This window comes from Bidens hawaiensis, unplaced genomic scaffold, assembly GCF_021521415.1.
Source record: "Bidens hawaiensis isolate Kalapana, Puna unplaced genomic scaffold, B.hawaiensis_p1.1 tig00001299_1, whole genome shotgun sequence".
Lineage (NCBI taxonomy): Eukaryota > Viridiplantae > Streptophyta > Magnoliopsida > Asterales > Asteraceae > Bidens > Bidens hawaiensis.
Genome location: NW_027491074.1, coordinates 1,922,574 through 1,994,662, shown reverse-complemented (window position 1 = coordinate 1,994,662; position 72,089 = coordinate 1,922,574). Strand labels below are relative to the sequence as shown.

General features: G+C 30.2%; 1 long non-coding RNA gene across 2 annotated transcripts; it reads right to left on the bottom strand.

The window, feature by feature from the left end:
- Window positions 1–11,840: 11,840 nt before the first annotated feature.
- On the bottom strand, window positions 11,841–70,060 carry LOC143570793 (uncharacterized). Of its 2 annotated transcripts, XR_013141996.1 has the most exons (3): window positions 69,938–70,060; window positions 69,196–69,342; window positions 11,841–12,129 (listed from the first exon to the last, which is right to left on the bottom strand). It is a non-coding gene; the product is annotated as an uncharacterized LOC143570793 (long non-coding RNA). The 2 variants fall into 2 exon arrangements; XR_013141993.1 differs by lacking the exon at window positions 69,938–70,060 and having other exon boundaries at window positions 69,196–69,394.
- Window positions 70,061–72,089: the final 2,029 nt, after the last annotated feature.

Sequence of the window (72,089 nt, the reverse complement as noted above, 5' to 3'; positions counted from 1 at the left end):
AATTGTTTCTATCTTATTTGGATCTTTGTGAAATCCTTGTTGCTTTACAACATGACCAAGGGATTATGCCTTCTTTATTCAAAATCACATTTCGAAAACTTCGCGTATAGCTCCTCTTGCTTTAACACTTCCACAATTTTCTTAACCGTCGTTCGTGCTCTTCTTTACGTTGCAAATATATCAAAATATCATCAATGAATGCTATGACAAATTTTTCAAAATAAAGTTTATAGACTCGGTTCATGAGGTCCATGAACACTGCCGGCGCATTTGTTAGCCCGAGAGGCATAACTAAGAATTCATAATGGCCATAACGAGTCCGAAACTGTAACATCCTAAAATTTTAATTATAAACAAAGAAAGTTATGTTTAGTGATTTCACGTTGTTAATTATTTAATGTCGAGTAAGGAGGGAGTTGGGCTTAGATTGCGTAAGATGGGTTAAATGAGAATGGGCCTCGGGTCCGTGGGCTTAGAGGGATATAAATATCCCATCCCAAACCCAATCTTTCATTTCCACCTTCTTTCTTCACACACTCAAAACACACACATTCTAACCGATCAAGATTCGAAGCCGAGACCCGAGATTTTGTTGATAGATCTGAGTTGGTAAGGTAAGAACAAATCCAACAAAGCTAATATTACTGAAAATGGTTAGGATTGGATGGGTTAACCGGACCCGAAACCCAAACTGCCCAAATCGGACCCCTAAAACGTCGATTTTAGGGCGATTTGATGGTTAGGTTTTGTAGGCGCCGATCATACGATTCCGTGGGTACCAAAATCGAGTTATTTGGCTAAAAAACGAAGGAGTTATGGGCAAACAGATCTGCAGCGCGATAACTTCGCCTGCAAGATTAAGTTCGCCTGATGAACTTCGCCTTCAAGCGTAACTTCGCCTTCAAGCGTAACTTCGCCTAAGGATAACTTCGCCTACGGCCAAGTTCGCCTAAGGATAACTTCGCCTACGGCCAAGTTCGCCTAAGGATAACTTCGCCTACGGCCAAGTTCGCCTAAGGATAACTTCGCCTGAAGCCAAGTTCGCCTAAGGATAACTTCGCCTGAAGCCAAGTTCGCCTAAGGTTTAACTTCGCCTGAAGCCAAGTTCGCCTAAGGATAACTTCGCCTGAAGCCAAGTTCGCCCGAGGTTTAACTTCGCCTGAAGTGAAGTTCGTTTAGAAAATAAATTAAAAACCTAATGGAAAATGTGTTAAGGCAGTTACCGAAAATAAAATTTTTCCAAGCTGACCTGGCAGCTTAACCCCAGCCAGGGGCTCTGCCCCTTGGACCCCGCTAGGGGCTGCCGCCCCTAGAACCCCGCTGCCAGGGGCGCTGCCCCCGGACCCCCGTTCGTTGTGGGTCATATATAGATAGAAATACAAAACGAGTAGTAGTAGTTAATTGATATGTGTAAATATTATACAGTTAGCCGAGCCCAGTTAAAGAAAGGAATTACGATCAACGGCGAGCGTAACAGGATCCAGGTGAGTTTCTAGCCCCATTCCGTGTTATGTTTTCGGGGCTGTGTGCATACTTGATGTGTTGTTAATACATTTATCCTAAGTGATAAGTGTATGCCATATGTGATATATGTGATATGTATGAATGAATGCTTGATGGTACGTGAACGATCTTCGGATATTGCACGTACTGTCAGGTTGTAACGTTATAAATATGGTAAGTATGATATGTATGTTTATGTGTATGAACGTAATAAAGTTAATAAAAGAAGGAAATGACGGTTGTATGGTTGTATAGTTACGAAAAGGGTACCGAGCCCTAATAATACTCGAGGTATGATGTATGGTTGTATGGTAACGAAGAGGGAATCGAACCCTACTAATATTCGAAAACAAGGGACCAGACCCCTATAATATCTGTGATGTTAGGGACCAGACCCTTATAATATCTGTGATGTTAGGGACCAGACCCTTACAATATCTGTGAGGATAGGGACCAGACCCTCATAATATCTGTGATGTTAGGGACCAGACCCTTATAATATCTGTGATGTTAGGGACCAGACCCTTATAATATCTGTGATGTTGGGGACCAGACCCTTACAATATCTGTGAGGATAGGGACCAGACCCTCATAATATCTGTGATGTTAGGGACCAGACCCTTATAATATCTGTGATGTTAGGGACCAGACCCTTATAATATCTGTGAGGTTATAGGGCGAAAGGCTCTTTAAAACGTATGATTATGAACGTAAAGAAAGTATGTAAGTAGGAAAGAAAGTATGTAAGTAAGAATAAAGGTATGAGTACTTATGTGTGTATGAAAGAAAGTTATGAGGTTATGTACGTATGTGTGTAATAAGGTATTGTATGGTATTGTATGATTAACTAGAACTCACTCAGCGTAGCTGACTTTTAGTATGCACGCAGGTGAGTAGGATGAGACAGCTGGCTTGAGTGGAGGACACATGGCAGAAGACTAAAGCCTGGCATCTGAAGATCTGATATGTTTTATAAGTTATGTTTTGATTTTGAAAGACAGGAGGAATGTTTTAAGACATGATTATGAATTGTTATGTAATGTTTTATGAAAGTTTTATATTCCGCGTAAAGTTTTTAATTAACTATGATATTTAGAACTGTGTTTATGAGTAAATCCAACACGAAAGTAGGGTTACCGGTGACGGGGCCTTACAGAAACGCTGTTGTTGCAACGTCCTCCTCTTGGATTTTTCATTTGGTGATAACTATATCTAAGATCAATTTTCTAAAATAAATCGCCCCTTGCAGTTGGTTAAACAGATCATTTACTTCGAAGAAGAGAATACCTATTCTTGATTGTCACTTTATTCAATTCTCCATAATCAATACATATCCTAACACTTCCGTCCTTCATTTCCCAAATAACACTGGTGCACCCCATGGTGACTAACTAGGTCGTATAAAACCTTTATCCAATAATTCTTGCATTTCAGTTGGTGCAAGTCGGTAAGATGCTTTAGCAACAGGGCCAGCTTGAGGTATTAAATCGATTCTGAATTCGACCTGTCGGGTTGGCGGTAATCCAGGAAGTTCTTCTGGGAAAACTTCTGGATATTTGTGTACCACCGGGATATCTTCTATATGTTTTCTTTTAAATACTTTGGCAATCGCGTTTGTTAAATACACCACGTCTTCTTGTCGTAAATATTATAACATCTCAAGATGAGATTAGAGTGGTAACATAATACCGTACACTTTTCTCTGTATCAAATCGCTTCATCGTCCGAAGGAGATCTTCTAATCATCTTCTTTTCATATTTGATTTCAGCTTCATGTTGAGTTAGCCAATCCATGCTAACTATTACGTCAAAACTTCTTTACTTTACTGGTCGTAGGTCAATAAGGAAAGGTTAATCGTTCAGAATAATAGGAAAATTCCGAACAATTTAGTTAACCATTAGGGATTTACCGTTAGCGATTCTACAGTATAGGGTTCTATAGTTTCACTAATCGGTATCTTTCCAAAGGGTAGGAGATTAACAGGAATTAACTACTATCGATGACCGTAAAAATATCACTGGTGCCTATTGATTTGAAACTACAACATACTTAATACCACCTTTGGATCATGACGTGCTTCATTCGAATTACTCCCATAAGTACGGCTCCTTGCTTGATCAGAGGTTGATGCTTGTCATGAGGTTCGTCTTCCAACGACACCTTGGTTCAACTTGAGCAATTTCTCTTGAAACGTTCTGTACTGCCGCATTCATATCAAGTACAACTGTTTGGCATAATCTGATTTCTTTGGATGGATTGTTATTGAAGTTGTTGGGTTCGGAGTGGTTGTACAAGAATGGGTTGGGGTTGCCGGTTCACGTGGCTTCAATTGGTTCCACAATTGGGGCATTACGTCCATCTTTACCACACCTGTGGTCTACTATCACTCGACATTCTTCTTCCTGCCGATAACCATATTTTCCACATTTAGGGAAGGACCCTTTATGCGGTTCATGTTTTCACACCAGAACTAGTCTTAGTATAATTCTGGGTTGTAGGACATACCTACTTATTCAAAAGCCTATCTTGCACTATACCGTTATCATTTCTCTTCTTTAACACTCGACGTCTCACCTAACGTCCTTCCAGTCCGCTTCCCATAGAGTCAAATATATCAATGCTGGCTTGTGACACAACCCTTCCAACGGTTGTATATCTTACAGGATTGACTATACTCCTTATCGATGGAGTTAGTCCCCAATATAGTGCTCACTTCGCTTAGTTTCAGGAGTAATTAGCCATGTTACCAGACATGACAATTCCTTCAAACGGTTAGCGTGTTCTAAGTGATCAGCACACAACATTTCTATCTTTCATAGCTCAGTTTCCAATCTCTGAGTTTAATTACTCGAAATAAAGTGCTCTAGCACAAGAATTTTTAAATCCTGACCATATCATCTGAGCAATAATTTTCTAACTATAATTTTGTACCATCGTGTTCCATCACGATACAACATAATCTACCAACATATCTGTAGCATAATTCACTACACAATGTTCTATCCTCTTACCAATATCCTTAACCATTTCGATCTTTTCTATCCCCTCGCTAATCTATTCCTCTCTTTACCATCAGTAAACTATTAATAATTTCCTTAACACAACCAACAAACATATCCTTCATACCGGATCTAATTCATTACTACTACTATTCATGTTTAGTTTATAACTAATACTTGTAGTCATAATAGTATTCGGCGGGACATTATCACTCTTAGTAATACCACTAAGAATTGAAATATTCATATTCATGTGATTGCTCGATCTATAATTCTGCGATCACATTTGCATCAACACTAGCAGTGATCTGTGATACGACATTCGGTATCATCATCTGCTATCTTTGAGCAATCAACTGAATCATATCAATCTCCATCATTGGAGTTACTCTTTTATGTCATTCTGCCGTACTCATCCCGTACGCAGTAATCAATACTAATCTCACCTGTATAACTCATTACCAGTTAAATCATAACAGCAGGTACACATACACACCAACTATTATCATACATATTACACCTACCAGTATCTAGTATATATGTCCCACAAGTATAATAACATATGGACTTAACCTGACGTCGGTTAACGTTTAAATATGTTTCATAACCCTTGTCACCAACCGACATATAGATCTTTCTCAACAAAGATTAATGTTTAATATACTTGATTTCAATATCCTTCTGCATGTCAGCATAACCGATACATGCTCACCGTGAGCACCAAACGATTACGTACCACGGAGTTATAATATCCGTGTCTATTCGTATATCCGGCATACATGGTATACCACCTACGAACGAATAACCAACTATGCTATAATGATTCCAACACCTCTTTGTGTATGGGTAATCATTCTATTCGAGTATACATGGGTATAGGCATCTAACGGATGTAAGGTTAACATAGGGAGTTGCAAGGTTCAAGGTAATCGCGCAACATGGGTTGCCTTCAAATATTATTAATTACTATTATGGGAAACTCTATCACTTGCTCAGTCAATGTCCTCAGGCGTTCTAGGTTCGCTAAAATCGATAATTCTCGATCTGGAGGTGGTATGACTCATATGTTTGAGAGTGAGAAATACATATATATATTTCTATATATTATTTTATCTGCTCATTTATTCTCAAATTTATTATCATTAGTATTGTACTTTATTTTATTTTATCTTATTTATTTATTTATTTAATTATTTACCTTAATGGAATAAGAATGGGTTCAGGTACGGGTCCGTCCGTACGTGAGGGTCGACGGTTCGGGTTAACATAGGGGATTATTAGGATATACGGTACCGGTGTTGGTAAGGTAAGGGATTTATCAATTTTGGTTGGGTGTGACGGTTACTAGATATTTCTGGTTAATGTCAAACGAGAGATCTAACTTGGTACTATCATAACTATGGCCCGATAAGTCTGACTTATCATCAACCGATGCTCTAGAAATTTCAGCATCCTCGGTACTTTTTATTATTTCATTCCCCCGGTTCCTTATCCGGGTCCTATTTCTCAATACATGTACCCGCAAGATATATACATATATATATATACACATTAGCACGCATAAATAATATTATATACTTTACACATATGTTGCCATTTTTACCTATTAACGTACCCCGTGACTTCCCCTGAACTCCATCGTGCGGATAAGTCTGTTATTATGTTCCGGACCATAATAACTCACTTGTCCATCCAAGTTCATCCAGATCTCGTCACTATAAATTATTAGTTGATATTCAGATCCTATAATACTTGAGCTACTGGTTATATTTTAGGTATCTTTTAAAGACATTCTAATTCTTTATAACCAATGGCTCTGATACCAACTTCTGTAACACCCCGTAATCGCAGCGGAAACGTAAACGGGATGCAACAGACACCTCTGATATCGACCACATTGTTTATAAAGAAAACTGAATGCATTAATATACTTCAAAATTACATTATCTCGTATTTCATTACCGTCTAGGTGATACACACATCATACAATACAATACACAATTCTATTTGTTATAATGTATCCTAACATCCTGCACGCAAATCTTACACACATCAAGCACTTAGCACGTAAGCAATCACTTCATCTTAATTGTACCTGAAAAGCATGTGAGAAAACGGGTCAACTACGAATAGTTGGTGAGTTTCACAATTTGAGTAAACCTTGATAAATCAATATCAGAATATAATATTATCTGGGGACACTGTTAACCCAGTACTGTATCCATTCCGGGGGCAACGTTAACCCAGAAACACTTCTAGGGACATCTGGGGACACGGTTAACCCAGTACTGTACTCATTCCGGGGGCAAAGTTAACCAAGAAACACTGCTAGGGACATCTGGGGACACGGTTAACCCAGTACTATACTCATTCCAGGGGCAAAATTAACCCAGAAACACTGCTAGGGACATCTGGGGCCATTGTTAACCCAGTACTGTACCCATTCCATATGATTCCCGTACAATCAAATATATATAAATCCACGCAAATCCATGCGTTCAGTATGTACTTAAACATTTCAATAGTAACATGCCTCCGCCCCGGGAAAATATTTGAAAACAATTTAGAAAAAGGGGCTCGTGAAACTCACCTTAGCACATGCAAGCAGGTAACAACTATTATTATCAGTTAACACGTCCAATCTGTAATATGATCCCTACGATCGTTACTATACACTAATTATTAATATAACTTTAACTAAGTTAACCGGTACATCTGGGGACACTGTTAACCCAGCACTGTACCCGTTCTGGAGGCAAGGTTAACCCAGAAACACTTCTCCGGACTCAGATTGTGATGTCGTTTAGAGTTCAACAGTCAAATTTTCTAATAGCTTGTTTTCCCCGTTTTGCGTGCCTAGCACGGTTACCCGTTTTTATGTTTCAAAAATGAGTTTGGTCACACACGACCCGAAAATAGTCGTTGAATGATAGTTTAAGTAAAGTTCTGAAATTTGAGCTCGGTTTAGACGCCCCGATTGGCCGCGGGACCCGTTTCCGTCTTTAGCGTACCGGAAACTGTTAAATCAAACAAAAATTACTCAAATCATCCGAATTATTTTCGGATGATTTATTTTCACTTGTTTAACTCATTTATATGAAAATAGTTCATTTTTATGGTTTTTATACACCAGTCAGCTCGCTTAAGCGAACTTCACCGGTTTACGCGTTTTAACTTTAAAAGTTTGATAATTAGCACAAATAATTATCCGTTTAATCTCGGATCTTGAAATTTTTCATAAATCACTTTTTGACAGTGAGGAATTTTATAAAAATATTTCCAGAATTAATTTCTATATTTAAAATTTATTTATCTATTTTTAAACACCATTTAAATACTAAATATGTCGTAAATACCAAACGATCTTAGAAAAATCCCAAATTTTCCCTGGATGTCCCCTGCCATCCACATAGTCTCCTGTAATTTTTCCAGAACGAAAATGCCCTTTTACATGCCATTTTCACTAAAACCGAGCTAGAAAACCCTAGAACTCGTTTAACCGAAAAGCCTACTTAGACTTCTCCAACGGACCTCAAATTTTGTGTGTGACTTATACATGATATAAAAAGCTTATCTGCAATTTTCCAGAATTCTTCATGATATTTAACTATTTTTCAACATTTTTGGCCAAAACCGAGCATTAAATTCACCAAATATTCATCCTTTATCCAAAAGTTACCAACAATTCACAGAACTCTTATTTTCATGTGTTTAACAGCTCTGTAAAATTTCATGACCTAACTCCAAACGATCAACAATCTGTCCAAAAACTCCAAAACCGAACATAACCGAATATACCTTTCGTTTTACGCCACTACAAGCTACAAACTCGTCTTTCCGCCTTATCTACCACTAAACACAGAACCTACAACCAACATACCACAATACCAAGCAAGTTACACTCACGATCAAGCCTCTTACACTATAATTTCGGTTATGATTCAAAAACAAAGATTTAAACCGTAAAAATTCGTTTTTGGTCCGTTTAACTCCTTTCTTGGACCAAGATCCCTTGTATAACCCGTATACATCACTTGATCATGCAAGAATCGGTTTTCATCTTTGAAACCTCATTTTCTTGCAAATAAACTCAAAAAACGGAGATGGAAACGTGATTAACTCGATTCTTTACCTTGTTTTCTTGCTCCAAATCTCGGTTTTGGATTATATGTTAAGAGGAGATGAAGGTTTGTTTATATGTTTGTTGTAAAAAAAGAAAATGAAGTGAGTTTGTGGGGGTGGTGGTCCGATCGGCTTCTTGGAGGGGTGGGGTGGGACCCACTTCTCCATTGCTAGCCACACAATTGGATTCCCGTAATCCGGATAATGTTTTGGATAATCTGGTTCAGTTCGTTTTTCGGTTAAATGTTTAATTCAACTTAAAACGAGGCTAAAACGGTCGTTTTTCGGCTTAAAAATGAAATTTATATAAAACCGATTTAAAATCTTTAAAAACTTAAACCATGACATTTATTAACTTAAAACATCATATCATTAATTATCGCGCATCTTTTTCGGCTTGATCGATCATCTCTTGCTCGGTTTGGTATTAAAGGTTTCGTTTAATGTACCGACGTACCATTAAATCGAAATTCTTTTCCTGTGCTTTAGTTCACTTATCCCGAAGCTTTAATACTTCGTAAACATCACTAAATATCATATATCTCGTCTATAATTAAACCCTCGATTCGTTCGGGTTTCAATAACTATCGATCGATTAATCGCATATTCAATACGATGAATTATATATTCACTTACAATCAATACAGTGAACCATGTATTCTCGTATAATTACTATGGTAACTCATGTACCCGACATTAAATATGACGTAACTATTGTCTACCGGTTAGGGTATACCGGGTTTCGTCGGAATCGTTACACTTTTTAAGAGCACGCGGGCAGGGGTTGGTGTGCCATTGTTCAGTGCCGGTGGATTGTGAACATTTACAGGAAGTATGCGGTTGACACAAAAGACACACTAGGGCCAACACCTTTACCCCTAGACCTTGATTACTGCTGGAGATGGGAATAGTGGAATGGCAGAAGTAGTCTCCAACGAACCACGCATCATGAGGTTTGTAGACTGCTCAACCATTGATATGGACTCAGATAGCACATTATTGACATAAGAGTCCTTATCCCGTCCCATGTGTGCTTGCTAGCAGGATCTTTGTAGCATGATTAGGTGTGTGGTTGTATAGCTTTTTTCTAATTGTTGTGGTTGTGTTTGAACATTTTCATTTTTGTTTTCCCCGTATGGATGTTTCAGACATTTTATTATTATGTATGGTGCCTATTTACTGGGCTGTGTGAGTAAATATATACTCATGCTTATGCTTATGTCTATGTTTTTATTTTGTATGTTATGTTTGTGGTTGTGTTTTAGATTTTATGTAGGTAGAATTTATTTTAGTGCTAAAACTTCCAAACAGATTAGGAGACAACAAATGGGAAAAATTTCATCTCGGCTCATAGGGAAGTTAAATTCCTGTTTAACCTCATTTTCCATTTATTTTTAAATTTTTTCACATTGAGTACAATGTGAGATTTAAGTGTGGAGAAAGGGCTCACACTTGGCAAAACCAAGTCTAAAAAGCGAAATTTTTGAGCAAATATTTCAAAAATCTGTTTTTGTAGCAATAAAACCATTAGCGTTTTAAACATTTTTGACAAACCGGAAAACTAAGAAATAATGAGAAACATTTGAGCAAAATAAAACTACTTTAAAAGGTTATAAAACTAAAAATATGGTTTGTAATAATTCAGGCTAACTTTATGCAAAATATGATGTTTTCACCCAATCCTTCCGTTTGTGAGAATTAAGCATTCATGCAGATATTTAGAAAATACTCATATATTGGATACTTTAGAGTGAGTCGGGTACTTCTTGCATATTAAAACTTCTCTTTGAGAATTCTATTCGAGATTAGATAGAATGCTGCATAAAAGAAAGGTAATATATTTCTAACAAAAACCACAAACAACCATAGTCAAAACCATACCAAAACAAACCTTATTCCTATCACTAAAACTTACCCAAAACCTAAGAAATTACCGCTTTCGTCGATAGAATTCAGTATTGGTCTTTTACCAGCAGACCTAAAGAACTGGAATGCATTCTTTTGATTTTAATTTACTTTGTTGCCTACAATTCTTAAAACCTAGGTTGCCTCCAGAACTTAGGGAGAGAATCTTTCTCTTTAGCAATGAGGTGAGGAAAAGGTGGCGCCAAGAGTGGCGCTTGGGTTCGGAAAGTGGTGAAACGAGTTCGGGTGTAGATATAGAGGGCATACATTAACTAGGAGAGTAAAAAGATCTAACGGTACAACTAAAATTACTCTAAACTAAGCAATTTATAACAGAAAAAATGTCTAGCTCTGACAGTGGGTGTAGTGTAGTGATATGTAATGTTGGTGAACTTATTTAAAACATATAACGGATTATTGTGTGCTTATAAATAATAAAAAAGGAACCAAAAGATATTTTTATTTTTATTTTTGTAAAAGTTGCGAATAAAAGCTTTTGGAGAAACCGTGACCACATGTTTTTTTTTTAATAATTTCATCATGAAAATCTTTGTTGGGAAAGATCCAGTATATCAGGCATATGCTATATATATATATATATATATATATATATATATATATATATATATATATATATATATATATATATGGATAAAAATATGCTTAATTTCTGAAAGTGATTTGATGTATTCAAACCATCTAACCCCCTCCCCCCTTTTGAGAGTATTAAAAGTTTTATCAGATTCTCTTTAAACTCGTTGCCTCCCATTGCGAGTTTATAATTTGTGGTTAAATCCGCAGCCCCCCTTGCGAGTTATCTAGTTTTACAAAAAATAAAATAAGCCACCTACAAATACAAAGGGGTCTCTTAAACCAACTAGAATTACAAAAAAATTTTGAAACTAAATTGAAATGGTGCGACAAAATGTGAATATAGGCTGTTTCTTTTATCCTTCCACGGGTTGTATTACCCGGAATTGACCCGGAAAAAACTAAGGGGTGGGTGGCGGTTGTGTTGCCGGACCATCCAGCCTATCCGTAGGCGACTACCCAATCCCACCCCAGGCCCCAGCCGACCACCCTACGAATGCAAGGATATGCCTTCGATGCATTCAACTCATTAATTGACTAGCTAGTACTGATTATTGAAAGTAAATACATTACCAATGTGTATCTAAATAAACAATATCCAAAACGTTAAAAGAGCAAATGCACGTACTTAGGATGCTTGAGAGTCCAAAGCTGAATGAAAGTGAGAAACATCCATACGTTGCTCAGGGACAAGATAACGTAACGTGCGATAAACAAAATCACATTAACATAGGAACCATGTTACAAACACTTATCTTACAATCAGGTCAAGCCCGACTTAACAACTCACGAACCAAGCTAAAACACGCATATGATATAAATTATACACCTAAAGTGAAACACATACTAAACTCATGCAACACACGTGTACAGAATCTCTCTCGATCAGATGATGATTTTCGGTCAAATCTCACAGCTCGTAAGGAGAACGAGGGCTCCTACTTCCGATCCCACTCGCCTTCTCGAAAGCATCTGATGCTGACTTCCTGCGAAATATGAATGATTCTCCTGACTCACCATTTGTTCTTAAGTTAGTTCTAACTCTTTTAAATTGTTTCAATGTATTTCAACACAAGAATGAAACCCACCGTAAATAATGTTAATTATTTGTAAGTCAGAGATCGTGTTCATTTGTCAGACACGAAAATTTAACACTAACAATGTGTTCATTAACACGAACACAATTTTTATTTCATTTTGCTAAAATTCAAGATTGAGATGACACAAACATGAGCCATTTAACTAATTATGTATATAATATACCCAAACCCAAACCTGCCAACTTCATGTTAGTTTGTTTTGTATGTTCATTAACACAACTTCACAATGCATGCTTTTCATATACATAATTTAAACATGGATTTTTCATTATCATCTCACCAAAAACAATTTCTTTTAAATTACGAATGGCAGCAATATAACTGCTACAAGGATCGAATTGAGATTCTAAAGGAAAACAAGAAAATAATTTCTTGTGGATAACTTATATTTTATTTCAGGTATGTATCCTCGTGGAAGAGGAAATTATTTTCATTCCTCTAATAGAGGAAGAGGGAGAGCTAGTCAAAATAATAGCAGAGTAATTGCGCAAATTGGGCAACAAAGGCTAATAGCTGCTAATATCGCAAATATTGCAACCACTTCTAGTAATACTGGAAGTAATGAAAACCAGGATTCTTTATTAGAAGAATTCCTTTCATGGAAAAACTCCAGAAAAGAGGCTAATAAACCCTCATATGTGAATATTACTACAGAAGACCCAGATGATGGAGCATATAATCAGACTCCATACAAGGAGATAATATTGCTCCTAGAATTTAAAGATCTTAAATATAAAGATCAACCATGGATTTTAATCCAAAAATATATGGATACAGGATCATATCCTGCAGGATCTTATAAACCCAGATTATATTATGAGACGATTCTACGATCCACAGAATCTTGTGAGATTACACATTATAATTCGGGTAATACCCAGATTTACAATTTCAGTAAAGTAATAATTAAACAGATAATATCCGTTGAGACATGGGGAACATCTCCTCTTAAAGAAAGAGAAGTTTATCACCCTGAATCTAGGGCACCATTAAAATTTAATTATTGGGATTATATAGAGGCATTTAATAAAGCCTTTTTATATGAAAATTCAAAGAAGAAGCATTCTTGGTTCTTCAAAATATGTCCACAAGTTTATAACTTGGATATTCCAAATTGGCTTAATAAATGGTGGATGTCATATGGTCCAGCTATAAAAATTCTACCTGAACCTTACAAAGGATTTTTTCAGAAATGGTCTAAAGTTTCTCCAACTCTAATAGAAATGGAGTATAATAATATAAATATTGAAGGAATATCTTCATTGCATTATTTCACTCAGTTTGGAATCCCTTGGATCTGGAAGTGGTCTCCAGAAGTTGGTTATACCCAACAAAATATCCCATGTTTAAGAAGGACTTTTTATACAAAGTTCTGGAAGAAAATGAATAAAATGGATGATCAAGGTAATATTGAAGGCCAAGAAACGATAGACTTAATAAAGTCTACAATTGAAGAATATGAAGAACAAATACGTTTGAAACAACAGAAAGAGGCTCCTAGTCCATTCAGACAAATTGTCAAGAAGATTCAACTATCAAATGATCAATTATCAAAAGATGAAATTATTCAGAAGTACTTAGAAGAAGTCAAGAAGGACCTAATTAAAAACCTTCAACCAGAAAAAAGGTCTGATATGTCTATAACATCTTCAGAAAATAATGAAGCAGCTGAAGATGCTCAAAATGTTTATGAAGATGAAGAGCTTGATGAAGAACTTCTGGAAGCTGAATTAGCATCGTTAAAGGAATCCCTGACAACACAGAAAGACAAGAAAAAGATGGTCCAATAATACTGGATAAAGAAGAATCTACTTTAATAAAGCTGACTACTTTAATAAAGGAGAATCTGCTTTAATAAAGCAGGCTGCTTTACTCAATTATAGCAGACATAATTATGAAGACTTTTGAAAATTTTTAAAAAGCAGAATTATTGTAAATTATTGTAGTTTGTTTGTATACTGAGACTCTCATTATAAAAGGAGCTCAGATTAATTCAGGAAGGCATAACTTCCTTCTCTAGTATCTATAATATCTTGGCTATTGTAAAAATTCTCTCTATTAAATAAAAAGTCTGAAGTTTGTGAAGACAACTTAATCTGCACATAATCCCTTTAAAGGTTAGTATACTTAACTTTTCTTTATTATTATTTAGCTTAATGACAAGCTAAATCCCAAAGTGTTGAATTAACCCAGATAATATAAGTCATAAACCGTGACTCAAAAAAAAAAAAAAAAAAAAAGTCATTCATGAAAAATTTTTAGGTTGGTTCTATATTAAAACAGGCGAAATATTAATATCGTGGTCGAATTATGGTAGCCCGTTTGTTGCCGTGTTGATTAAAGGCGTTTCTAGGGCGTGGCCTGTACTGACCGCATGTAACATCCTAAAATTTTTATATTGATAAATAAAAGAAAGTTATGTTTAGTAATTTCACGTTTTAGTTATTTAATGTCGAGTAAGGAACGGGTCTTGGGCTTAGTTATTTTATGAACTCGGCCTGTCTCGACCCGTAGGAAGCTAACCCGAGCCTAACCAAACCCGTAGTATATAAACGAAAGTTCTTGACACTTCCACCATTTTCACCATCTTCCTTCACTTACACCCACCCAAACACTCTCATTTCTAGAGAGAGAAGCTAGAGAGAGAAAGTTCTCAAATCACAAATCCGAGTCCACAATCTTGTTCCTAATCGTTTTTGGTAAGTCCCTCTCGAAAATCATCCGTTTTCATAACCATTTTCGACCTCAAATCGAGCAAAAACTCCCATTTTCGTAACTTGAGTTTTCGGGTCAAAAACCGCCTTGTTTTGGTGTCAAAATGCAAGCTTTTGTGTTTAAAAGTACTAGGAATCGATAGCCCTTTCAATCCCGAGCATTTCCATGTCAAAAACTTCGATTTTGGGTCAAAAATCTGGAAAATCTGGAAAACCCGTGGGTTTCTCCGTCGCCCAGCTTGAAGGAGTCGAATCAGACTCATTCGATCGAACCAGTCGATCGAATCAGTCCATTCGATCGAATGCGTAGATCGAACAAGTCCAGTCGACCGAATAGGGAAGCAACCGAATGGTCTCCAACTCATTCGATCGAATGAGTTTTGTATTCGATCGAATGAGTGTTGTATTCGATCGAACGTGTTCCTATTCGATCGAACGTGTTCCTGTTTGATCGAACGTGTTCCTGTTTGATCGAACGTGTTCCTATTCGATCGAACGTGTTCCTATTCGATCGAACGTGTTCCTATTCGATCGAATCAAGCCAGAACCAAGCTGTTTCCAAGTTCGCCTAAGGTTTAACTTCGCCTGAAGCGAAGTTCGTCTATAAAATAAATTAAAAACCTAATGGAAAATGTGTTAAGGCAGTTATCGAAAATAAAATTTTTCCAAGCTGACCTGGCAGCTTAACCCCAGCCAGGGGCTCTGCCCCTTGGACCCCGCTAGGGGCTGCCGCCCCTAGAACCCCGCTGCCAGGGGCGCTGCCCCCGGACCCCCGTTCGTTGTGGGTCATATATAGATAGGAATACAAACGAGTAGCAGTAGTTAATTGATATGTGTAAATATTATACAGTTAGCCGAGCCCAGTTAAAGAAAGGAATTACGATCAACGGCGAGCGTAACAGGATCCAGGTGAGTTTCTAGCCCCATTTATGTGTTACGTCTTCGGGGCTGTGTGCATACTCGATATGTTTGTTAATACACTTATCCTAAGAGATAAGTGTATGCCTTATGTGAATAATGTGAAATGTATGAATGATGGCATGACGGTACGTGAACGATCTTCGGATATTGCACGTACTGTCAGGTTGTAACGCTAAGTTAAGGTAAGTATGATATGTATGCTTAGGGGTATGAACGTAAGAAAGTTAATAAAAGAAGGAAATAACGGATGTATGGTTGTATGGCAACGAAGAGGGAATCGAACCCTACTAATATTCGAAAACATGGGACCAGACCCTAATAATATCTGTGATGTTAGGGACCAGACCCTAATAATATCTGTGATGTTAGGGACCAGACCCTCATAATATCTGTGATGATAGGGACCAGACCCTTATAATATCTGTGATGTTAGGGACCAGACCCTTATAATATCTGTGAGGTTATAGGGCGAAAGGCTCTTTAAAACGTAGGATCATGAATGAAAAGAAAGTATGTAAGTAAGAAAGAAAGTATGTAAGAATGAAGGTATGAGTACTTATGTGTGAATGAAAGAAAGTTATGAGGTTAAGTACGTATGTATGTAACAAGGTATTGTATGATAGTGTATGATTAACTAGAACTCACTCAGCGTAGCTGACTTTTAGTATGCACGCAGGTGAGTAGGATGAGACAGCTGGCTTGAGTGGAGGACACATGGCAGAAGACTAAGGCCTGGCATCTGAAGATCCGATATGTTTTATAAGTTATGTTTTGATTTTGAAAGACAAGAGGAATGTTTTAAGACATGAGTATGAATTGATATGTAATGTTTTATGAAAGTTTTATATTCCGCGTAAAGTTTTTAATTAACTCTGATATTTAGAACTGTGTTTACGAGTAAATCCAACACGAAAGTAGGGTTACCGGTTACGGGGCCTTACACCGCATGTTAATACTATTAGCCAGTTGAAATATGGGTAAAGAAACCATAGTACCTAAAGTTTCATACACGATTCTTTACAAGTTACTTTTTACAAGTTAAATTTTTAATTTAAAACAAAACAAAATAATTAAATGAAAAATTTTTAGGTTGGTTCTATATTAAAACAGGCATAATATTAATATCGTGGTCGAATTATGGTAGCCCGTTTGTTGCCGTGTTGATTAAAGGCGTTTCTAGGGCGTGGCCTGTACTGACCGCATGTTAATACTATTAGCCAGTTGAAATATGAGTAAAGAAACCACAGTACCTAAAGTTTCATACACGATTCTTTACAAGTTACTTTTTACAAGTTAAATTTTTAATTTAAAACAAAACAAAATAATTAAATTTAAAACAAAACAAATAAATTTAAAAAATAATTAAATTTAAAACAAAACAAAATAATTTTGAAAATTTAAAAAATAATTAAATTTAAAACAAAACAAAATAATTTTGGAATCAGAGCCATGGTGGTTAACTGGTATCATTGGGGAAATTCAACACTTGAAAATAAATTTATGAATATCCTAAAAGATAAAGATACTGTTAAAAACAGTATTGAGGAAGAGTATGATATCCCTCATAATTTAGATTTATTAAATAAATGGACAATTCCAAAGGTTGATTATAAACTAGTTTATAAACTAGGAACATTTGAAAGAATTGGTATAAAACAGGTAGTAAAAACTACTGAAGAAACGATTTCTCTTAATAAAGAAGATATGATAATAAAACTCCTTAATAACAGAGATTTAGAAAAATATAAAAAAGATAAATATAAATTTATACATATAGGTTTGGTTCAAATTGCTTTCAAACCACTGACCCTTGAAGGGTTACCAGAAAGCTTCATTGCAGCTTTAAGGGATGGTAGAAATTTAAACTGGAAACAATCCCTAGTAGGAATAATTCAATCTAGCCTGGCACATGGTCCAGTCTATTTTAACGTATATCCTAATCTACAGTTATCACTATCTGATGTTAATATTACAGATGCTCTCACTTTAAATGTCAAAACCCATGGATATAATTATGCTCCAGGGTCAGAAGTGATGTGTATTTGCTATAGAATATATTACAAACCGTTATTTACTTTGAATCCCCATTGTAGGATGGTTGATAAACCATTAAATGAAACAATAGTTATAGAAACTAATTTTGGAAAATCTAATATTACAACCAGAAGAAAAATAAAATGGGAAGAAATAAATTTTCCAGAAAATTGGGTAATTAATAATTGTACTCCTTCACAACAGTATGTAGATAATAATCCATTAGAAATAATACAAACAAATGAAGGATCTATCCAAATACAATTTGAAAAAATAAATCCTAGAATAACTAGATCTTTGTCTTCGAAAGCTTCGTCTCAACATATATCCCATTTTGAATATACTGTTAGAAGTCCATCTAGAGCTTCTACTTCCCAAATCAGAGAAGAAATTCCTGACAGGAAAATAGAGGAATTAAGAATAAATTCTGATAATATAGTTAGAGGAATATTTAAGCCTCAAGACCCAGAATTAACTGAGTCTGAAATGAATTTCTCAATTTAATGGATTCTGGAAAGAAAATAGATTTTAGCCAAGGTTCTTTGGCAAGAAAACAAATTTGTGAAGAATTTAAATTAACCAAATGGGAATCGTTTAGAAAATGGTTCTTTAAAAATTTTGAAAGTCAAGATTTTGAAATCTTTCAAAAAGAATTTTATGATGAACGAGAAGAACAGAATAATATTATTCCGTTTGTTCCATGGTTTTTGAACAAATATACAAATAATATGATTTCAGTTATACAAAGAGAATATAATATAAATGGTCAAATCCAAAAAACAAATTTTCCTCCACAATTACCTTTTAAATTAGAAAGAGATAATGAGGTAAGATATTACCAAGCTTTTCAAAAATTACTTGAGGATGATACATTGCCCATAACAATTATGCATATTAACAATCTTTTCAGACAAAATAATTATACCAATATATGTTTGGTTGTTATAGGAGAACAATTAGGTGCTTTAAATAACACAATAAATGAACTTATAAAACATTCTTTAAATAAAGATAAAAATAAGGATGGAGAAATTATAGCTACACCATCTATTCAGCCTCCTCCAGAGGTAAAAGATTTTAAATTAAAATCTAACAAAGAGATTTCAAAATTACTTGATGATAAGTTAAAAAATCTTGGAGAAAAATTCCAATCTTTACATATTAATACATTATCAGAAGAATTTGCGGAATCTATAGATAATAATAATTATCAACAAAAGATAAATGAAGAGATTAATAAACTCCAAAAGTTTGCTGAAAAACCTACTCAAAGATTATATTATTATCCTAGACCAACTCCCCAAGACGTACTAATAGAAGAACAAGAATATGTTGTTAATAATTCCTATCATGGAAAAAATATTTACGAATGGAATATTGATGGTCATACAGAAAGACAAATTTATAATGTTGTCCATAGAATGATGATGTATAGTACAATTTGTAGAAATAATGGCAATAATGATACAAACATAGCTAGAATGATAGTAGCTGGGTTTACAGGTCAATTAAAAGGTTGGTGGGATAATTATTTATCTCAACATGATAGAGAAGTCATACTAAATGCAGTTAAGGAAGAAGATAATGTCCAAAAGCCAAATGCTGTCTACACATTAGTAATTAATATAATTGAACATTTCACAGGAAGATGGTCTGATAATTCAGAAAATATCAGAACTCTTTTACAAAACATTAGATGTAGAACTCTTACATCTTTTAGGTGGTATAAAGATACTTTTTTAAGCAGAGTTATGGAACTCCCAGAGTCCAATAGTACTCATTGGAAATCCAAATTCATAGATGGTTTGCCTCCTTTATTTGCTGAGAGAATTAGAAAGGCTCTTAGAAAAGGGGAAGTTAACATAAATTATGAAAATTATATTTATGGCAAGTTAATAGGTACTTGTATCCAGGAAGGATTATCTTTATGTAATGAAATAAAATTAAATCAACAAATTAAGAAACACTCTCTTAATGAAAAGAGACAGTTAGGACAATTTTGTTCACAATTTGGAATGGAAGAAATCCATGATCCTAAGAATAAAAAGGTTTTCAAATCACAAAGAGCTAATAAAGTTTACAAAAGAAAACAAAAGAAAGAACAAAGAAAAGAAGATAGAAAATTTAAGAGGAAAAGAGATTTTAAACCTAATAGACCTTTTATTATATGTAAAAAATGTGGTCGTCCTGTACACAACGAAAAAACTTGCTGGGTAAAAAGAAAAATTAATAATTTAACAGATGAAAAGTTGAAAGAAACTTTATCAAATATTTTGATAAATTCTGAATCTGATTCTGAATCTCAAGAATTTTCATCTATTGAAATGAATAATATTCATATTTTAGAAAATGAAAGTTTAACATCATCAGATGAGGAATGTATTCCTTGCAGAAATGGTGAACAATGTTTAAACTCTTCTGATAAAGAAGAAGAAAATCTCTATCAACTTATTGCTCAATTTCAAGATATGGAAATAAATGTTATTTCTAATAATATACTGGATCTTCTTAAAGTCATAAAAGATTCTGAAATATGAGAGAGAATAATTTCTCAAATGATAAAAGAAAATCAGGTAGAAACATCTGATGAGAAAATTTCTCAAGATTTTCAACCATATACTTTAATGGAAGTTAAGAATCAACTAAATCAAAAATATAAGGTTAATAAACCAGTTAGTATTGAAGAATTAAGAATTGAAATTGATAATTTAAAATTTGAGATAAAAAATTTAAAAAAGAATAATGAATATCTTGGAGAAAGATTAACAAGAATAGAAAAAGGAAAGTCCATTGACAATAGTATTGAAGAAGAAGAAAATTTCTTGTCTGTAATTGAAAGGATAACGTCACAAAAATGGCATATAAAAATTAAACTGTTAATAAACAATGATTTCACAAAAGATTTGATTGCTCTAGTTGATAGCGGAGCAGATTTGAATTGTATCCAAGAAGGTATTATACCAACAAAATATTTTCAGAAAACAACTCATAGACTTAGTTCAGCTAATGGTGAACCTTTACAAATTAATTATAAACTGCCTAAAGCTTATATTTGCAATAATAAGATGTGTATAGCTAATAGCTTTATTTTAGTCAAAAACCTTACTAATCAGATTATACTTGGAACACCTTTTTTAAATCAAATTCTTCCTCTACAAAGGGTGGATAAAAATTCAATTGTTGGAACATATGAGGGGAAACAGGTAATTTTTTATTTTGTTTCTGAACCAATCACAAGGTTCATAAATAATGTAAAAGAATCTTTGTTACAAGCAAAAGAGAATCAAATAAACTTTCTTAAACAAGAAGTAAATTACATTACAATAGAAGAAAAGCTAAAAAATCCTAAATTACAGGAAAAAATAAATTTAGTCCAACATCAATTCTCTTTACAAATATGTAATGACCATCCTAATGCTTTTTGGGATAGAAAGAAACATATTGTTTCTCTTCCTTATGAAGAAGACTTCAAGGAAAGCCAAATACCTACGAAAGCGAGACCATGTCAAATGAATTCTGAATATTTACAATTATGCAAAAAAGAAATAAAAACCTTAATTGAGAAAAGTCTTATTAGACCCTCTAAATCTCCTTGGTCCTGCACAGCTTTTTATGTAAATAAACATTCTGAACAGGAAAGAGGAATTCCAAGGTTAGTAATAAATTATAAACCATTGAATAAAGTTTTAAAATGGATTAGATACCCTATTCCAAATAAAAAAGATTTATTGGATAGATTACATAATGCTGTAATCTTTTCAAAATTTGATTTAAAATCAGGATACTGGCAAATCCAAATAGAAGAAAAGGACAGGTATAAAACTGCTTTCACGGTTCCAATAGGACATTATGAATGGAACGTAATGCCATTTGGATTAAAAAATGCTCCTAGTGAATTTCAAAATATTATGAATGATATATTCATTCCTTATAGTGATTTTATCATCGTATATATTGATGATATCTTAGTATTTTCAACAAATATTGAAACACATTTTAAACATTTAGAAATATTTAAGAATATAATAATCAAAAATGGTTTGGTTATAAGTAGACCCAAGATGGTTTTATTTCAAACTAATATAAGGTTTTTAGGACACAATATTGAAAAAGGAAATATAATTCCTATTAACAGAAGTATAGAATTTGCTTCAAATTTTCCAGATGAAACAATTGATAAAACCCAATTACAAAGATTTTTAGGAAGCTTGAATTATATTTCTCCTTATTATCAGGGTCTAGCAGATGATACTGCTATCTTATATGATAGATTAAAAAATGATCCTCCCCCTTGGACTAAATATCATACTAAGGCAGTCCAAAAAATTAAACATCAAGTAAAAAACCTACCATGTTCAATGTTAGCTAACCCAGAATGGGAAAAAGTTGTTGAAACAGATGCCAGTGAAATAGGTTACGGTGGCATATTAAAACAAATATCTCCAATTGATAAGAAAGAATTTCTTGTTAGATTCCATTCAGGAAAATGGAATAAAAGTCAGAAGAATTATGCTACTATTGCTAAAGAAATCTTAGCTATAGTCAAATGCGTTTTGAAATTCCAAGACGATTTATATAATCAAAAATTTATTATAAAAACTGATTGTCAAGCTGCTAAATATATGTTTAATAAAGATTTTAAACATGATGTCTCCAAACAAATGTTTGCAAGATGGCAGTCTAATTTAGCACCATTTGATTTCGACATAATATATAAAAAAGGTATTGATAATAGTTTACCTGATTATTTAACAAGAGAATATCTTAACCCTATTCTGCAGGAATAATGGTGTATAAGGGACCCCTGAGAATAATTATTTCAACAATAGATCGAAGAATCAATATTTATAATCAAATGAGCACAATGCATGCTTTTCATATCCATAATTTAAACATGGATTTTTCATTATCATCTCACCAAAAACAATTTCTTTTAAATTACGAATGGCAGCAATATAACTGCTACAAGGATCGAATTGAGATTCTAAAGGAAAACAAGAAAATAATTTCTTGTGGATAACTTATAATTTATTTCAGGTATGTATCCTCGTGGAAGAGGAAATTATTTTCATTCCTCTAATAGAGGAAGAGGGAGAGCTAGTCAAAATAATAGCAGAGTAATTGCGCAAATTGGGCAACAAAGGCTAATAGCTGCTAATATCGCAAATATTGCAACCACTTCTAGTAATACTGGAGGTAATGAAAACCAGGATTCTTTATTAGAAGAATTCCTTTCATGGAAAAACTCCAGAAAAGAGGCTAATAAACCCTCATATGTGAATATTACTACAGAAGACCCAGATGATGGAGCATATAATCAGACTCCATACAAGGAGATAATATTGCTCCTAGAATTTAAAGATCTTAAATATAAAGATCAACCATGGATTTTAATCCAAAAATATATGGATACAGGATCATATCCTGCAGGATCTTATAAACCCAGATTATATTATGAGACGATTCTACGATCCACAGAATCTTGTGAGATTACACATTATAATTCGGGTAGTACCCAGATTTACAATTTCAGCAAAGTAATAATTAAACAGATAATATCCGTTGAGACATGGGGAACATCTCCTCTTAAAGAAAGAGAAGTTTATCACCCTGAATTTAGGGCACCATTAAAATTTAATTATTGGGATTATATAGAGGCATTTAATAAAGCCTTTTTATATGAAAATTCAAAGAAGAAGCATTCTTGGTTCTTCAAAATATGTCCACAAGTTTATAACTTGGATATTCCAAATTGGCTTAATAAATGGTGGATGTCATATGGTCCAGCTATAAAAATTCTACCTGAACCTTACAAAGGATTTTTTCAGAAATGGTCTGAAGTTTCTCCAACTCTAATAGAAATGGAGTATAATAATATAAATATTGAAGGAATATCTTCATTGCATTATTTCACTCAGTTTGGAATCCCTTGGATCTGGAAGTGGTCTCCAGAAGTTGGTTATACCCAACAAAATATCCCATGTTTAAGAAGGACTTTTTATACAAAGTTCTGGAAGAAAATGAATAAAATGGATGATCAAGGTAATATTGAAGGCCAAGAAACGATAGACTTAATAAAGTCTACAATTGAAGAATATGAAGAACAAATACGTTTGAAACAACAGAAAGAGGCTCCTAGTCCATTCAGACAAATTGTCAAGAAGATTCAACTATCAAATGATCAATTATCAAAAGATGAAATTATTCAGAAGTACTTAGAAGAAGTCAAGAAGGACCTAATTAAAAACCTTCAACCAGAAAAAAGGTCTGATATGTCTATAACATCTTCAGAAAATAATGAAGCAGCTGAAGATGCTCAAAATGTTTATGAAGATGAAGAGCTTGATGAAGAACTTCTGGAAGCTGAATTAGCATCGTTAAAGGAATCCCTGACAACACAGAAAGACAAGAAAAAGATGGTCCAATAATACTGGATAAAGAAAAATCTACTTTAATAAAGCTGACTACTTTAATAAAGGAGAATCTGCTTTAATAAAGCAGGCTGCTTTACTCAATTATAGCAGACATAATTATGAAGACTTTTGAAAATTTTCAAAAAGCAGAATTATTGTAAATTATTGTAGTTTGTTTGTATACTGAGACTCTCATTATAAAAGGAGCTCAGATTAATTCAGGAAGGCATCACTTCCTTCTGATAATATAATTCCTATCATGGAAAAAATATTTACGAATGGAATATTGATGGTCATACAGAAAGACAAATTTATAATGTTGTCCATAGAATGATGATGTATAGTACAATTTGTAGAAATAATGGCAATAATGATACAAACATAGCTAGAATGATAGTAGCTGGGTTTACAGGTCAATTAAAAGGTTGGTGGGATAATTATTTATCTCAACATGATAGAGAAGTCATACTAAATGCAGTTAAGGAAGAAGATAATGTCCAAAAGCCAAATGCTGTCTACACATTAGTAATTAATATAATTGAACATTTCACAGGAAGATGGTCTGATAATTCAGAAAATATCAGAACTCTTTTACAAAACCTTAGATGTAGAACTCTTACATCTTTTAGGTGGTATAAAGATACTTTTTTAAGCAGAGTTATGGAACTCCCAGAGTCCAATAGTACTCATTGGAAATCCAAATTCATAGATGGTTTGCCTCCTTTATTTGCTGAGAGAATTAGAAAGGCTCTTAGAAAAGGGGAAGTTAACATAAATTATGAAAATTATACTTATGGCAAGTTAATAGGTACTTGTATCCAGGAAGGATTATCTTTATGTAATGAAATAAAATTAAATCAACAAATTAAGAAACACTCTCTTAATGAAAAGAGACAGTTAGGACAATTTTGTTCACAATTTGGAATGGAAGAAATCCATGATCCTAAGAATAAAAAGGTTTTCAAATCACAAAGAGCTAATAAAGTTTACAAAAGAAAACAAAAGAAAGAACAAAGAAAAGAAGATAGAAAATTTAAGAGGAAAAGAGATTTTAAACCTAATAGACCTTTTATTATATGTAAAAAATGTGGTCGTCCTAGACACAACGAAAAAACTTGCTGGGTAAAAAGAAAAATTAATAATTTAACAGATGAAAAGTTGAAAGAAACTTTATCAAATATTTTGATAAATTCTGAATCTGATTCTGAATCTCAAGAATTTTCATCTATTGAAATAAATAATATTCATATTTTAGAAAATGAAAGTTTAACATCATCAGATGAGGAATGTATTCCTTGCAGAAATGGTGAACAATGTTTAAACTCTTCTGATAAAGAAGAAGAAAATCTCTATCAACTTATTGCTCAATTTCAAGATATGGAAATAAATGTTATTTCTAATAATATACTGGATTTTCTTAAAGTCATAAAAGATTCTGAAATAAGAGAGAGAATAATTTCTCAAATGATAAAAGAAAATCAGGGAGAAACATCTGATGAGAAAATTTCTCAAGATTTTCAACCATATACTTTAATGGAAGTTAAGAATCAACTAAATCAAAAATATAAGGTTAATAAACCAGTTAGTATTGAAGAATTAAGAATTGAATTTGATAATTTAAAATTTGAGATAAAAATTTAAAAAAAGAATAATGAATATCTTGGAGAAAGATTAACAATAATAGAAAAAGGAAAGTCCATTGACAATAGTATTGAAGAAGAAGAAAATTTCTTGTCTGTAATTGAAAGGATAACGTCACAAAAATGGCATATAAAAATTAAACTGTTAATAAACAATGATTTCACAAAAGATTTGATTGCTCTAGTTGATAGCGGAGCAGATTTGAATTGTATCCAAGAAGGTATTATACCAACAAAATATTTTCAGAAAACAACTCATAGACTTAGTTCAGCTAATGGTGAACCTTTACAAATTAATTATAAACTGCCTAAAGCTTATATTTGCAATAATAAGATGTGTATAGCTAATAGCTTTATTTTAGTCAAAAACCTTACTAATCAGATTATACTTGGAACACCTTTTTTAAATCAAATTCTTCCTCTACAAAGGGTGGATAAAAATTCAATTGTTGGAACATATGAGGGGAAACAGGTAATTTTTAATTTTGTTTCTGAACCAATCACAAGGTTCATAAATAATGTAAAAGAATCTTTGTTACAAGCAAAAGAGAATCAAATAAACTTTCTTAAACAAGAAGTAAATTACATTACAATAGAAGAAAAGCTAAAAAATCCTAAATTACAGGAAAAAATAAATTTAGTCCAACATCAATTCTCTTTACAAATATGTAATGACCATCCTAATGCTTTTTGGGATAGAAAGAAACATATTGTTTCTCTTCCTTATGAAGAAGACTTCAAGGAAAGCCAAATACCTACGAAAGCGAGACCATGTCAAATGAATTCTGAATATTTACAATTATGCAAAAAAGAAATAAAAACCTTAATTGAGAAAAGTCTTATTAGACCCTCTAAATCTCCTTGGTCCTGCACAGCTTTTTATGTAAATAAACATTCTGAACAGGAAAGAGGAATTCCAAGGTTAGTAATAAATTATAAACCATTGAATAAAGTTTTAAAATGGATTAGATACCCTATTCCAAATAAAAAAGATTTATTGGATAGATTACATAATGCTGTAATCTTTTCAAAATTTGATTTAAAATCAGGATACTGGCAAATCCAAATAGAAGAAAAGGACAGGTATAAAACTGCTTTCACGGTTCCAATAGGACATTATGAATGGAACGTAATGCCATTTGGATTAAAAAATGCTCCTAGTGAATTTCAAAATATTATGAATGATATATTCATTCCTTATAGTGATTTTATCATCGTATATATTGATGATATCTTAGTATTTTCAACAAATATTGAAACACATTTTAAACATTTAGAAATATTTAAGAATATAATAATCAAAAATGGTTTGGTTATAAGTAGACCCAAGATGGTTTTATTTCAAACTAATATAAGGTTTTTAGGACACAATATTGAAAAAGGAAATATAATTCCTATTAACAGAAGTATAGAATTTGCTTCAAAATTTCCAGATGAAATAATTGATAAAACCCAATTACAAAGATTTTTAGAAAGCTTGAATTATATTTCTCCTTATTATCAGGGTCTAGCAGATGATACTGCTATCTTATATGATAGATTAAAAAATGATCCTCCTCCTTGGAATAAATATCATACTAAGGCAGTCCAAAAAATTAAACATCAAGTAAAAAACCTACCATGTTTAATGTTAGCTAACCCAGAATGGGAAAAAGTTGTTGAAACAGATGCCAGTGAAATAGGTTACGGTGGCATATTAAAACAAATATCTCCAATTGATAAGAAAGAATTTCTTGTTAGATTCCATTCAGGAAAATGGAATAAAAGTCAGAAGAATTATGCTACTATTGCTAAAGAAATCTTAGCTATAGTCAAATGCGTTTTGAAATTCCAAGACGATTTATATAATTAAAAATTTATTATAAAAACTGATTGTCAAGCTGCTAAATATATGTTTAATAAAGATTTTAAACATGATGTCTCCAAACAAATGTTTGCAAGATGGCAGTCTAATTTAGCACCATTTGATTTCGACATAATATATAAAAAAGGTATTGATAATAGTTTACCTGATTATTTAACAAGAGAATATCTTAACCCTATTCTGCAGGAATAATGGTGTATAAGGGATCCCTGAGAATAATTATTTCATCAATAGATAGAAGAATCAATTTTTATAATCAAATGAGCACAATGCATGCTTTTCATATCCATAATTTAAACATGGATTTTTCATTATCATCTCACCAAAAACAATTTCTTTTAAATTACGAATGGCAGCAATATAACTGCTACAAGGATCGAATTGAGATTCTAAAGGAAAACAAGAAAATAATTTCTTATGGATAACTTATATTTTATTTCAGGTATGTATCCTCGTGGAAGAGGAAATTATTTTCATTCCTCTAATAGAGGAAGAAGGAGAGCTAGTCAAAATAATAGCAGAGTAATTGCGCAAATTGGGCAACATAGGCTAATAGCTGCTAATATCGCAAATATTGCAACCACTTCTAGTAATACTGGAAGTAATGAAAACCAGGATTCTTTATTAGAAGAATTCCTTTCATGGAAAAACTCCAGAAAAGAGGCTAATAAGCCCTCATATGTGAATATTACTACAGAAGACCCAGATGATGGAGCATATAATCAGACTCCATACAAGGAGATAATATTGCTCCTAGAATTTAAAGATCTTAAATATAAAGATAAACCATGGATTTTAATCCAAAAATATATGGATACAGGATCATATCCTGCAGGATCTTATAAACCCAGATTATATTATGAGACGATTCTACGATCCACAGAATCTTATGAGATTACACATTATAATTCGGGTAATACCCAGATTTACAATTTCAGCAAAGTAATAATTAAACAGATAATATCCGTTGAGACATGGGGAACATCTCCTCTTAAAGAAAGAGAAGTTTATCACCCTGAATCTAGGGCACCATTAAAATTTAATTATTGGGATTATATAAAGGCATTTAATAAAGCCTTTTTATATGAAAATTCAAAGAAGAAGCATTCTTGGTTCTTCAAAATATGTCCACAAGTTTATAACTTAGATATTCCATTCGTAAATATTTTTTCCATGATAGGAATTATTAACAACATATTCTTGTTCTTCTATTAGTACGTCTTGGGGAGTTGTTCTAGGATAATAATATAATCTTTGAGTAGGTTTTTCAGCAAACTTTTGGAGTTTATTAATCTCTTCATTTATCTTTTGTTGATAATTATTATTATCTATAGATTCCGCAAATTCTTCTGATAATGTATTAATATGTAAAGATTGGAATTTTTCTCCAAGATTTTTTAACTTATCATCAAGTAATTTTGAAATCTCTTTGTTAGATTTTAATTTAAAATCTTTTATCTCTGGAGGAGGCTGAATAGATGGTGTAGCTATAATTTCTCCATCCTTATTTTTATCTTTATTTAAAGAATGTTTTATAAGTTCATTTATTGTGTTATTTAAAGCACCTAATTGTTCTCCTATAATAACCAAACATATATTGGTATAATTATTTTGTCTGAAAAGATTGTTAATATGCATAATTGTTATGGGCAATGTATCATCCTCAAGTAATTTTTGAAAAGCTTGGTAATATCTTACCTCATTATCTCTTTCTAATTTAAAAGGTAATTGTGGAGGAAAATTTGTTTTTTGGATTTGACCATTTATATTATATTCTCTTTGTATAACTAAAATCATATTATTTGTATATTTGTTCAAAAACCATGGAACAAACGGAATAATATTATTCTGTTCTTCTCGTTCATCATAAAATTCTTTTTGAAAGATTTCAAAATCTTGACTTTCAAAATTTTTAAAGAACCATTTTCTAAACGATTCCCATTTGGTTAATTTAAATTCTTCACAAATTTGTTTTCTTGCCAAAGAACCTTGGCTAAAATCTATTTTCTTTCCAGAATCCATTAAATTGAGAAATTCATTTCAGACTCAGTTAATTCTGGGTCTTGAGGCTTAAATATTCCTCTAACTATATTATCAGAATTTATTCTTAATTCCTCTATTTTCCTGTCAGGAATTTCTTCTCTGATTTGAGAAGTAGAAGCTCTAGATGGACTTCTAACAGTATATTCAAAAGGGGATATATGTTGAGACGAAGCTTTCAAAGACAAAGATCTAGTTATTCTAGGATTTATTTTTTCAAATTGTATTTGGATAGATCCTTCATTTGTTTGTATTATTTCTAATGGATTATTATCTACATACTGTTGTGAAGGAGTACAATTATTAATTACCCAATTTTCTGGAAAATTTATTTCTTCCCATTTTATTTTTCTTCTGGTTGTAATATTAGATTTTCCAAAATTAGTTTCTATAACTATTGTTTCATTTAATGGTTTATCAACCATCCTACAATGGGGATTCAAAGTAAATAACGGTTTGTAATATATTCTATAGCAAATACACATCACTTCTGACCCTGGAGCATAATTATATCCATGGGTTTTGACATTTAAAGTGAGAGCATCTGTAATATTAACATCAGATAGTGATAATTGTAGATTAGGATATACGTTAAAATAGACTGGACCATGTGCCAGGCTAGATTGAATTATTCCTACTAGGGATTGTTTCCAGTTTAAATTTCTACCATCCCTTAAAGCTGCAATGAAGCTTTCTGGTAACCCTTCAAGGGTCAGTGGTTTGAAAGCAATTTGAACCAAACCTATATGTATAAATTTATATTTATCTTTTTTATATTTTTTTAAATCTCTGTTATTAAGGAGTTTTATTATCATATCTTCTTTATTAAGAGAAATCGTTTCTTCAGTAGTTTTTACTACCTGTTTTAAACCAATTCTTTCAAATGTTCCTAGTTTATAAACTAGTTTATAATCAACCTTTGGAATTGTCCATTTATTTAATAAATCTAAATTATGAGGGATATCATACCCTTCCTCAATACTGTTTTTAACAGTATCTTTATCTTTTAGGATATTCATAAATTTATTTTCAAGTGTTGAATTTCCCCAATGATACCAGTTAACCACCATGGCTCTGATACCAAAATTATTTTTTGACTTGTAAATTTAATTATTTTTTAAATTTATTTGCTATAGTTTACCAAAATTATTTTGTTTTGTTTTAAATTTAATTATTTTTTAAATTTATTTGTTTTGTTTTAAATTTAATTATTTTGTTTTGGTTTAAATTAAAATTTTAACTTGTAAAAAGTAACTTGTAAAGAATCGTGTATGAAACTTTAGGTTTTATGGTTTCATTACCCATATTTCAACTGGCTAATAGTATTAACATGCGGTCAGTACAGGCCAGGCCCTAGAAACGCCTTTAATCAATACGGCAACAAACGGGCTACCATAATTCGACCACGATATTAATATTATGCATGTTTTAATATAGAACCAACCTAAAAATTTTTCATCAATGACTTTTTTTTTTTTTTTTTTTTTTTTTTTTGAGTCATGGTTTATGACTTATATCATCTGGGTTAATTCAACACTTTGGGATTTAGCTTGTCATTAAGCTAAATAATAATAAAGAAAAGTTAAGTATACTAACCTTTAAAGGGATTATGTGCAGATTAAGTTGTCTTCACAAACTTCAGACTTTTTATTTAATAGAGAGAATTTTTACAATAGCCAAGATATTATAGATACTAGAGAAGGAAGTGATGCCTTCCTGAATTAATCTGAGCTCCTTTTATAATGAGAGTCTCAGTATACAAACAAACTACAATAATTTACAATAATTCTGCTTTTTGAAAATTTTCAAAAGTCTTCATAATTATGTCTGCTATAATTGAGTAAAGCAGCCTGCTTTATTAAAGCAGATTCTCCTTTATTAAAGTAGTCAGCTTTATTAAAGTAGATTTTTCTTTATCCAGTATTATTGGACCATCTTTTTCTTGTCTTTCTGTGTTGTCAGGGATTCCTTTAACGATGCTAATTCAGCTTCCAGAAGTTCTTCATCAAGCTCTTCATCTTCATAAACATTTTGAGCATCTTCAGCTGCTTCATTATTTTCTGAAGATGTTATAGACATATCAGACCTTTTTTCTGGTTGAAGGTTTTTAATTAGGTCCTTCTTGACTTCTTCTAAGTACTTCTGAATAATTTCATCTTTTGATAATTGATCATTTGATAGTTGAATCTTCTTGACAATTTGTCTGAATGGACTAGGAGCCTCTTTCTGTTGTTTCAAACGTATTTGTTCTTCATATTCTTCAATTGTAGACTTTATTAAGTCTATCGTTTCTTGGCCTTCAATATTACCTTGATCATCCATTTTATTCATTTTCTTCCAGAACTTTGTATAAAAAGTCCTTCTTAAACATGGGATATTTTGTTGGGTATAACCAACTTCTGGAGACCACTTCCAGATCCAAGGGATTCCAAACTGAGTGAAATAATGCAATGAAGATATTCCTTCAATATTTATATTATTATACTCCATTTCTATTAGAGTTGGAGAAACTTCAGACCATTTCTGAAAAAATCCTTTGTAAGGTTCAGGTAGAATTTTTATAGCTGGACCATATGACATCCACCATTTATTAAACCAATTTGGAATATCCAAGTTATAAACTTGTGGACATATTTTGAAGAACCAAGAATGCTTCTTCTTTGAATTTTCATATAAAAAGGCTTTATTAAATGCCTCTATATAATCCCAATAATTAAATTTTAATGGTGCCCTAGATTCAGGGTGATAAACTTCTCTTTCTTTAAGAGGAGATGTTCCCCATGTCTCAACGGATATTACCTGTTTAATTATTACTTTGCTGAAATTGTAAATCTGGGTATTACCCGAATTATAATGTGTAATCTCACAAGATTCTGTGGATCGTAGAATCGTCTCATAATATAATCTGGGTTTATAAGATCCTGCGGGATATGATCCTGTATCCATATATTTTTGGATTAAAATCCATGGTTGATCTTTATATTTAAGATCTTTAAATTCTAGGAGCAATATTATTTCCTTGTATGGAGTCTGATTATATGCTCCATCATCTGGGTCTTCTGTAGTAATATTCACATATGAGGGTTTATTAGCCTCTTTTCTGGAGTTTTTCCATGAAAGGAATTCTTCTAATAAAGAATCCTGGTTTTCATTACTTCCAGTATTACTAGAAGTGGTTGCAATATTTGCGATATTAGCAGCTATTAGCCTTTGTTGCCCAATTTGCGCAATTACTCTGCTATTATTTTGACTAGCTCTCCCTCTTCCTCTATTAGAGGAATGAAAATAATTTCCTCTTCCACGAGGATACATACCTGAAATAAAATATAAGTTATCCACAAGAAATTATTTTCTTGTTTTCCTTTAGAATCTCAATTCGATCCTTGTAGCAGTTATATTGCTGCCATTCGTAATTTAAAAGAAATTGTTTTTGGTGAGATGATAATGAAAAATCCATGTTTAAATTATGGATATGAAAAGCATGCATTGTGCTCATTTGATTATAAAAATTGATTCTTCTATCTATTGATGAAATAATTATTCTCAGGGGTCCCTTATACACCATTATTCCTGCAGAATAGGGTTAAGATATTCTCTTGTTAAATAATCAGGTAAACTATTATCAATACCTTTTTTATATATTATGTCGAAATCAAATGGTGCTAAATTAGACTGCCATCTTGCAAACATTTGTTTGGAGACATCATGTTTAAAATCTTTATTAAACATATATTTAGCAGCTTGACAATCAGTTTTTATAATAAATTTTTGATTATATAAATCGTCTTGGAATTTCAAAACGCATTTGACTATAGCTAAGATTTCTTTAGCAATAGTAGCATAATTCTTCTGACTTTTATTCCATTTTCCTGAATGGAATCTAACAAGAAATTCTTTCTTATCAATTGGAGATATTTGTTTTAATATGCCACCGTAACCTATTTCACTGGCATCTGTTTCAACAACTTTTTCCCATTCTGGGTTAGCTAACATTGAACATGGTAGGTTTTTTACTTGATGTTTAATTTTTTGGACTGCCTTAGTATGATATTTAGTCCAAGGAGGAGGATCATTTTTTAATCTAGCTTCCTAAAAATCTTTGTAATTGGGTTTTATCAATTATTTCATCTGGAAATTTTGAAGCAAATTCTATACTTTTTTTAATAGGAATTATATTTCCTTTTTCAATATTGTGTCCTAAAAACCTTATATTAGTTTGAAATAAAACCATCTTGGGTCTACTTATAACCAAACCATTTTTGATTATTATATTCTTAAATATTTCTAAATGTTTAAAATGTGTTTCAATATTTGTTGAAAATACTAAGATATCATCAATATATACGATGATAAAATCACTATAAGGAATGAATATATCATTCATAATATTTTGAAATTCACTAGGAGCATTTTTTAATCCAAATGGCATTACGTTCCATTCATAATGTCCTATTGGAACCCTGAAAGCAGTTTTATACCTGTCCTTTTCTTCTATTTGGATTTGCTAGTATCCTGATTTTAAATCAAATTTTGAAAAGATTACAGCATTATGTAATCTATCCAATAAATCTTTTTTATTTGGAATAGGGTATCTAATCCATTTTAAAACTTTATTCAATGGTTTATAATTTATTACTAACCTTGGAATTCCTCTTTCCTGTTCAGAATGTTTATTTACATAAAAAGCTGTGCAGGACCAAGGAGATTTAGAGGGTCTAATAAGACTTTTCTCAATTAAGGTTTTTATTTCTTTTTTGCATAATTGTAAATATTCAGAATTCATTTGACATGGTCTCGCTTTCGTAGGTATTTGGCTTTCCTTGAAGTCTTCATCATAAGGAAGAGAAACAATATGTTTCTTTCTATCCCAAAAAGCATTAGGATGGTCATTACATATTTGTAAAGAGAATTGATGTTGGACTAAATTTATTTTTTCCTGTAATTTAGGATTTTTTAGCTTTTCTTCTATTGTAATGTAATTTACTTCTTGTTTAAGAAAGTTTATTTGATTCTCTTTTGCTTGTAACAAAGATTCTTTTACATTATTTATGAACCTTGTGATTGGTTCAGAAACAAAATTAAAAATTACCTGTTTCCCCTCATATGTTCCAACAATTGAATTTTTATCCACCCTTTGTAGAGGAAGAATTTGATTTAAAAAAGGTGTTCCAAGTATAATCTGATTAGTAAGGTTTTTGACTAAAATAAAGCTATTAGCTATACACATCTTATTATTGCAAATATAAGCTTTAGGCAGTTTATAATTAATTTGTAAAGGTTCACCATTAGCTGAACTAAGTCTATGAGTTGTTTTCTGAAAATATTTTGTTGGTATAATACCTTCTTGGATACAATTCAAATCTGCTCCGCTATCAACTAGAGCAATCAAATCTTTTGTGAAATCATTGTTTATTAACAGTTTAATTTTTATATGCCATTTTTGTGACGTTATCCTTTCAATTACAGACAAGAAATTTTCTTCTTCTTCAATACTATTGTCAATGGACTTTCCTTTTTCTATTCTTGTTAATCTTTCTCCAAGATATTCATTATTCTTTTTTAAATTTTTTATCTCAAATTTTAAATTATCAATTTCAATTCTTAATTCTTCAATACTAACTGGTTTATTAACCTTATATTTTTAATTTAGTTGATTCTTAACTTCCATTAAAGTATATGGTTGAAAATCTTGAGAAATTTTCTCATCAGATGTTTCTCCCTGATTTTCTTTTATCATTTGAGAAATTATTCTCTCTCTTATTTCAGAATCTTTTATGACTTTAAGAAGATCCAGTATATTATTAGAAATAACATTTATTTCCATATCTTGAAATTGAGCAATAAGTTGATAGAGATTTTCTTCTTCTTTATCAGAAGAGTTTAAACATTGTTCACCATTTCTGCAAGGAATACATTCCTCATCTGATGATGTTAAACTTTCATTTTCTAAAATATGAATATTATTCATTTCAATAGATGAAAATTCTTGAGATTCAGAATCAGATTCAGAATTTATCAAACTATTTGATAAAGTTGTTTTCAACTTCTCATCTGTTAAATTATTAATTTTTCTTTTTACCCAGCAAGTTTTTTCGTTGTGTCCAGGACGACCACATTTTTTACATATAATAAAAGGTCTATTAGGTTTAAAATCTCTTTTCCTCTTAAATTTTCTATCTTCTTTTCTTTGTTCTTTCTTTTGTTTTCTTTTGTAAACTTTATTAGCTCTTTGTGATTTGAAAACCTTTTTATTCTTAGGATCATGGATTTCTTCCATTCCAAATTGTGAACAAAATTGTCCTAACTGTCTCTTTTCATTAAGAGAGTGTTTCTTAATTTGTTGATTTAATTTTATTTCATTACATAAAGATAATCCTTCCTGGATACAAGTACCTATTAACTTGCCATAAGTATAATTTTCATAATTTATGTTAACTTCCCCTTTTCTAAGAGCCTTTCTAATTCTCTCAGCAAATAAAGGAGGCAAACCATCTATGAATTTGGATTTCCAATGAGTATATTGGACTCTGGGAGTTCCATAACTCTGCTTAAAAAAGTATCTTTATACCACCTAAAAGATGTAAGAGTTCTACATCTAAGGTTTTGTAAAAGAGTTCTGATATTTTCTGAATTATCAGACAATCTTCCTGTGAAATGTTCAATTATATTAATTACTAATGTGTAGACAGCATTTGGCTTTTGGACATTATCTTCTTCCTTAACTGCATTTAGTATGACTTCTCTATCATGTTGAGATAAATAATTATCCCACCAACCTTTTAATTGACCTGTAAACCCAGCTACTATCATTCTAGCTATGTTTGTATCATTATTGCCATTATTTCTACAAATTGTACTATACATCATCATTCTATGGACAACATTATAAATTTGTCTTTCTGTATGACCATCAATATTCCATTCGTAAATATTTTTTCCATGATAGGAATTATATTATCAGAAGGAAGTGATGCCTTCCTGAATTAATCTGAGCTCCTTTTATAATGAGAGTCTCAGTATACAAACAAACTACAATAATTTACAATAATTCTGCTTTTTGAAAATTTTCAAAAGTCTTCATAATTATGATTGCTATAATTGAGTAAAGCAGCCTGCTTTATTAAAGCAGATTCTCCTTTATTAAAGTAGTCAGCTTTATTAAAGTAGATTCTTCTTTATCCAGTATTATTGGACCATCTTTTTCTTGTCTTTCTGTGTTGTCAGGGATTCCTTTAACGATGTTAAATCAGCTTCCAGAAGTTCTTCATCAAGCTCTTCATCTTCATAAACATTTTGAGCATCTTCAGCTGCTTCATTATTTTCTGAAGATGTTATAGACATATCAGACCTTTTTTCTGGTTGAAGGTTTTTAATTAGGTCCTTCTTGACTTCTTCTAAGTACTTCTGAATAATTTCATCTTTTGATAATTGATCATTTGATAGTTGAATCTTCTTGACAATTTGTCTGAATGGACTTGGAGCCTCTTTCTGTTGTTTCAAACGTATTTGTTCTTCATATTCTTCAATTGTAGACTTTATTAAGTCTATCGTTTCTTGGCCTTCAATATTACCTTGATCATCCATTTTATTCATTTTCTTCCAGAACTTTGTATAAAAAGTCCTTCTTAAACATGGGATATTTTGTTGGGTATAACCAACTTCTGGAGACCACTTCCAGATCCAAGGGATTCCAAACTGAGTGAAATAATGCAATGAAGATATTCCTTCAATATTTATATTATTATACTCCATTTCTATTAGAGTTGGAGAAACTTCAGACCATTTCTGAAAAAATCCTTTATAAGGTTCAGGTAGAATTTTTATAGCTGGACCATATGACATCCACCATTTATTATACCAATTTGGAATATCCATGTTATAAACTTGTGGACATATTTTGAAGAATGCTTCTTCTTTGAATTTTCATATAAAAAGGCTTTATTAAATGCCTCTATATAATCCCAATAATTAAATTTTAATGGTGCCCTAGATTCAGGGTGATAAACTTCTCTTTCTTTAAGAGGAGATGTTCCCCATGTCTCAACGGATATTATCTGTTTAATTATTACTTTACTGAAATTGTAAATCTGGGTATTACCCGAATTATAATGTGTAATCTCACAAGATTCTGTGGATCGTAGAATCGTCTCATAATATAATCTGGGTTTATAAGATCCTGCAGGATATGATCCTGTATCCATATATTTTTGGATTAAAATCCATGGTTGATCTTTATATTTAAGATCTTTAAATTCTAGGAGCAATATTATCTCCTTGTATGGAGTCTGATTATATGCTCCATCATCTGGGTCTTCTGTAGTAATATTCACATATGAGGGTTTATTAGCCTCTTTTCTGGAGTTTTTCCATGAAAGGAATTCTTCTAATAAAGAATCCTGGTTTTCATTACTTCCAGTATTACTAGAAGTGGTTGCAATATTTACGATATTAGCAGCTATTAGCCTTTGTTGCCCAATTTGCGCAATTACTCTGCTATTATTTTGACTAGCTCTCCCTCTTCCTCTATTAGAGGAATGAAAATAATTTCCTCTTCCACGAGGATACATACCTGAAATAAAATATAAGTTATCCACAAGAAATTATTTTCTTGTTTTCCTTTAGAATCTCAATTCGATCCTTGTAGCAGTTATATTGCTGCCATTCGTAATTTAAAAGAAATTGTTTTTGGTGAGATGATAATGAAAAATCCATGTTTAAATTATGGATATGAAAAGCATGCATTGTGCTCATTTGATTATAAAAATTGATTCTTCTATCTATTGATGAAATAATTATTCTCAGGGGTCCCTTATACACCATTATTCCTGCAGAATAGGGTTAAGATATTCTCTTGTTAAATAATCAGGTAAACTATTATCAATACCTTTTTTATATATTATGTCGAAATCAAATGGTGCTAAATTAGACTGCCATCTTGCAAACATTTGTTTGGAGACATCATGTTTAAAATCTTTATTAAACATATATTTAGCAGCTTGACAATCAGTTTTTATAATAAATTTTTGATTATATAAATCGTCTTGGAATTTCAAAACGCATTTGACTATAGCTAAGATTTCTTTAGCAATAGTAGCATAATTCTTCTGACTTTTATTCCATTTTCCTGAATGGAATCTAACAAGAAATTCTTTCTTATCAATTGGAGATATTTGTTTTAATATGCCACCGTAACCTATTTCACTGGCATCTGTTTCAACAACTTTTTCCCATTCTGGGTTAGCTAACATTAAACATGGTAGGTTTTTTACTTGATGTTTAATTTTTTGGACTGCTTTAGTATGATATTTAGTCCAAGGAGGAGGATCATTTTTTAATCTATCATATAAGATAGCAGTATCATCTGCTAGACCCTGATAATAAGGAGAAATATAATTCAAGCTTCCTAAAAATCTTTGTAATTGGGTTTTATCAATTATTTCATCTGGAAATTTTAAAGCAAATTCTATACTTCTGTTAATAGGAATTATATTTCCTTTTTCAATATTGTGTCCTAAAAACCTTATATTAGTTTGAAATAAAACCATCTTGGGTCTACTTATAACCAAACCATTTTTGATTATTATATTCATAAATATTTCTAAATGTTTAAAATGTGTTTCAATATTTGTTGAAAATACTAAGATATCATCAATATATACGATGATAAAATCACTATAAGGAATGAATATATCATTCATAATATTTTGAAATTCACTAGGAGCATTTTTTAATCCAAATGGCATTACGTTCCATTCATAATGTCCTATTGGAACCCTGAAAGCAGTTTTATACCTGTCCTTTTCTTCTATTTGGATTTGCTAGTATCCTGATTTTAAATCAAATTTTGAAAAGATTACAGCATTATGTAATCTATCCAATAAATCTTTTTTATTTGGAATAGGGTATCTAATCCATTTTAAAACTTTATTCAATGGTTTATAATTTATTACTAACCTTGGAATTCCTCTTTCCTGTTCAGAATGTTTATTTACATAAAAAGCTGTGCAGGACCAAGGAGATTTAGAGGGTCTAATAAGACTTTTCTCAATTAAGGTTTTTATTTCTTTTTTGCATAATTGTAAATATTCAGAATTCATTTGACATGGTCTCGCTTTCGTAGGTATTTGGCTTTCCTTGAAGTCTTCATCATAAGGAAGAGAAACAATATGTTTCTTTCTATCCCAAAAAGCATTAGGATGGTCATTACATATTTGTAAAGAGAATTGATGTTGGACTAAATTTATTTTTTCCTGTAATTTAGGATTTTTTAGCTTTTCTTCTATTGTAATGTAATTTACTTCTTGTTTAAGAAAGTTTATTTGATTCTCTTTTGCTTGTAACAAAGATTCTTTTACATTATTTATGAACCTTGTGATTGGTTCAGAAACAAAATTAAAAATTACCTGTTTCCCCTCATATGTTCCAACAATTGAATTTTTATCCACCCTTTGTAGAGGAAGAATTTGATTTAAAAAAGGTGTTCCAAGTATAATCTGATTAGTAAGGTTTTTGACTAAAATAAAGCTATTAGCTATACACATCTTATTATTGCAAATATAAGCTTTAGGCAGTTTATAATTAATTTGTAAAGGTTCACCATTAGCTAAACTAAGTCTATGAGTTGTTTTCTGAAAATATTTTGTTGGTATAATACCTTCTTGGATACAATTCAAATCTGCTCCGCTATCAACTAGAGCAATCAAATCTTTTGTGAAATCATTGTTTATTAACAGTTTAATTTTTATATGCCATTTTTGTGACGTTATCCTTTCAATTACAGACAAGAAATTTTCTTCTTCTTCAATACTATTGTCAATGGACTTTCCTTTTTCTATTCTTGTTAATCTTTCTCCAAGATATTCATTATTCTTTTTTAAATTTTTTATCTCAAATTTTAAATTATCAATTTCAATTCTTAATTCTTCAATACTAACTGGTTTATTAACCTTATATTTTTAATTTAGTTGATTCTTAACTTCCATTAAAGTATATGGTTGAAAATCTTGAGAAATTTTCTCATCAGATGTTTCTCCCTGATTTTCTTTTATCATTTGAGAAATTATTCTCTCTCTTATTTCAGAATCTTTTATGACTTTAAGAAGATCCAGTATATTATTAGAAATAACATTTATTTCCATATCTTGAAATTGAGCAATAAGTTGATAGAGATTTTCTTCTTCTTTATCAGAAGAGTTTAAACATTGTTCACCATTTCTGCAAGGAATACATTCCTCATCTGATGATGTTAAACTTTCATTTTCTAAAATATGAATATTATTCATTTCAATAGATGAAAATTCTTGAGATTCAGAATCAGATTCAGAATTTATCAAACTATTTGATAAAGTTTTTTTCAACTTCTCATCTGTTAAATTATTAATTTTTCTTTTTACCCAGCAAGTTTTTTCGTTGTGTCCAGGACGACCACATTTTTTACATATAATAAAAGGTCTATTAGGTTTAAAATCTCTTTTCCTCTTAAATTTTCTATCTTCTTTTCTTTGTTCTTTCTTTTGTTTTCTTTTGTAAACTTTATTAGCTCTTTGTGATTTGAAAACCTTTTTATTCTTAACTGCATTTAGTATGACTTCTCTATCATGTTGAGATAAATAATTATCCCACCAACCTTTTAATTGACCTGTAAACCCAGCTACTATCATTCTAGCTATGTTTGTATCATTATTGCCATTATTTCTACAAATTGTACTATACATCATCATTCTATGGACAACATTATAAATTTGTCTTTCTGTATGACCATCAATATTCCATTCGTAAATATTTTTTCCATGATAGGAATTATTAACAACATATTCTTGTTCTTCTATTAGTACGTCTTGGGGAGTTGGTCTAGGATAATAATATAATCTTTGAGTAGGTTTTTCAGCAAACTTTTGGAGTTTATTAATCTCTTCATTTATCTTTTGTTGATAATTATTATTATCTATAGATTCCGCAAATTCTTCTGATAATGTATTAATATGTAAAGATTGAAATTTTTCTCCAAGATTTTTTAACTTATCATCAAGTAATTTTGAAATCTCTTTGCTAGATTTTAATTTAAAATCTTTTACCTCTGGAGGAGGCTGAATAGATGGTGTAGCTATAATTTCTCCATCCTTATTTTTATCTTTATTTAAAGAATGTTTTATAAGTTCATTTATTGTGTTATTTATAGCACATAATTGTTCTTTTATAACAACCAAACATATATTGGTATAATTATTTTGTCTGAAAAGATTGTTAATATGCATAATTGTTATGGGCAATGTATCATCCTCAAGTAATTTTTGAAAAGCTTGGTAATATCTTACCTCATTATCTCTTTCTAATTTAAAAGGTAATTGTGGAGGAAAATTTGTTTTTTGGATTTGACCATTTATATTATATTCTCTTTGTATAACTGAAATCATATTATTTGTATATTTGTTCAAAAACCATGGAACAAACGGAATAATATTATTCTGTTCTTCTCGTTCATCATAAAATTCTTTTTGAAAGAATTCAAAATCTTGACTTTCAAAATTTTTAAAGAACCATTTTCTAAACGATTCCCATTTGGTTAATTTAAATTCTTCACAAATTTGTTTTCTTGCCAAAGAACCTTGGCTAAAATCTATTTTCTTTCCAGAATCCATTAAATTGAGAAATTCATTTCAGACTCAGTTAATTCTGGGTCTTGAGGCTTAAATATTCCTCTAACTATATTATCAGAATTTATTCTTAATTCCTCTATTTTCCTGTCAGGAATTTCTTCTCTGATTTGAGAAGTAGAAGCTCTAGATGGACTTCTAACAGTATATTCAAAAGGGGATATATGTTGAGACGAAGCTTTCGAAGACAAAGATCTAGTTATTCTAGGATTTATTTTTTCAAACTGTATTTGGTTAGATCCTTCATTTGTTTGTATTATTTCTAATGGATTATTATCTACATACTGTTGTGAAGGAGTACAATTATTAATTACCCAATTTTCTGGAAAAATTATTTCTTCCCATTTTATTTTTCTTCTGGTTGTAATATTAGATTTTCCAAAATTAGTTTCTATAACTATTGTTTCATTTAATGGTTTATCAACCATCCTACAATGGGGATTCAAAGTAAATAACGGTTTGTAATATATTCTATAGCAAATACATATCACTTCTGACCCTGGAGCATAATTATATCCATGGGTTTTGACATTTAAAGTGAGAGCATCTGTAATATTAACATCAGATAGTGATAATTGTAGAATAGGATATACGTTAAAATAGACTGGACCATGTGCCAGGCTAGATTGAATTATTCCTACTAGGGATTGTTTCCAGTTTAAATTTCTACCATCCCTTAAAGCTGCAATGAAGCTTTCTGGTAACCCTTCAAGGGTCAGTGGTTTGAAAGCAATTTGAACCAAACCTATATGTATAAATTTATATTTATCTTTTTTATATTTTTCTAAATCTCTGTTATTAAGGAGTTTTATTATCATATCTTCTTTATTAAGAGAAATCGTTTCTTCAGTAGTTTTTACTACCTGTTTTAAACCAATTCTTTCAAATGTTCCTAGTTTATAAACTAGTTTATAATCAACCTTTGGAATTGTCCATTTATTTAATAAATCTAAATTATGAGGGATATCATACTCTTCCTCAATACTGTTTTTAACAGTATCTTTATCTTTTAGGATATTCATAAATTTATTTTCAAGTGTTGAATTTCCCCAATGATACCAGTTAACCACCATGGCTCTGATACCAAAATTATTTTGTTTTGTTTTAAATTTAATTATTTTTTAAATTTATTTGTTTTGTTTTAAATTTATTTTGTTTTGTTTTAAATTTAATTATTTTTTAAATTTATTTGTTTTGTTTTAAATTTAATTATTTTGTTTTGTTTTAAATTAAAAATTTAACTTGTAATATATTTAATTATTTTGTTTTGTTTTAAGTTAGTATCTAATATCCTATTAAATTAAAAATTTACTTTTTACTATTTTATTTTTATAGTTTTAGCCTAATGCAAGGCTAAACTCCTAAAGTGTTGATTCACACCATGACCTAGTTATAATCCATGTCTCATAAAAAAAAAAAAAAGTCTGAAATTTTTGAAATATTTATGAGTAATTTTGGGCTGGTTCCATACTAAACAGGCATGTGAATATGTGTAGTGGTCGAATTATGGTAGCCCGTTTTAGCCGTTTTGATGATTATAGGCGTTTTTAGGGCGTGGCCTGTACTGACCATATACTATTCAATGATGACAGTTAAGTATGGGTAAAACATCCATATGGCCTATTCATATATATTTTAGAAAATCAAGACAATTAAAAATTTTTAAATTTTATAAAATGGATTATTAATAAGAGATCGAAAGATACCCGGTATCTGATCCTGTCCTTATGGTATCAGAGCCATGGTGAATAATTAGTGTCGTTGGGGAATCAACACTTTAAGTTTGTTTATGAATATTATTAAAAATAAAGATACAATTAAAAATAGTATTGAGGAAGAATATGATATTCCTCATAATCTTGATTTATTAAATCAATGGACAATTCCAAAAATTAATTATAACCAAATTTATAAATATGGTTATATGGAAAAATTAAGTTTCAAACAAGTAGTTAGAACTACTGAATCAACAATCTCTCTTAATAAAGAGGATATGATAATGAAACTCTTAAATAATAGAGAAATAATAAGATATAAGAATAATGAATATAAATTCATTCATATTGGTTTACTACACATATTCACATGCCTGTTTAGTATGGAACCAGCCCAAAATTACTCATAAATATTTCGAAAATTTCAGACTTTTTTTTTTTTTTTTTTTTTATGAGACATGGATTATAACTAGGTCATGGTGTGAATCAACACTTTAGGAGTTTAGCCTTGCATTAGGCTAAAACTATAAAAATAAAATAGTAAAGAAGTAAAGAATTGTACCTGAAATATGAAGGACTTTAAAACTTCAAAGATTTTTATTATCGAAGAAAAATATTTTACAAGTGAAAGAGAGGGTTTTTGATCAGTAGTCCTCTGATCTCTGCCTCATACAAAAACCTACTACTCCTTTTATAATGGGAGTTCTAAAAATACAAACAAAAGAACAACAGTAAAAGTAATAATTATTCATCAATTATCTTGACAATTGTGTCCAAAAGAGATTCCATTTGTCTGGGCAGCTGGCTGTAATTATTGTACCTCTACCCAACTTTTTGAATTATTGATTCTCCTTTATTCAGACGCATGTGATCTGGGACCCATGATTTCGTCCTCATCATCAATTGATTCAATTATTTTCTTCTTTAACTTTTCCAATTTTGTCTTGGCCTTCATTGTGACCTCATCCATGACATCGTCTTCTGGATTCTGAGAATAACCTGCTAACATTGTATCTTCTTCTTCTTCTTGATTAGAAGATGGATTTGAAGAGTATGAAGATTGTCCTGGTTGAAAATTATTCATTAAATCTTCTTCCATGGCTGCAAAGTATTTTTCCAGTAAATCTTTTCTGGAAAGATCCTTTCCTTCTTTAATTGATATCTTCCTAGCAATTTGTTGAAATGGGCTAGGAGATTCTCTTTGAGATTGAACCTGAATTTGTTTTTGATACAGATCCAGAGTTGATTCAATTTGATCAATGGTCTCTTGACCCTCTATGACTCCTTCTTTATTTTTTGAAGTCAATTTCTTCCAAAATTTTGTATAGAAAATTCTTCTTAAACATAGAATATTTTGAGTGGTATAACCAACTTCTGAAGACCATCTCCATATCCATGGAATTCCAAATTCCGTAAAGAAAAATAGAGAAGGCATTCCTTCAATTAACTCATTATTATGAGTAGCTTCAATTATTCCGGGAGATAATTCAACCCATTTATTATAGTATCCTTTAAAGGATTCTGGTAAAATTTTTATAGATGTTCCATAGGAAATCCACCATTTTAAAAACCAATTAGGTATATCCTGGTTATAAACCTGAGGACATATCTTGAAGAACCATGAATGTTTCTTCATCGGATTTTGATATAGAAAAGCTTTATTGAAAGCTTCAATATAATCCCAATAATTAAATTTGATGAGAGCACCAGATTCTGGATGACTCATCTCTTTTTCTTTTAATGGAGAATTTCCCCAATCTTCTAAGGATATTATCCTTTTGATAATTATTTTGCTATAGGTAAAAACCTTAGCATTTCCAGAATTATGATGAAAAATTTGAGCAGATTCGGTTGCTCTTAAAATTGATTCATAAACGAATCTTGATTTATAAATTCCAGCTGGATATGATCCAGTATCAAAAAACCTTTCCATTAAGGTCCATGGATTATCTTTCCATTTAAGATGTTTATCATCAAGGAGTAAAATTATTTCCTTATAAGGATTTTGATCATAAGAACCTTCATCAGATTCTTCTGGTTGAGTAACAATTGAATAGGAAGTATTGCTTCCTTTTTCCTTGGCTGCTTTGAAAGCTAGGAATTCCTGATATTCAGGATCATTAAATCGATTTTTTCCAGTATTACTGGATGAATTTGCTATATTAGCAATATTGGAAGCTATTAGCTTCTTTTGACCAAATTGTCCAATAATTGTTTCAGAATTATTATGAGAATTTCTGCCTTTTCCTCTATTGGAGGATCGGCCTCTTCCTCGCCATGGAGGATCCATCCCTGCAAATAAAATTTAAGCACAAGAGATTATTATCTCTTTTTCTTGAAGAATCTTCATTCGATTCTTAAAAATATAATATTGATGCCATTCACTAGTTATAAAAATTTTTTTTTTCTTGAGGAAATAAAGAATAATCCATACTATATTCGGCTATTCTTAAGGCATGTCTCATCCTCATTCTGGATTCAAAATCAATTTGTCTTTGAATTTTTCCAATTGCAATTTTCAATGGTCCTTTAATTCCCATTAATTCTGCAAAATAGAATCGAGAAATTCTCTCGTCAAGAAATCTGGTAAACTATTATCAGATCCTTTTTTATAGATTATTTCAAAATCAAAAGGGGCTAAATGAGCTTGCCACCTTGCAAACATTTGTTTAGAAACATTATGTTTAAAATCTTTGTCAAACATAAATTTAGCTGCTTGACAATCAGTTTTTATTATAAATTTTTGATTATATAAATCATCTTGAAATTTTAAAACACATTTTACTATTGCTAAAACTTCTTTTGCAATAGTTGCGTAATTTTTTTGACTATTATTCCATTTTCCAGAATGGAATCTAACCAAATATTCTTGTTTATTATCTGGAGAAACTTGTTTAAGAATTCCTCCATAACCAATGTCACTGGCATCAGTTTCAACTATTTTTTCCCAATTTGGGTTAGCAAGATTTAAACATGGAAGATTTTGAACCTTCTGTTTAATTTTTTGAATTGCCTTAGTGTGATCATCTGACCAACACTTAGGATTTTTCTTTAACCTATCATATAAGATAGCTGTATCTTTTGCAAGATTTTTATAATAAGGAGAAATATAATTTAAACTCCCAAGAAACCTTTGTAATTGAGTTTTATCTAAAATTTTATCAGGAAATTTAGAAGCAAATTCAATACTTCTATGTATTGGAATTATAACTTCTTTGTCAATATTATGACCAAGGAATCTAACATTGGTTTGAAAAAGCATCATTTTAGGTCTAGAAATTACTAAACAATTCTTTATAATAATATTTTTAAAGATTTCTAAATGCTGAAAATGCATTTCTATATTTTTTGAAAATATTAAAATATCATCGATATATACAATGATAAAATTTGAATAAGGAATGAATATATCATTCATAATATTTTGAAATTCACTGGGTGCATTTTTTAACCCAAAATGCATTACATTCCATTCATAATGTCCAAATGGAACTGTAAATGCTGTCTTATATCTGTCAGATTCATCAATTTGAATCTGCCAATATCCAGATTTTAGATCAAATTTAGAAAATATAACTGCATCATGCAGCCTATCCAATAAATCCTTTTTATTAGGTATTGGATATCTAATCCATTTTAACACTTTATTAAGTGGTTTATAATTTATAACCAATCTAGGAACTCCTCTTTCCTGCTCAGCATGTTTATTAACATAAAACGCTGTACATGACCAAGGAGACTTAGATTTTCTAATTAACCCTTTGTTTATTAAGGATTCTATTTCTTTCTTACATAATTCTAGATATTCAGAATTCATTTGACAAGGTCTAGCCTTGGTAGGAATTTGTCTTTCCTTAAAATCTTCCTCATAAGGAAGTGAAACAATATGTTTCTTTCTATCCCAAAAAGCATTTGGGTGATCATTACATATTTGTAAAGAAAACTTATTTTGAATCAATTTTATTTTATCCTGTAATTTATGATTTTTTAATTTTTCTGAAATAGTTAATTCATTTATTTCTTGTTTTAAAAATTCTATTTGGTTTATTTTTGCTTTAATTAAATCATCAATCATATTATTAATAATTCTAGTGATTGGTATAGAAATAAATTCAAAGGATATTTCTTCACCTTGAAATGTTCCTTTTAAAATTTTTTCATCCACTTTTGTTAAAGGAAATATTTTTCTAAAAAATGGTGATCCAAGTATTACTTGACTTGTTAGATCTTTAACAAGAATAAAACTATTAGGAATACATTTATTATTTTTACAGGTATAAGCATTGGGAAGCTTATAACTTATCTGTAATGGTTTTCCACCAGCAGACCCTAATTTCTGGGTGGTTTTATGAAAATATCTTGAAGGAATTAATCCTTCTTGAATACAATTTAAATCTGCTCCACTATCTAAAAGAGCAGTAAATTCTTTGGAAAATTGTTTATCAATCATCAATTTGATTCTAATATGCCATTTCTGAGAAGTTATTTCTTCTATTTGTTTTAAATAATTTTCTAATTGAAGTTTTGGAAAATTTACATCATTAATTTCCAATCTTCTTTTTTCTAAATTAATAATTCTTTCTTCTAAATTATTATTATTATTTTTAAGATTATTAATTTCTATTTTTAGATTATTAATCTCAATTTTTAATTCTTCAATACCAACCTGTTTATTTGGTTGATTTCTTTTATTTAATTGATTCTTAAGCTCTGCAAAAGTATAAGGTTGAAAAATTTCATTAGATGAAGATGATTCACCTTTATCATTTCTTATTAAGTCTAAAATCATTTCTTTCTTAATTTTTTCATCTTGAATATTTTTTAATAAATCTAAAAATTCATTTGTTATTACATTTAATTCCATATTTTGGAATTGAGATATAATATCATAAATTGAATCATTATTTATCTCATTGTTACAACATTCTTCATTACATTCTTTATTATCATCTGAAGAAGATGAGATAAAGCTTTCATTTTCTAAACCATTTATATCTTCATATGAAGATTCTGCTTCTGATTCATCAGAAGTATTATTAGGATCTATGATAATCTTTTCTAAAGTTTCTCTAAGATTATCATCTTTTATTTCATTCAATTTTTTCTTCACCCAGCAGGTTGCTGCTTTATGACCTGGACGGCCACATTTTCTGCAAATTATAAAAGATTTTTTATAAAATTTTTCAAAGGGTTTAATTTCCCTTTTCTTATCTCTATCTATTTTTCTCTCTTCTCTTTTCCTTTTTCTTTTAAAATATTTTTTTGGTTTTTGAGAAGAAAAATCTTTTCTTTTATTATTTTGGGGAGTAATTTTCTCCATGCCAAATTGATCACAAAATTGGCCTAACTGTCTCTTTTCCATTAAAGACTGTCTTTTAATTTGCTGATTTAGCTTTATTTCATTACATAAAGCTAATCCTTCATTTTTACATATACCTATTAAACTACCATAGGTATATTCATCATAATTAATATGAATATTATCTTTTCTCAATTTCTGTTTAACTCTTTCTGAAAAGAAATGAGGTAAACCGTCTATAAATTTAGACTTCCAATGAGTACTATTACTCTCTGGTAATTCCATTACTCTGCATAAAAATGTATCCTTATACCATCTAAATGATGTAAGGGTTTTACATTTTAGATTTTGCAAAAGAGTTCTAATATTTTCAGAATTATCAGACCATCTGCCTGTAAAATGTTCCATTATATTGATAGCAAGAGTATACACACTATTTTCTTGACTAATATCATTTTCTTCTTTTACAGAAGAGTAAATTTGTTCTCTATCTTGGAGGGTTAAATAATTATCCCACCATCCTTTTAATTGACCAGTAAATCCTGCTACTATCATTTTCGCAATAGATCTATCTGTATTTCCATTTGCTTTACATATCGTAGAATACATCATCATTCGATCTATAGTATTAGCTATTTGGGTGTCAGTTTGACCATCTATATTCCATTCATAGATGTTCTTCCCACTATAAGAATTATTTATTATGTACTCCTGTTCTTCTATTAAGACATCTTGAGGAGTTGGTCTATCATAATAATATTTATTCATGCTAGGTTTATTAGCATATTTATTCTGTAACTTAGCAATTTCTAAGTTTATTTGTTCTTTATAATTTTCTTTATTTGTGGATTTAGAAAATTCTTTTGAAAGAGTATTTATATTCAAACCTTTCATTTTTTCTGAAATAAATTCTAATTTAGTATCTAATAATTTAGATATTTCAGAATTAGATTTTAATTTAAAATCTCTTATTTCAGGAGGGGGTTGAATAGCTGGAACGGCTATGGCTTCTCCTGTTTCAAAAACCTTTTTATTTTTTATTAAAGAGGTTATTTCCTCAATTTTTTCTTGGATAGAACCTAGTTGTTCTCCTAATATAATTAAACATAAATTTGTATAATTTATATGTTTAAATAATTTATTTAGGTGAAAAATTGTTACTGGTAAAGTATCACCTTCCAGTAGCTTGGTAATACATTGTTACCTTTTCTTTTTCAATTTTAAAACCTGTTTGAGGAGGGAAAATAGATTTTATTTTCTTTTCTCCTAAATCATATTCTCTGTAAATAGTAGAAATTATACTATTCACATACTTATTAAAGAACCATGGAACAAAATAAATAATATAATTTTGTTCTTCTAATTCTTTATAAAATTCATCTCGAAAATATAGTAATTGTTTTATTTCAAAATTTTCCAAATACCATTTTCTAAATTCCTCCCATTTAGGATCTTGGAATTCAGAATTTATTTTATCTCTTACCAGGGAACCTGGTCTAAAATCAATTTTTTCTATATTATTCATGATATAGAGAAATCCATTTCTGACTCGGTTAATTCCGGGTCTTGTTGGGGTCTATTAATTCCTCTAACTATATTATCAGAATTAATTCTTAATTCATTAACTCTATTATTATTTTCAGGATATTTTTCTCTTATTTGAGAAGTTGAAGCTCTAGTAGGACTTCTAACAGTATATGCTAAAGGAGATATATGAAAATTTGATAAAGATAAAGACCTAGTTATTCTAGGTGTAACTTTTTCAAATTGTATTTGAACATTTCCTTCAGTTGTTTGTAAAATTTCTAAAGGATTGTTATCAATATAAGATTGAGATGGGGTATTTTCTTTTAATACCCAATTATCAGGAAAATTTATTTCTTCCCATTTAATTTTTCTTCTTGTAGTAATATTTGACTTACCAAAATTAGTTTCTATAACTATTGTTTCATTTAATGGTTTATCAACCATTTTGCATCTAGGATTCAAAGTATATAATGGCTTGTAATAAATTCTATAACAAACACATATAACTTCTGAACCTGGAGTATAATTATAACCATTAGTTTTAACATTTAATGTTAAAGCATCTGTGATATTCACATCTGTTAAAGATAATTGTAAATTTGGATAGACATTAAAATAGACTGGACCATGTGCCAGACTAGATTGAACAATACCTATTAGGGATTGTTTCCAATCTAAATTTCTTCCATCTCTTAGAACTGCTATAAAACTTTCTGGAAGACCTTCTAATGTTAATGGTTTAAAGGCGATTTGCACTAAACCAATATGAATGAATTTATATTCATTATTCTTATATCTTATTATTTCTCTATTATTTAAGAGTTTCATTATCATATCCTCTTTATTAAGAGAGATTGTTGATTCAGTAGTTCTAACTACTTGTTTGAAACTTAATTTTTCCATATAACCATATTTATAAATTTGGTTATAATTATACTCCAGGTTCAGAAGTTATATGTGTTTGTTATAGAATTTATTACAAGCCATTATATACTTTGAATCCTAGATGCAAAATGGTCTATAAACCATTAAATGAAACAATAGTTATAGAAACTAATTTTGGTAAGTCAAATATTACTACAAGAAGAAAAATTAAATGGGAAGAAATAAATTTTCCTGATAATTGGGTATTAAAAGAAAATACCCCATCTCAATCTTATATTGATAACAATCCTTTAGAAATTTTACAAACAACTGAAGGAAATGTTCAAATACAATTTGAAAAAGTTACACCTAGAATAACTAGGTCTTTATCTTCATCAAATTTTCATATATCTCCTTTAGCATATACTGTTAGAAGTCCTTCTAGAGCTTCAACTTCTCAAATAAGAGAAAAATATCCTGAAAATAATAATAGAGTTAATGAATTAAGAATTAATTCTGATAATATAGTTAGAGGAATTAATTCTTAATTCATTAACTCTATTATTATTTTCAGAAAAATATCCTGAAAATAATAATTCATATATATTTTAGAAAATCAAGACAATTAAAAATTTTTAAATTTTATAAAATGGATTATTAATAAGAGATCGAAAGATACCCGGTATCTGATCCTGTCCTTATGTCTGATCCTGTCCTTATGGTATCAGAGCCATGGTGAATAATTAGTGTCGTTGGGGAATCAACACTTTAAGTTTGTTTATGAATATTATTAAAAATAAAGATACAATTAAAAATAGTATTGAGGAAGAATATGATATTCCTCATAATCTTGATTTATTAAATCAATGGACAACTCCAAAAATTAATTATAACCAAATTTATAAATATGGTTATATGGAAAAATTAAGTTTCAAACAAGTAGTTAGAACTACTGAATCAACAATCTCTCTTAATAAAGAGGATATGATAATGAAACTCTTAAATAATAGAGAAATAATAAGATATAAGAATAATGAATATAAATTCATTCATATTGGTTTAGTGCAAATCGCCTTTAAACCATTAACATTAGAAGGTCTTCCAGAAAGTTTTATAGCAGTTCTAAGAGATGGAAGAAATTTAGATTGGAAACAATCCCTAATAGGTATTGTTCAATCTAGTCTGGCACATGGTCCAGTCTATTTTAATGTCTATCCAAATTTACAATTATCTTTAACAGATGTGAATATCACAGATGCTTTAACATTAAATGTTAAAACTAATGGTTATAATTATACTCCAGGTTCAGAAGTTATATGTGTTTGTTATAGAATTTATTACAAGCCATTATATACTTTGAATCCTAGATGCAAAATGGTTGATAAACCATTAAATGAAACAATAGTTATAGAAACTAATTTTGGTAAGTCAAATATTACTACAAGAAGAAAAATTAAATGGGAAGAAATAAATTTTCCTGATAATTGGGTATTAAAAGAAAATACCCCATCTCAATCTTATATTGATAACAATCCTTTAGAAATTTTACAAACTGAAGGAAATGTTCAAATACAATTTGAAAAAGTTACACCTAGAATAACTAGGTCTTTATCTTCATCAAATTTTCATATATCTCCTTTAGCATATACTGTTAGAAGTCCTTCTATAGCTTCAACTTCTCAAATAAGAGAAAAATATCCTGAAAATAATAATAGAGTTAATGAATTAAGAATTAATTCTGATAATATAGTTAGAGGAATTAATAGACCCCAACAAGACCCGGAATTAACCGAGTCAGAAATGGATTTCTCTATATCATGAATAATATAGAAAAAATTGATTTTAGACTAGGTTCCCTGGTAAGAGATAAAATAAATTCTGAATTCCAAGATCCTAAATGGGAGGAATTTAGAAAATGGTATTTGGAAAATTTTGAAATAAAACAATTACTATATTTTCGAGATGAATTTTATAAAGAATTAGAAGAACAAAATTATATTATTTATTTTGTTCCATGGTTCTTTAATAAGTATGTGAATAGTATAATTTCTACTATTTACAGAGAATATGATTTAGGAGAAAAGAAAATAAAATCTATTTTCCCTCCTCAAACAGGTTTTAAAATTGAAAAAGAAAAGGTAACAATGTATTACCAAGCTTTTCAAAAATTACTGGAAGGTGATACTTTACCAGTAATAATTTTTCACCTAAATAAATTATTTAAACATATAAATTATACAAATTTATGTTTAATTATATTAGGAGAACAACTAGGTTCTATCCAAGAAAAAATTGAGGAAATAACCTCTTTAATAAAAAATAAAAAGGTTTTTGAAACAGGAGAAGCCATAGCCGTTCCAGCTATTCAACCCCCTCCTGAAATAAGAGATTTTAAATTAAAATCTAATTCTGAAATATCTAAATTATTAGATACTAAATTAGAATTTATTTCAGAAAAAATGAAAGGTTTGAATATAAATACTCTTTCAAAAGAATTTTCTAAATCCACAAATAAAGAAAATTATAAAGAACAAATAAACTTAGAAATTGCTAAGTTACAGAATAAATATGCTAATAAACCTAGCATGAATAAATATTATTATGATAGACCAACTCCTCAAGATGTCTTAATAGAAGAACAGGAGTACATAATAAATAATTCTTATAGTGGGAAGAACATCTATGAATGGAATATAGATGGTCAAACTGACACCCAAATAGCTAATACTATAGATCGAATGATGATGTATTCTACGATATGTAAAGCAAATGGAAATACAGATAGATCTATTGCGAAAATGATAGTAGCAGGATTTACTGGTCAATTAAAAGGATGGTGGGATAATTATTTAACCCTCCAAGATAGAGAACAAATTTACTCTTCTGTAAAAGAAGAAAATGATATTAGTCAAGAAAATAGTGTGTATACTCTTGCTATCAATATAATGGAACATTTTACAGGCAGATGGTCTGATAATTCTGAAAATATTAGAACTCTTTTGCAAAATCTAAAATGTAAAACCCTTACATCATTTAGATGGTATAAGGATACATTTTTATGCAGAGTAATGGAATTACCAGAGAGTAATAGTACTCATTGGAAGTCTAAATTTATAGACGGTTTACCTCATTTCTTTTCAGAAAGAGTTAAACAGAAATTGAGAAAAGATAATATTCATATTAATTATGATGAATATACCTATGGTAGTTTAATAGGTATATGTAAAAATGAAGGATTAGCTTTATGTAATGAAATAAAGCTAAATCAGCAAATTAAAAGACAGTCTTTAATGGAAAAGAGACAGTTAGGCCAATTTTGTGATCAATTTGGCATGGAGAAAATTACTCCCCAAAATAATAAAAGAAAAGATTTTTCTTCTCAAAAACCAAAAAAATATTTTAAAAGAAAAAGGAAAAGAGAAGAGAGAAAAATAGATAGAGATAAGAAAAGGGAAATTAAACCCTTTGAAAAATTTTATAAAAAATCTTTTATAATTTGCAGAAAATGTGGCCGTCCAGGTCATAAAGCAGCAACCTGCTGGGTGAAGAAAAAATTGAATGAAATAAAAGATGATAATCTTAGAGAAACTTTAGAAAAGATTATCATAGATCCTAATAATACTTCTGATGAATCAGAAGCAGAATCTTCATATGAAGATATAAATGGTTTAGAAAATGAAAGCTTTATCTCATCTTCTTCAGATGATAATAAAGAATGTAATGAAGAATGTTGTAACAATGAGATAAATAATGATTCAATTTATGATATTATATCTCAATTCCAAAATATGGAATTAAATGTAATAACAAATGAATTTTTAGATTTATTAAAAAATATTCAAGATGAAAAAATTAAGAAAGAAATGATTTTAGACTTAATAAGAAATGATAAAGGTGAATCATCTTCATCTAATGAAATTTTTCAACCTTATACTTTTGCAGAGGTTAAGAATCAATTAAATAAAAGAAATCAACCAAATAAACAGGTTGGTATTGAAGAATTAAAAATTGAGATTAATAATCTAAAAATAGAAATTAATAATCTTAAAAATAATAATAATAATTTAGAAGAAAGAATTATTAATTTAGAAAAAAGAAGATTGGAAATTAATGATGTAAATTTTCCAAAACTTCAATTAGAAAATTATTTAAAACAAATAGAAGAAATAACTTCTCAGAAATGGCATATTAGAATCAAATTGATGATTGATAAACAATTTTCCAAAGAATTTACTGCTCTTTTAGATAGTGGAGCAGATTTAAATTGTATTCAAGAAGGATTAATTCCTTCAAGATATTTTCATAAAACCACCCAGAAATTAGGGTCTGCTGGTGGAAAACCATTACAGATAAGTTATAAGCTTCCCAATGCTTATATCTGTAAAAATAATAAATGTATTCCTAATAGTTTTATTCTTGTTAAAGATCTAACAAGTCAAGTAATACTTGGATCACCATTTTTTAGAAAAATATTTCCTTTAACAAAAGTAGATGAAAAAATTTTAAAAGGAACATTTCAAGGTGAAGAAATATCCTTTGAATTTATTTCTGAACCAATCACTAGAATTATTAATAATATGATTGATGATTTAATTAAAGCAAAAATAAACCAAATAGAATTTTTAAAACAAGAAATAAATGAATTAACTATTTCAGAAAAATTAAAAAATCCTAAATTACAGGATAAAATAAAATTGATTCAAAATAAGTTTTCTTTACAAATATGTAATGATCACCCAAATGCTTTTTGGGATAGAAAGAAACATATTGTTTCACTTCCTTATGAGGAAGATTTTAAGGAAAGACAAATTCCTACCAAGGCTAGACCTTGTCAAATGAATTCTGAATATCTAGAATTATGTAAGAAAGAAATAGAATCCTTAATAAACAAAGGGTTAATTAGAAAATCTAAGTCTCCTTGGTCATGTACAGCGTTTTATGTTAATAAACATGCTGAGCAGGAAAGAGGAGTTCCTAGATTGGTTATAAATTATAAACCACTTAATAAAGTGTTAAAATGGATTAGATATCCAATACCTAATAAAAAGGATTTATTGGATAGGCTGCATGATGCAGTTATATTTTCTAAATTTGATCTAAAATCTGGATATTGGCAGATTCAAATTGATGAATCTGACAGATACAAGACAGCATTTACAGTTCCATTTGGACATTATGAATGGAATGTAATGCCTTTTGGGTTAAAAAATACACCCAGTGAATTTCAAAATATTATGAATGATATATTCATTCCTTATTCAAATTTTATCATTGTATATATCGATGATATTTTAATATTTTCAAAAAATATAGAAATACATTTTCAGCATTTAGAAATCTTTAAAAATATTATTATAAAGAATGGTTTAGTAATTTCTAGACCTAAAATGATGCTTTTTCAAACCAATGTTAGATTCCTTGGTCATAATATTGACAAAGGAGTTATAATTCCAATACATAGAAGTATTGAATTTGCTTCTAAATTTCCTGATAAAATTTTAGATAAAACTCAATTACAAAGGTTTCTTGGGAGTTTAAATTATATTTCTCCTTATTATAAAAATCTTGCAAAAGATACAGCTATCTTATATGATAGGTTAAAGAAAAATCCTAAGTGTTGGTCAGATGATCACACTAAGGCAATTCAAAAAATTAAACAGAAGGTTCAAAATCTTCCATGTTTAAATCTTGCTAACCCAAATTGGGAAAAAATAGTTGAAACTGATGCCAGTGACATTGGTTATGGAGGAATTCTTAAACAAGTTTCTCCAGATAATAAACAAGAATATTTGGTTAGATTCCATTCTGGAAAATGGAATAATAGTCAAAAAAATTACGCAACTATTGCAAAAGAAGTTTTAGCAATAGTAAAATGTGTTTTAAAATTTCAAGATGATTTATATAATCAAAAATTTATAATAAAAACTGATTGTCAAGCAGCTAAATTTATGTTTGACAAAGATTTTAAACATAATGTTTCTAAACAAATGTTTGCAAGGTGGCAAGCTCATTTAGCCCCTTTTGATTTTGAAATAATCTATAAAAAAGGATCTGATAATAGTTTACCAGATTTCTTGACGAGAGAATTTCTCGATTCTATTTTGCAGAATTAATGGGAATTAAAGGACCATTGAAAATTGCAATTGGAAAAATTCAAAGACAAATTGATTTTGAATCCAGAATGAGGATGAGACATGCCTTAAGAATAGCCGAATATAATATGGATTATTCTTTATATCCTCAAGAAAAAAAAAATTTATAACTAGTGAATGGCATCAATATTATATTTTTAAGAATCGAATGAAGATTCTTCAAGAAAAAGAGATAATAATCTCTTGTGCTTAAATTTTATTTGCAGGGATGGATCCTCCATGGCGAGGAAGAGGCCGATCCTCCAATAGAGGAAAAGGCAGAAATTCTCATAATAATTCTGAAACAATTATTGGACAATTTGGTCAAAAGAAGCTAATAGCTTCCAATATTGCTAATATAGCAAATTCATCCAGTAATACTGGAAAAAATCGATTTAATGATCCTGAATATCAGGAATTCCTAGCTTTCAAAGCAGCCAAGGAAAAAGGAAGCAATACTTCCTATTCAATTGTTACTCAACCAGAAGAATCTGATGAAGGTTCTTATGATCAAAATCCTTATAAGGAAATAATTTTACTCCTTGATGATAAACATCTTAAATGGAAAGATAATCCATGGACCTTAATGGAAAGGTTTTTTGATACTGGATCATATCCAGCTGGAATTTATAAATCAAGATTCGTTTATGAATCAATTTTAAGAGCAACCGAATCTGCTCAAATTTTTCATCATAATTCTGGAAATGCTAAGGTTTTTACCTATAGCAAAATAATTATCAAAAGGATAATATCCTTAGAAGATTGGGGAAATTCTCCATTAAAAGAAAAAGAGATGAGTCATCCAGAATCTGGTGCTCTCATCAAATTTAATTATTGGGATTATATTGAAGCTTTCAATAAAGCTTTTCTATATCAAAATCCGATGAAGAAACATTCATGGTTCTTCAAGATATGTCCTCAGGTTTATAACCAGGATATACCTAATTGGTTTTTAAAATGGTGGATTTCCTATGGAACATCTATAAAAATTTTACCAGAATCCTTTAAAGGATACTATAATAAATGGGTTGAATTATCTCCCGGAATAATTGAAGCTACTCATAATAATGAGTTAATTGAAGGAATGCCTTCTCTATTTTTCTTTACGGAATTTGGAATTCCATGGATATGGAGATGGTCTTCAGAAGTTGGTTATACCACTCAAAATATTCCATGTTTAAGAAGAATTTTCTATACAAAATTTTGGAAGAAATTGACTTCAAAAAATAAAGAAGGAGTCATAGAGGGTCAAGAGACCATTGATCAAATTGAATCAACTCTGGATCTGTATCAAAAACAAATTCAGGTTCAATCTCAAAGAGAATCTCCTAGCCCATTTCAACAAATTGCTAGGAAGATATCAATTAAAGAAGGAAAGGATCTTTCCAGAAAAGATTTACTGGAAAAATACTTTGCAGCCATGGAAGAAGATTTAATGAATAATTTTCAACCAGGACAATCTTCATACTCTTCAAATCCATCTTCTAATCAAGAAGAAGAAGAAGATACAATGTTAGCAGGTTATTCTCAGAATCCAGAAGACGATGTCATGGATGAGGTCACAATGAAGGCCAAGACAAAATTGGAAAAGTTAAAGAAGAAAATAATTGAATCAATTGATGATGAGGACGAAATCATGGGTCCCAGATCACATGCGTCTGAATAAAGGAGAATCAATAATTCAAAAAGTTGGGTAGAGGTACAATAATTACAGCCAGCTGCCCAGACAAATGGAATCTCTTTTGGACACAATTGTCAAGATAATTGATGAATAATTATTACTTTTACTGTTGTTCTTTTGTTTGTATTTTTAGAACTCCCATTATAAAAGGAGTAGTAGGTTTTTGTATGAGGCAGAGATCAGAGGACTACTGATCAAAGACCCTCTCTTTCACTTGTAAAATATTTTTCTTCAATAATAAAAATCTTTGAAGTTTTAAAGTCCTTCATATTTCAGGTACAATTCTTTACTTCTTTACTATTTTATTTTTATAGTTTTAGCCTAATGCAAGACTAAACTCCTAAAGTGTTGATTCACACCATGACCTAGTTATAATCCATGTCTCATAAAAAAAAAAAAAAAAAAAAGTCTGAAATTTTCGAAATATTTATGAGTAATTTGGGCTGGTTCCATACTAAACAGGCATGTGAATATGTGTAGTGGTCGAATTATGGTAGCCCGTTTTAGCCGTTTTGATGATTATAGGCGTTTTTAGGGCGTGGCCTGTACTGACCATATACTATTCAATGATGACAGTTAAGTATGAGCAAAACATCCATATGGCCTATTCATATATATTTTAGAAAATCAAGACAATTAAAAATTTTTAAATACCGGGTATCTTTCGATCTCTTATTAATAATCCATTTTATAAAATTTAAAAATTTTTAATTGTCTTGATTTTCTAAAATATATATGAATAGGCCATATGGATGTTTTACCCATACTTAACTGTCATCATTGAATAGTATATGGTCAGTACAGGCCACGCCCTAAAAACGCCTATAATCATCAAAACGGCTAAAACGGGCTACCATAATTCGACCACTACACATATTCACATGCCTGTTTAGTATGGAACCAGCCCAAAATTACTCATAAATATTTCGAAAATTTCAGACTTTGTTTTTTTTTTTTTTTTATGAGACATGGATTATAACTAGGTCATGGTGTGAATCAACACTTTAGGAGTTTAGCCTTGCATTAGGCTAAAACTATAAAAATAAAATAGTAAAGAAGTAAAGAATTGTACCTGAAATTTGAAGGACTTTAAAACTTCAAAGATTTTTATTATCGAAGAAAAATATTTTACAAGTGAAAGAGAGGGTTTTTGATCAGTAGTCCTCTGATCTCTGCCTCATACAAAAACCTACTACTCCTTTTATAATGGGAGTTCTAAAAATACAAACAAAAGAACAACAGTAAAAGTAATAATTATTCATCAATTATCTTGACAATTGTGTCCAAAAGAGATTCCATTTGTCTGGGCAGCTGGCTGTAATTATTGTACCTCTACCCAACTTTTTGAATTATTGATTCTCCTTTATTCAGACGCATGTGATCTGGGACCCATGATTTCGTCCTCATCATCAATTGATTCAATTATTTTCTTCTTTAACTTTTCCAATTTTGTCTTGGCCTTCATTGTGACCTCATCCATGACATCGTCTTCTGGATTCTGAGAATAACCTGCTAACATTGTATCTTCTTCTTCTTCTTGATTAGAAGATGGATTTGAAGAGTATGAAGATTGTCCTGGTTGAAAATTATTCATTAAATCTTCTTCCATGGCTGCAAAGTATTTTTCCAGTAAATCTTTTCTGGAAAGATCCTTTCCTTCTTTAATTGATATCTTCCTAGCAATTTGTTGAAATGGGCTAGGAGATTCTCTTTGAGATTGAACCTGAATTTGTTTTTGATACAGATCCAGAGTTGATTCAATTTGATCAATGGTCTCTTGACCCTCTATGACTCCTTCTTTATTTTTTGAAGTCAATTTCTTCCAAAATTTTGTATAGAAAATTCTTCTTAAACATGGAATATTTTGAGTGGTATAACCAACTTCTGAAGACCATCTCCATATCCATGGAATTCCAAATTCCGTAAAGAAAAATAGAGAAGGCATTCCTTCAATTAACTCATTATTATGAGTAGCTTCAATTATTCCGGGAGATAATTCAACCCATTTATTATAGTATCCTTTAAAGGATTCTGGTAAAATTTTTATAGATGTTCCATAGGAAATCCACCATTTTAAAAACCAATTAGGTATATCCTGGTTATAAACCTGAGGACATATCTTGAAGAACCATGAATGTTTCTTCATCGGATTTTGATATAGAAAAGCTTTATTGAAAGCTTCAATATAATCCCAATAATTAAATTTGATGAGAGCACCAGATTCTGGATGACTCATCTCTTTTTCTTTTAATGGAGAATTTCCCCAATCTTCTAAGGATATTATCCTTTTGATAATTATTTTGCTATAGGTAAAAACCTTAGCATTTCCAGAATTATGATGAAAAATTTGAGCAGATTCGGTTGCTCTTAAAATTGATTCATAAACGAATCTTGATTTATAAATTCCAGCTGGATATGATCCAGTATCAAAAAACCTTTCCATTAAGGTCCATGGATTATCTTTCCATTTAAGATGTTTATCATCAAGGAGTAAAATTATTTCCTTATAAGGATTTTGATCATAAGAACCTTCATCAGATTCTTCTGGTTGAGTAACAATTGAATAGGAAGTATTGCTTCCTTTTTCCTTGGCTGCTTTGAAAGCTAGGAATTCCTGATATTCAGGATCATTAAATCGATTTTTTCCAGTATTACTGGATGAATTTGCTATATTAGCAATATTGGAAGCTATTAGCTTCTTTTGACCAAATTGTCCAATAATTGTTTCAGAATTATTATGAGAATTTCTGCCTTTTCCTCTATTGGAGGATCGGCCTCTTCCTCGCCATGGAGGATCCATCCCTGCAAATAAAATTTAAGCACAAGAGATTATTATCTCTTTTTCTTGAAGAATCTTCATTCGATTCTTAAAAATATAATATTGATGCCATTCACTAGTTATAAATTTTTTTTTTTCTTGAGGATATAAAGAATAATCCATATTATATTCGGCTATTCTTAAGGCATGTCTCATCCTCATTCTGGATTCAAAATCAATTTGTCTTTGAATTTTTCCAATTGCAATTTTCAATGGTCCTTTAATTCCCATTAATTCTGCAAAATAGAATCGAGAAATTCTCTCGTCAAGAAATCTGGTAAACTATTATCAGATCCTTTTTTATAGATTATTTCAAAATCAAAAGGGGCTAAATGAGCTTGCCACCTTGCAAACATTTGTTTAGAAACATTATGTTTAAAATCTTTGTCAAACATAAATTTAGCTGCTTGACAATCAGTTTTTATTATAAATTTTTGATTATATAAATCATCTTGAAATTTTAAAACACATTTTACTATTGCTAAAACTTCTTTTGCAATAGTTGCGTAATTTTTTTGACTATTATTCCATTTTCCAGAATGGAATCTAACCAAATATTCTTGTTTATTATCTGGAGAAACTTGTTTAAGAATTCCTCCATAACCAATGTCACTGGCATCAGTTTCAACTATTTTTTCCCAATTTGGGTTAGCAAGATTTAAACATGGAAGATTTTGAACCTTCTGTTTAATTTTTTGAATTGCCTTAGTGTGATCATCTGACCAACACTTAGGATTTTTCTTTAACCTATCATATAAGATAGCTGTATCTTTTGCAAGATTTTTATAATAAGGAGAAATATAATTTAAACTCCCAAGAAACCTTTGTAATTGAGTTTTATCTAAAATTTTATCAGGAAATTTAGAAGCAAATTCAATACTTCTAGGTATTGGAATTATAACTCCTTTGTCAATATTATGACCAAGGAATCTAACATTGGTTTGAAAAAGCATCATTTTAGGTCTAGAAATTACTAAACCATTCTTTATAATAATATTTTTAAAGATTTCTAAATGCTGAAAATGCATTTCTATATTTTTTGAAAATATTAAAATATCATCGATATATACAATGATAAAATTTGAATAAGGAATGAATATATCATTCATAATATTTTGAAATTCACTGGGTGCATTTTTTAACCCAAAAGACATTACATTCCATTCATAATGTCCAAATGGAACTGTAAATGCTGTCTTATATCTGTCAGATTCATCAATTTGAATCTGCCAATATCCAGATTTTAGATCAAATTTAGAAAATATAACTGCATCATGCAGCCTATCCAATAAATCCTTTTTATTAGGTATTGGATATCTAATCCATTTTAACACTTTATTAAGTGGTTTATAATTTATAACCAATCTAGGAACTCCTCTTTCCTGCTCAGCATGTTTATTAACATAAAACGCTGTACATGACCAAGGAGACTTAGATTTTCTAATTAACCCTTTGTTTATTAAGGATTCTATTTCTTTCTTACATAATTCTAGATATTCAGAATTCATTTGACAAGGTCTAGCCTTGGTAGGAATTTGTCTTTCCTTAAAATCTTCCTCATAAGGAAGTGAAACAATATGTTTCTTTCTATCCCAAAAAGCATTTGGGTGATCATTACATATTTGTAAAGAAAACTTATTTTGAATCAATTTTATTTTATCCTGTAATTTAGGATTTTTTAATTTTTCTGAAATAGTTAATTCATTTATTTCTTGTTTTAAAAATTCTATTTGGTTTATTTTTGCTTTAATTAAATCATCAATCATATTATTAATAATTCTAGTGATTGGTTCAGAAATAAATTCAAAGGATATTTCTTCACCTTGAAATGTTCCTTTTAAAATTTTTTCATCTACTTTTGTTAAAGGAAATATTTTTCTAAAAAATGGTGATCCAAGTATTACTTGACTTGTTAGATCTTTAACAAGAATAAAACTATTAGGAATACATTTATTATTTTTACAGATATAAGCATTGGGAAGCTTATAACTTATCTGTAATGGTTTTCCACCAGCAGACCCTAATTTCTGGGTGGTTTTATGAAAATATCTTGAAGGAATTAATCCTTCTTGAATACAATTTAAATCTGCTCCACTATCTAAAAGAGCAGTAAATTCTTTGGAAAATTGTTTATCAATCATCAATTTGATTCTAATATGCCATTTCTGAGAAGTTATTTCTTCTATTTGTTTTAAATAATTTTCTAATTGAAGTTTTGGAAAATTTACATCATTAATTTCCAATCTTCTTTTTTCTAAATTAATAATTCTTTCTTCTAAATTATTATTATTATTTTTAAGATTATTAATTTCTATTTTTAGATTATTAATCTCAATTTTTAATTCTTCAATACCAACCTGTTTATTTGGTTGATTTCTTTTATTTAATTGATTCTTAACCTCTGCAAAAGTATAAGGTTGAAAAATTTCATTAGATGAAGATGATTCACCTTTATCATTTCTTATTAAGTCTAAAATCATTTCTTTCTTAATTTTTTCATCTTGAATATTTTTTAATAAATCTAAAAATTCATTTGTTATTACATTTAATTCCATATTTTGGAATTGAGATATAATATCATAAATTGAATCATTATTTATCTCATTGTTACAACATTCTTCATTACATTCTTTATTATCATCTGAAGAAGATGAGATAAAGCTTTCATTTTCTAAACCATTTATATCTTCATATGAAGATTCTGCTTCTGATTCATCAGAAGTATTATTAGGATCTATGATAATCTTTTCTAAAGTTTCTCTAAGATTATCATCTTTTATTTCATTCAATTTTTTCTTCACCCAGCAGGTTGCTGCTTTATGACCTGGACGGCCACATTTTCTGCAAATTATAAAAGATTTTTTATAAAATTTTTCAAAGGGTTTAATTTCCCTTTTCTTATCTCTATCTATTTTTCTCTCTTCTCTTTTCCTTTTTCTTTTAAAATATTTTTTTGGTTTTTGAGAAGAAAAATCTTTTCTTTTATTATTTTGGGGAGTAATTTTCTCCATGCCAAATTGATCACAAAATTGGCCTAACTGTCTCTTTTCCATTAAAGACTGTCTTTTAATTTGCTGATTTAGCTTTATTTCATTACATAAAGCTAATCCTTCATTTTTACATATACCTATTAAACTACCATAGGTATATTCATCATAATTAATATGAATATTATCTTTTCTCAATTTCTGTTTAACTCTTTCTGAAAAGAAATGAGGTAAACCGTCTATAAATTTAGACTTCCAATGAGTACTATTACTCTCTGGTAATTCCATTACTCTGCATAAAAATGTATCCTTATACCATCTAAATGATGTAAGGGTTTTACATTTTAGATTTTGCAAAAGAGTTCTAATATTTTCAGAATTATCAGACCATCTGCCTGTAAAATGTTCCATTATATTGATAGCAAGAGTATACACACTATTTTCTTGACTAATATCATTTTCTTCTTTTACAGAAGAGTAAATTTGTTCTCTATCTTGGAGGGTTAAATAATTATCCCACCATCCTTTTAATTGACCAGTAAATCCTGCTACTATCATTTTCGCAATAGATCTATCTGTATTTCCATTTGCTTTACATATCGTAGAATACATCATCATTCGATATATAGTATTAGCTATTTGGGTGTCAGTTTGACCATCTATATTCCATTCATAGATGTTCTTCCCACTATAAGAATTATTTATTATGTACTCCTGTTCTTCTATTAAGACATCTTGAGGAGTTGGTCTATCATAATAATATTTATTCATGCTAGGTTTATTAGCATATTTATTCTGTAACTTAGCAATTTCTAAGTTTATTTGTTCTTTATAATTTTCTTTATTTGTGGATTTAGAAAATTCTTTTGAAAGAGTATTTATATTCAAACCTTTCATTTTTTCTGAAATAAATTCTAATTTAGTATCTAATAATTTAGATATTTCAGAATTAGATTTTAATTTAAAATCTCTTATTTCAGGAGGGGGTTGAATAGCTGGAACGGCTATGGCTTCTCCTGTTTCAAAAACCTTTTTATTTTTTATTAAAGAGGTTATTTCCTCAATTTTTTCTTGGATAGAACCTAGTTGTTCTCTTAATATAATTAAACATAAATTTGTATAATTTATATGTTTAAATAATTTATTTAGGTGAAAAATTGTTACTGGTAAAGTATCACCTTCCAGTAATTTTTGAAAAGCTTGGTAATACATTGTTACATTTTCTTTTTCAATTTTAAAACCTGTTTGAGGAGGGAAATAGATTTTATTTTCTTTTCTCCTAAATCATATTCTCTGTAAATAGTAGAAATTATACTATTCACATACTTATTAAAGAACCATGGAACAAAATAAATAATATAATTTTGTTCTTCTAATTCTTTATAAAATTCATCTCGAAAATATAGTAATTGTTTTATTTCAAAATTTTCCAAATACCATTTTCTAAATTCCTCCCATTTAGGATCTTGGAATTCAGAATTTATTTTATCTCTTACCAGGGAACCTGGTCTAAAATCAATTTTTTCTATATTATTCATGATATAGAGAAATCCATTTCTGACTCGGTTAATTCCGGGTCTTGTTGGGGTCTATTAATTCCTCTAACTATATTATCAGAATTAATTCTTAATTCATTAACTCTATTATTATTTTCAGGATATTTTTCTCTTATTTGAGAAGTTGAAGCTCTAGAAGGACTTCTAACAGTATATGCTAAAGGAGATATATGAAAATTTGATGAAGATAAAGACCTAGTTATTCTAGGTGTAACTTTTTCAAATTGTATTTGAACATTTCCTTCAGTTGTTTGTAAAATTTCTAAAGGATTGTTATCAATATAAGATTGAGATGGGGTATTTTCTTTTAATACCCAATTATCAGGAAAATTTATTTCTTCCCATTTAATTTTTCTTCTTGTAGTAATATTTGACTTACCAAAATTAGTTTCTATAACTATTGTTTCATTTAATGGTTTATCAACCATTTTGCATCTAGGATTCAAAGTATATAATGGCTTGTAATAAATTCTATAACAAACACATATAACTTCTGAACCTGGAGTATAATTATAACCATTAGTTTTAACATTTAATGTTAAAGCATCTGTGATATTCACATCTGTTAAAGATAATTGTAAATTTGGATAGACATTAAAATAGACTGGACCATGTGCCAGACTAGATTGAACAATACCTATTAGGGATTGTTTCCAATCTAAATTTCTTCCATCTCTTAGAACTGCTATAAAACTTTCTGGAAGACCTTCTAATGTTAATGGTTTAAAGGCGATTTGCACTAAACCAATATGAATGAATTTATATTCATTATTCTTATATCTTATTATTTCTCTATTATTTAAGAGTTTCATTATCATATCCTCTTTATTAAAAGAGATTGTTGATTCAGTAGTTCTAACTACTTGTTTGAAACTTAATTTTTCCATATAACCATATTTATAAATTTGGTTATAATTAATTTTGGAATTGTCCATTGATTTAATAAATCAAGATTATGAGGAATATCATATTCTTCCTCAATACTATTTTTAATTGTATCTTTATTTTTAATAATATTCATAAACAAACTTAAAGTGTTGATTCCCCAACGACACTAATTATTCACCATGGCTCTGATACCATAAGGACAGGATCAGATACCGGGTATCTTTCGATCTCTTATTAATAATCCATTTTATAAAATTTAAAAATTTTTAATTGTCTTGATTTTCTAAAATATATATGAATAGGCCATATGGATGTTTTACCCATACTTAACTGTCATCATTGAATAGTATATGGTCAGTACAGGCCACGCCCTAAAAACGCTTATAATCATCAAAACGGCTAAAACGGGCTACCATAATTCGACCACTACACATATTCACATGCCTGTTTAGTATGGAACCAGCCCAAAATTACTCATAAATATTTCGAAAATTTCAGACTTTTTTTTTATTAAGAGAAATCGTTTCTTCAGTAGTTTTTACTACCTGTTTTAAACCAATTCTTTCAAATGTTCCTAGTTTATAAACTAGTTTATAATCAACCTTTGGAATTGTCCATTTATTTAATAAATCTAAATTATGAGGGATAGCATACTCTTCCTCAATACTGTTTTTAACAGTATCTTTATCTTTTAGGATATTCATAAATTTATTTTCAAGTGTTGAATTTCCCCAATGATACCAGTTAACCACCATGGCTCTGATACCAAAATTATTTTGTTTTGTTTTAAATTTAATTATTTTTTAAATTTATTTGTTTTGTTTTAAATTTATTTTGTTTTGTTTTAAATTTAATTATTTTTTAAATTTATTTGTTTTGTTTTAAATTTAATTATTTTGTTTTGTTTTAAATTAAAAATTTAACTTGTAATATATTTAATTATTTTGTTTTGTTTTAAGTTAGTATCTAATATCCTATTAGATATTTCAATATTATTATTATTATTATTATTATTATTATTTAAGGTTTAACTTTATTTTCAAACAACCAGACAAACAACCGTCCCCATTGCAAAAGCTGATATGACCAAATTACCCTTGCTTCAATAATTGTCGATCCTACCAGATCACCCACCACCACTCTTGGAACTCAGCCACTTGTCATTAATCTAAAACAACTTCTTCAAAATGACAAAATAAAATTAAAAAAATTAAAAGCATAAAACTTACAGGCGAACGGAGACACCGGAGTTGTAGATCCCGCCGGTATCTCCGGCGGGGTCTCGCTTAAACTCCTTTCGGGTTTTACGATCATAATACTTCGAGTCACTCGCGTTGCCGGGTGATCTGCTGCTGTATTCCCGCCACTTTCAGATTCTGTTACAGAAAACAAATAATTGTTTATTAAACGCGACAGAAATTTCGGTTTTTGAGTTTTTAAAAACTGTTCGGTTTTAGTTTTATCTCTTTTGCTCGAAATTTTTGACCGTAAAGAAAAGGATATGATAAATAGTAAATTTTAGTCTATATATTTTTGTTTTGTTTTGTAAGTTAATAATTCGTTGATTATTATACAGTTAAGACTAAAGATCGGTTTTCTTGGTTTTACTATTTTCGATTGAAATTTTTGAACAAAACAGAAAGGAAATGATCAATAGTATATTTTCTTTTAAATACTTCTTTTGTTAGTTAATAATTATGCCACAATATCAACAAATACATGCTGGACTTATTAGATCGTTAGCAACTCATGCAAGGATTGACACCGAGGGTCTCTAGAAAGTCCGTTTTATAAAACTTATGAGAGATCACTGGATTATTATGTAATTAACTAAATATTCATTCATTAAATTCTTGTAAATTACTTCAAATTAAAAACAAAAGTCCACAAATTCAACTCAGTTCGTTTTTTCGGTTTTCCTTACATGCAATGCCAAAATATAAAACCAAACTGTGAATTTTTATGTCGTACCTTTTTCTGAATTCAGTGATCGGAAACTCAAGCTCGACTGTTTTCGGAGCTTTCCGAGGCCTTTATCCGGCGATGGTGTCATCCCAGAGTTTATTGAGTAAGCTCATGGCTCAGTAGTGAGTTAACTCGATAAATTAAATTAAATTAAATAAAGGGTGTGATCCGAGACGACTGCAACACATATTTATTGAAAGATATCAAGCAAGTTGATTGGAATGATAACCGTTGATCTTGGATGGGGCTAATCATGGATGAATGGACGGTGGATCTGAAAGCACGTAGATAAGACCAATGATGACGAAGCAAAATATTAGATTAGGTTGTCGCGTGTACTATGTGGGTCCGCTCACGTGATGGCTCTTTTATCTAGAATTAAGTTTAGGACTCACCCATACCTTAAAAAATAAGTATATCTTTTTCTTTTCTCCGTTGATATTTCATATTTCACATCAAAATAAAACAATAACTAGATGACATGAAAAACTAAACAAATTGTTAAAAGCATAAACAATAGGTATCATGCAATATTATATAATTAGGGCTAAGTTAAAATGTAAAAGAAGATGAAAACGAGAAGTGAGAAAGATTTGGGTTATATAAAAAACTTTTTTAAAAAAATTAAAAGAAAATAATAAAAATCATAACTCAGTATAATTGTAACATCCCGACTAAATCGGAAACGCCCGAGTGTGACTTACAGATTGCTCAAACACACGTGACATTATTAGGTGACCATAATAACATTATTTCATTTAAAATCTTCTATGTAAAACAAGTTTATCAAAATAATACAAGTTGAAACAATAAATAAATAAATGATAAGTTGTTCTTTGAATATCCTATAGACATGCTATGTGTCTTCTAACTTTTATCCTCGTATCTTTACACCTGTAACATATGTATAAAATAAAGTAAGCTATGAACATAGCTGGTGAGAATTCCACAGTTTGATATAATTCGTAAAAATCATACAATTCCATGAAACTTGTGAAATGAGCATATAAGGGTTATTTACACTCGATGCAATGGACCTGAGTGTAAAGAACAAACGAAGGTCCTTTCCAGTTGGGGCTACCAACATACTCGGATATGAGGTCTCTTTTCCACTCGATACAAATGGACCTGAGTGCAAAAGGGGGGGGGGGGGAGGGGGCGTATGATCATACTTATTGAGGCCACCACTGAGCAAGTAATTCTGAGCAAGTAATCGAGTAAACACACAAGTCCATGTAATGAATTGTAGTTTGTATATGACTCGATAAATCATTGAGTAAATAGGATACATATGCTACCCCCAAAAATAAAAGCGTTAAAAATGGGGTGTGAGAAACTCACCTCGAACCTTGAACATCGATTATGTGTTATGGAGAGTATATGCGTTGGATTTGAAGGTTGGGACGAGTTTAGGAGCCTGTTGGGGACCTATTTATACTATCCTTTGAAGCGTATTACGATTTAATGACCTTAATTGAGTTTCGATTATTTCGGCCGGCGATTACGGGGTTAATTAGACGTTGATTGCGGCTGTAACGTGTTGTTGATGATGTTAATGTGTTTCCGTTACGGTCAAAGATATTTACCATTCGTTAATTGGATTTATAAATGATTTAAATTGTAGTTTTGGATGTGCGCCGGAAAAGTATTGAAGTCGCCGGCAAATCCGCCCGAAAATCGGGATTGCAGGGAGGCTGAGGGTATTTTAACATAATTTAGATATATTTACATGATCACCCCCTGTAGTTTTAGATATCTTTAAAAAATAGAATTTGAACTATATTTACATCATAACCCTTGAACTTTGAGATGCATAAAAAAAATGTAACAAAAGTTTGTACGCTTGGATAATTTTCATATTATACTCGTTTAATTTGAGGAACGTTTAAATAGAAATTTTGGATCCCGGAGTTTCGTTAGTTGAACAAAGCGTATAGAAAATGAACAATCGATAACCGTGAATCATTAGGAATATCATGAAATGAAATTATATATATATATATATATATATATATATATATATATATTCGATAAACAAAACCGAAAATTTGAGACGGGTCGGGTTTTCGGGTTTGAAAAGTAACGAATGTTACATAAATAAAAAACGAAAAAAGTTAAAAAAACCAAAATGTTTCCCTCGTTATTCCCGTTAAAAAAA